The 70,075-nt window shown below is 38.4% G+C and overlaps 3 protein-coding genes across 3 annotated transcripts; all 3 read right to left on the minus strand.

Moving 5' to 3' along the window:
• Positions 1–10,833: 10,833 nt before the first annotated feature.
• LOC108667027 (ADP-ribosylation factor-binding protein GGA1) lies at positions 10,834–22,502 on the minus strand. The gene is made up of 12 exons (XM_018154009.2): positions 22,403–22,502; positions 21,910–22,073; positions 19,586–19,819; positions 18,895–19,107; positions 18,173–18,353; positions 17,267–17,380; positions 16,683–16,778; positions 14,591–14,839; positions 13,512–14,096; positions 12,658–12,862; positions 12,601–12,625; positions 10,834–12,288 (listed from the first exon to the last, which is right to left on the minus strand). The coding sequence occupies exons 1-12, from the start codon at positions 22,452–22,454 to the stop codon at positions 12,199–12,201; spliced, it is 2,208 nt and encodes a 735-aa protein (XP_018009498.1). The 5' UTR covers positions 22,455–22,502; the 3' UTR covers positions 10,834–12,198.
• Positions 22,503–29,573: 7,071 nt separating this feature from the next.
• On the minus strand, positions 29,574–55,984 carry LOC108667029. The gene is made up of 6 exons (XM_018154011.2): positions 55,968–55,984; positions 51,243–52,435; positions 47,143–47,319; positions 35,387–35,533; positions 33,371–33,553; positions 29,574–32,272 (listed from the first exon to the last, which is right to left on the minus strand). Exons 2-6 carry the CDS (start codon positions 52,221–52,223, stop codon positions 31,955–31,957), a joined length of 1,806 nt encoding a protein of 601 aa, XP_018009500.1. The 5' UTR covers positions 52,224–52,435; positions 55,968–55,984; the 3' UTR covers positions 29,574–31,954.
• A 1,951-nt stretch (positions 55,985–57,935) lies between these two features.
• Positions 57,936–60,227, minus strand: LOC108667028 (phenoloxidase-activating enzyme 1). Its single transcript, XM_018154010.2, has 3 exons — positions 59,924–60,227; positions 59,030–59,172; positions 57,936–58,136 (listed from the first exon to the last, which is right to left on the minus strand). Exons 1-3 carry the CDS (start codon positions 60,051–60,053, stop codon positions 57,936–57,938), a joined length of 474 nt encoding a protein of 157 aa, XP_018009499.1. The 5' UTR covers positions 60,054–60,227.
• Between the last annotated feature and the right edge of the window lie 9,848 nt (positions 60,228–70,075).

The raw sequence follows: 70,075 nt of genomic DNA on the forward strand, positions 1-70,075 counted from the left end.
CTAAATCTACATCATCTAAAAAGGAAAAGGACTTCAGGTTACTGTTATTAATAGATGAATACACTCAGCATGCTTCAAACATTTTAAAATTAGGTTTTATTTCAAGTGTCCCTGATTACCTTGTTCCCAGGGGTAATTCGGGACGCTTTTATTTTGCATCTGGCACCTCACGATTAGCATATGGAATTTTTTTAATATGTCATTTGATAGCCCTTGCAAAGAGCTTTGAAAGAAGCCTAAACTTGCTTATGAAATGTTTTATGATAAGAAGTTATTAATGAAAAACTCTCAAAACCGTCCCTTATTACCCTGTTTGACAGTACCAATTTACCAGATTCAATGGCAATTACTGAATTACTCATCCATTGTCAGTTTAAAAATTCTAAAACACAGGCCAGTCAGTAAACTGATATGATATTAGTAATTACTGATTTGATATTAGTAATTACTGATTAGATATTAGTAAAACTGATTTGATTTTAGTAATTACTGATTTGATATCGGTAATTACTGATTTGTCTGTGTTTTTGAGTTTCCAAGATGATGATGGAGCTGGACTTCAAAATGTTTTATATGGAGATAGTATGAATTTTTCTAGAGTTTTCTCTGCTTGTAAATTTTAGGGAATATGAGATTCCGTAAAATGGGGTTACTTTGACCGGCGGGGTAACTTTGACCACTTTTCGTTTTTTAACAAAACCCCCAAAACTCAAAAATGATTTGACATAGAAAAATTTTGTCAATGGCCATGAAAGGCCTAATACTGAGGCTACATAACACAATAGAAAGATTTAAAAAGTTTGCATATCTAATATGTTAAAAAATTAATAATGTGACCCACAAAAAAGAGCTATTATTCAAAGCCTGTCTGAGTACCCCCTCCAATTTTTTTATTTTTTGGTAAAATAACTCCACGTTTTGATGCATTGTAGTAGAACTCTTCTAGTTACATATGCAAAAGACAAATTTTAGGAATGTGTCATAGTTTGCAAATGGGGGCGCTGCCCCCCAATGGGGTAACTTTGACCACCTAATGGCAGCCGTGATGGGGTAACATTGACCGGCTTGGAAATTAAGTTAAAATTACCATAGGTACCTATATAACATATTTTATGTTTGATACACCTCTTAATGTTTTTTTCTTTATGTTTCAGACTCTACAGAGTCTTATATATGGTAATTCTAACTTAATTTCCAAACTGGTCAATGTTACCCCGTCACAGCTGCCATTAGGTGGTCACATTTCGCCCGACGCCCATTGCCCCCCATTTGCAAACTATGACACTTTCCTAAAATTTGTCTTTTGCATATGTAACTAGAAGAGTTCTACTACAATGCACCACAACCTGAAGTTATTTGGAGTTATTTTACCAAAAAATAAAATTGATTTTACCACCCAGTAACTTTTTTTTGAAATTACATCAAAACTATGAGAGGCAGGAGCCAGCAATTTATGGTGAGTGAAGCTAGAGTATAGACCTGTATTTTGCATGTTTCAATTTAAGTTTAACTTATCTAGTAAAAAAATGGCATCATTAAGAAAAAAAAAAGTGGTCAAAGTAACCCCATTTTACGGTTCTAGCAAACAAGTGAAATGTTTATTTTAGTGAATCACATTAGGCTCCAAAATTTCCAAACCTGACAGCCCCCAATTTTGTTAGATGGTTATGCCTAAATACCTGACAGGCTAATGCACCACAGTGATCAAATGATAACATTTGTAGAATTTTATCACTTTGCAGCAAAGTGATGATAAATATTCAACCACATTGATACTATATTGTTGCCTACTTTTGCCAGAACCCAAGTGAGGGTCTTTTCAAGGATGTGTTATTCCTTAATTGGATGCATTTTTTGGTCCCATGCTGAAATATGTCTGAAATATTCAAAGCAATCTTTTTAAATTTACTCTAGATATTAGTTACTTAATATTAACAAGAATATTGATAGTTGATATTATTATTATCTATAAATGTACTTTTTGTTAAAAGAAGGTACCTTACCAATATATTCAAGTAAAATAATGCTGATAAATCTTGCATTTTCTTGGTTCTTGTTTTAAAATATTTTTCTTGCAGATGGTATTCTAGGATCAATAATATTGTAGAAATTTTTAAACTGAGCATGTAATTATCAATTGAATCTGTAACTAAAACATGAATGAAATCATGGACATGCAGTGTTTGGCAGAAGGTAGTGAGAACACTGCTCCTGGAATGCAAAACAATATTGGAAGCCAATCAGAATATCACGTGGAGCAGCAAAAAAACTTATCCCTAGTGCTAAATAGTGGCAGTGTTCCTCAGCATCTTGTGCAGAGTTCCAGCCTGCAACTACACCACAACTCTCAACTGCACTGCATACCACCTACTCCCATGGGTCAAAATGAAAGCAACCGCAATTCTCTAATCTTCTATGGCAATCAAACTCAAATTAATGTTGCTCACGAAAGCCCATCTCATGTCTCATGTGACAGCCCATCTCATATGACTTACAACCCAATAGGACATATGAACCACAATGTGTCAATGCATGTTGCTCACAACAGCCCCAACAACATGTCTCATGGTAGTCCTGTTCACTGGCACCACAGCAGCCCTGTGCCAATGCCTTGTAACAGTCCTGGTCACATCCCGTGCCACAGTAATATTCACATGGCTCATAATAGCCCGAGTCATGGAATTTGTCACAGTCCGGTTCATATGACTTGCAACAGTGGATTGCACATTTCCCACAATAGTCCTGTTCATTTGACTCAAGGTAGTCCATCTCCTCAGTCACTGACCCATGCCAGAACCAATCCTGCTTCTGAGAACAATCAAAACAACTTCATGCCCACAGTGTCGGAGCGTTGTAAGTTTTGCGGCTTAGAACTTCCCATGGATACGGTAGCCGTGGTTGCTCACTTCAACAGCCACTGGCGACAGCCTGACGTTGAGGCGGGTGTTTCTTGCTCATATTCTGCATTTCCTGGCAATGGCCGAATACCGCAAGGCTGTCAGTTTAGCAATATAAATAAATTCACCATGAACAATCGCTTCATTAATTCAGTTCCTGTGAACAGTGAACCTACAATGCATAATAGCGAGTCTCATCATGCCTACTCAACAGCATACACTTACTCTAACCAATCTGAAGCCTCGAATATGGCGGCATCTGACCCGAACCTTAAAATCTTTGACCACATCTCGTTACACCAGAGGGAAAACAATCATTTACTAATGCAGCAGTCTTCCCTTCAATCTCACGAGGGAGGCTCAGATCTAAACTCAGTATCGGCTGGGTCAAAGATTCTGGTCCACGGCAGCCCTGAAAATCATCTTGGCGCTGGCAACAGATGCTCCCCGTTGAACCTTACTGGCCGCTCTAAACTAACATCGTCTCCTGCCCTACCCATCCCTGCACTTGGTGCCGCAGGGAGTTGCTCCCCAATCGAAAATTCGCTTTTCGTTCATGGTACTTCCGACACCATGCCTGCCAATGTTCCTCATGATAACGCTGTGCCATCTCATTTGCTCAGCCCAAGCAATATTGCTAACACGGGAGTTCCTTATCAAAGTATGTATCCCACACCCTCTCATTTCTTTGGCTCCAATTGTCCGTATAACAGCTCTGATCTGCTCCCATCTCAAATATCAAATTTCAAAGCACAACAAACATTCTCACACAACTTGGACAACGTTGGCCTCTCAATACCAGTGCTAAGTCCTAACCTAGCGCCGACTGATGACGAGCAAGGCAGCTGCTCCAGATCAGAAGATCAGTCCAAAATTAACGAAGATATTGGCGACCTCAGGACACAGACGCGAATGCAGGCAGAGACAGGAGGTGGTGCGCAGAGTGCTGATCTAGAAGGAACAGCAAGTGACGATATAGTTAGTGATCCAGCCGAAACTTTGAAGTTTGGAGGGAGAGATTTATCTGCGAGTGATTTCAAATCTTGTGAAGGTGAAACTGTAATAGGAGTTGTCGAGGCTAATCCCAGTTGCGTTCACTCCCACGCGTTAAAGGAAAAACTGAAAAGGGTACCCGATCTCGATGAAGTGTCTAATTTTGCTTCTCTTCCTCATGGAAGTATTGGTCGTGTTGACGCCGAGTCGAACTATGATGCCAGTCCTTGTATTTCGAACAATTGTTTGGTGGTTGACAATCTGGCGAGTGATGAAAGGTCTACGAGCTCTGCGATGCTCGTTAAACCTTTTTTTAATACAGTCGGTGTTAACACAAGCCGTCCTTTCTTGATAGGAACTTCTTATGGGTCTGCCCTGGTCGATCAGTTTGCATCTAACCAATTCTCAGCGTCTCCTGACGTCGTGAGTACACCGCCACCTCCACAAAACTATCCACCCAATGCCTTGGTCTCCACATGTCAACACTCTTACTCGTCTGACGATCTCCATGCGCCAGCCCCTGCTGTATACTCGAGCCATTTCATTTCAGTATCTAGCCATGCTAACAGGCCCTCAAATGAAGCATCTGTTAATGACAACGTATGCAATAGTTCATGTTCAAATATTGCTTCGGTACAGTCGGCTGAAACCTCGATGACGGGAAGTGCCAATGCGCTATTTCCTGTTCCATCAGTTTCTGCAGTTCCCTTGATGTTGCCAACCATAGCGGCCTCCGTGCCATCCAGCGTAACTCTTCCAGCACCTAAACCATACAAATGTTCTACTTGCAATGAAGAGTTCAACCTAAAAGAAGATCTTCGAGAACATTTCATTGCGCACGAAGCAGCTAAACCCTTTCACTGCGACATCTGTGGTCTAGGTGTCTGTAACCAGAAGGCATTGAAACGCCATAAGCTCACCCATACCGGAGTGAAGCCGTTCAAATGCGGTACTTGTGGCCGTACTTTCTTGCAGAAACACGATCTCAACCGACACATGAGCATTCACGACAGACCCAAGTATCTCACTTGTGATCAGTGTAAACGGACTTTCACTGGACTCTCACCTTACAAGAACCACAAATGCAAAGGTGCGAAGGCTGGACTGCCCTTCCTGTGCCACATCTGTGGCGACGGCTGCTCTAACCGACTCTCCTGGAGCTATCATATGTGGAAGCACACCAAGAATCCTATGTTTGTTCCCTTCCAAGAAAATGTTTCTCCTGTGGAATCATAGCGTAGCTTACGCGTCACTTTGTGTGCAACTTTCGTCTAAAGATAAATATTAAATGTTTGCTCAATAAGTGTACAAGAGTATCGTAAGCGAAGTCATTTGTTGTTGCGTACTTCTGGCACGTGTGTTTCACGACTACACTGTCAACGCAACTCAATAATCATTAATTAGTTTGCCAATTACGGTTTCAGGTTCTCAGAAGTTCTTGTCTGATGAGCATCATTTGATCTTTCATAAATAAGTTTTTTAGTAGAAAACACTAATGTGCTTGGGACGTTTGCAACTGAACAACTCTAATGATTTGAAACTTTAGCGCGAAGTGCTGCGTGTGCATACGCTACTTGATGTATATGTACCATATAAACCTTATATGATTTGCTCTTATAAGTAACATCTAAAATTATAATTAAATAAATACAGTCAATTCCATCGCGATGTGTCCGGACTAAAGATGAATATTGTATCCTTATCATATGTAAACTAGAAATTTGAAACATCTCCAGTGTGGACCTAATATTGTTAATTGTTTTTGTATGCTGTCATTGAGAATATCTTCTCTAGGAGATGACACTGAGCATTCTGCGTTACAAGCGAACGCGCTGTTTGCTGCTCTTACTCGGCGTCTGTGTTTCATCTCTGATTATTATATATTGTAGTTTTTCAGTGAATTTTGTCAAGAATGATTTTAAAAAAATCTTGAAATTTTTGAAGATAAAGTTGACTACCTGTTTCACTTTGTTTTGTTGTTTAACTTTTAATAATTTCTATGGTTTTACCGTTGTAGTGTATTGTGTTTTTTTTTTTGTTGCCACGGCTCTTAAGCATTTAGAAATATCTTCAAATTAGGTATATTTGAACCATGTATTGCTGAATCTATTACCTTGAATTTTTGCCATGGTCTTGTGGTCTTAGAAGAGTTAATATGTTCTGCAAGTTTTGTTCAAATGTAAGTATCCGAGTGGCAGCGACAACTCTTAATTTATATTTCCTATGAATTAGCTTTCACACGATCTTGGTCCACATTCTGCTTCGGATTGTATGGGACAAGAAAGATGATGTCATTATTTAGGAAGCATTAATTAACACTGAGGAATTCGGTGAGCTGGCTGGACACGAGCGATCTTTAAATTACGTAGCAAAATCATCAGTCTGTTGTACAAACTAACGCTCTGAAAATAAGCCAACAATCAGACAATTACCCTTTGTGTACTGATGGCACCTCTCGGCTGCATGGCCTTTATGTACGAATAGCATTGACGGCGGTAAATGAATCCGCATACAAAGGGATAAATAAAAACGTCACGAAAATGTCTATGCTGGGTACCCCATCTTGAGTTTTTTTTTCAATGTTCCCTTGATGCTTTCAATTTCGCGTTTTGTATCAATGCTTCAAATAACCTCTGCTTTATTCTCACTACCGCATCGAAAAATTGTGCGCAGGCAAATGTTCATTTTTTACAGTAACTATGAATTATATCAATTTTAGAATTGTTTAGAGAAAATATAATTTTTAACCTTTCTTATCTGACATTCCATACGATGGGTTTACACCCAGTTATAAAATGCATCTCGTGTAAAAGATTTGATCAGATTTGATGTGAGGACTCGTTCCGACTTTCATCCATGTATAATTCATGTCGAACCATCTGGGAAGATTATTCTCGTATGTATAGCAATGCTAACCAATTGTCGAAAGATTTATACCATGCGCATTATTTTATCGATGCGTGGCATTCGGACCAACCAATGCTAGGAACCAAATGTTGTGGCGGTGTGAGCGCGGCTGACACAACAAAGGAAGCTGGGCTTATACTTTCAAAAAAAGTTAAGAGATCGTAAGTTCATCCGCCAATCAGTGACGGTCTTTCTAGCAAAATCCACCAATCATAGACGAGAAATTAGAGCGTAAGCACTTACGTTCACTTAGCGAATTATTTTGAAAGTGTAGGTCCTGAGCTGCTGTGTGGAAAATCTCAGCGCAGTTCTCCTGTCGGCCGTAGCCACCTCTGCTATTGCGTATCTGCTTCTAGTCAATCTTCTGTACATTGTTTTGTTGAAAAATCCATGTACGACCAGTGTAGAATATTGTTGAATGCGTTTTATACCATAAAAATTCAGCCTTTATGTTATGTAAATGTTGATGAAAATCTGTATTTTATTCCCATCGTATGTGAGCTAATTCTCATCGATTATTGTTATTCTGTGCTGATGTTTAGTCCGTTCGCGTCTTTTCCATTGAAAAATCGTGAATTCAACTCATTCAAGCCTTTAACTTGCTTTTAAAACTTGCGTTTGAGTAGGTATATTCAGGCGCCCGTTAAATTTCATTGTGTGAATTCCCACTGCGCCTTAAAATAACTGTTAAATGCGAGTCATTAATGTCTGTAGAGAGGCGATGTTGTGAACATAATTTTGATTCGTCGAACTCGCGTCCATTGATTCCACTTTATTCTTTATCGCTCAAGAAGCAGTTCGTTTAATGTGTTATGGATTTGCTCATCTTGAAGCTTTCAACAGGCGTTCTTTCCCAGTGTCAAGAGCTCAGCCTGCAGCAGATGTGAGGTATGCTTCAAAGACCGTCGCTTAACCAAAGTTTAATGCACAGCAGATCGTTGGCTAAACAACGAAGTCCTCGCCGCTCGCTCACTTCAACTTACATAAGATAATAAATAAATTGGTGAGTTAAATTAGAACGGAATAGCATGAGACTAAAATAGGTGAGAAACCAGCACTTTACTACACCTGCATTGGAGACAGTCAAGTAATCAAATGCACGAGTTGCTACGTCACGCTCCCGTGGTCTAAAATTGCACACTGTGATTGTGTTAACTTCAGATGCGATAATAAGACTTCAACAGTGATATTTCTTCTCTGGAGCAGCATCCATTCCCACTCATTATTTTCGTGCATTTGAGTCCCTGATTTTGTGTCGGATGAAATTCTTGCGCATGAAGACTTGCGGACAGCGCGACTGGTCCGTATGAAGTGTTAGTGGTCAACATAATCCGCCTTGGTGCACAGATTAATTCTTGGCCACGCCGCACTGTTACAATCTTTGTCAGTGTTGAAAGGTAGAAAATGGCAAGAAAATAAGTAATTGAGCAATATAAACAAGTAAAATATTAAATTTTGAGTCTGCACAAGCAGCCAAAAATTACGAGCAACTCCAGAGAGAATTAAGTGAAGCAGAGTTCCTAGCCGCAATGACACTTGAAAATGTGTATCGGAATGCTGGTAGTTCGGCTCACCTCATTCGCTTCCAACGTGTTCCTCACGACAGGCAAGGATTTAAAACGAAGGACTTACATTTAATATATGCTATTCGACGATCAAGTTTCACTTCAAGATATAAGAAAAACAAACCGGGCGACTCTCACGCTAGTTGATCTTGCATTTCAAGAAAAGTGTCGTAAGCCAACCCACAAAATGTGCTTAGAACAGCGCACTTGTCCTCTCTGAACGGCGATAAAATCAAATCCAGATCTTAAGACGACATCGGCGCGTACTGCAAGGTGACAAACCTGTTGCAGGTCACAGATTAAACGGAATCACGCGTGTTCAAAATCTACCAATAAGAGACTACAAAAAGCTGACTTAAAATCTGAGTGCACTACACGTGAATGTTATAATCATACTAATATCAAGCTATAAACATCTTCAAAAAGCATTTTATAAGTACAAAACAAGATCAGTTACGTGACTACGAAAATTACTGAATCACCAAGATTACCAGAACTTTGCACATCTTAAGACCTGTGTCTACGTAACAATACTCGCGCAACATAAACTATGACATAGTATTTAAGATTGCCATATCAACTCTGCGTAAAATTAACATCATTACCCAGATTAAACATATTGACAACCGCCATCTTCGGAGGAACTCTTCATATAGAATTTCAGAACACAGCGACGATGATTAATATAGACTATTTCTGGAGTCTGACGGACTATAAACAGTTTTGTTCATACAATATGGATAGGATTTAACATCTAACAAAGATAACGACTGATGTTTCATGAACAAAGATAATTCTAGAACGTAAGGAAAAAATACACGCAATGGTTGAGATGGTCGTTTGTGATATAAGCCAACGTCTAATAACTTAGTCAATTGTGTTAGACAAAAAAGTTAAAAAAAGTCTTCTCAACCAAAAATTATCGGATTAAATGGAAACAATTCAATGATTAATATACTGATTCGGACTCGTGAAATCGAGAGGGAAATGCTGACATTTTTTAAACAGCAATAAATGCGTTTCTTCGGGTGAAATATCCCGCAAGATTACTTCATACAGGCAGTAATGAGTAGAATATTGCCTCAAATACAAGATAGCGGCGAGCTCACGTCACACAAGATGATTGGTACTATTCAGGCACGAGCGATAGCGAGCAGTGAACATAAAATACATTAGCACAGGCTACAAACGTGTTGAAAAATCCATAAGAACAGATAATTTGCCCAGCGTGACCACGTATTGACAAAGACGGGACGTTCTTTCCCGTCAGCGTCGCACGATGTTCCCGTACAGAGACAGGAGTGACGTGAGTCCCAGCGGCTTGGGTCGTGATGAAATGACGCAATAAGAAACAATAACACTTACAATACAAAACAAACGACAGCGAAGCTAAGCGGGAACGATGTGTCAACTAATAATAAGCGAGAAAGCTCAAGAGTGACATCCTTCGGCGTATACTTGAATAAACAATAAAGGAACAAAAGCTTTTCTTAAATAAAGATCATTCAATGAATGGAAGAAGAAGCACAATGTGACAGAACATGAATATTCAATTATATAATGCGATGAGAATAGGCAGCTAGAACAGAAAAATGATCGCTTTAATCCATAAAATAAAGCATAGATCAATCATACCCGAAGAGAATCAATAGAAATTAAAATTGAAAACAACACTTAATTGTCGCACTTAATTAGGTTAATTTTTAAGCCACTAATTATAATCATTCTATTGCCCGCAGAAAATTGAATCCTAATAATGACATGAGCAGCAAGGTGAGACCATCAGTCCATTGAAAAGTCCTCTGCGATAAGCTGGAACATGTCATCACAACTGCAAAATATGAAAAGTTGATCTTGCGCCTTAGTGAACAAAACTTAGAGCCATATAATTAAAAATTCCGTAAGACGTACATAAAAACATACATAATGAACAGGTAGGAGAGGCATCGAGTTGCCAGCGCTGAACTTGAAGCAGGGAATGCCATTTCCGTGGCATGAAACTCAGACTTGCACAGAGCGATGCGTGTAGATCCCAGTGAAAGATGTCGCCAGCGTAAGAAAGTAGCCACGTGATCGAAACTCAGGAAACATGAAAAGATGATCAGTTTAGTTTAGTTTAGTGTCCAAATGTTTACTAGCGCTTCAGCTATTAAGCTATCTCGCACCGAAAGTCAAGATGAACATCACCATAAAGGTGGAAGGTCTCAATTATTCATCACCCACAAGGGGCGGAAGGTCTCAGATGTCCAGCCCGCTGAAGCTGGCTCGAAGGAAGCAGCGTTAAAGAGAAGGGAAATGTAAGGAATCCTGCCTACATAATAACTTAACCCCACAACTGAGACCTACAGTCAGACACCGCGAGCTCAGCGGTGGGGCGCTCAGGAACAATCCCCCTAGGAGCGCGAAATCCCATAGGACTTCTGACGAGCACAGACACCCGTCAGAAGTCCCCCCTGAGGGGGAAAAGATGATCAGAAATCCTATTTATCTGTGCCAATATACCTGCAACTGAGACCAGTAGCTAGCGGGCAATCACCTATAAAAGGTCACGTTGAACAAGAAAATGACGTATGTTGAAAAGGCTGAATTAATCATGCGGAATTGTGTTGATTTATCATGTTAAAAAGTTCATTCTCTATGATAATCACAAAGATAATTCTTGTTATGCGACCGTGACATATTATGTGTTACAGCCAAATGAATGTCATTGCAAGCTGGCATAAAACATATAAACTACGATAAGAAACGGAATAAATTAACTTATTTATTTTCAACTCATCATACTATAACAGATTTGAAAGACACTACTCTTCCTTACTCACTGGGACTTAAAATCTAAGTCAACATACATTGTCAGCAAGGAAATCAAAAATTAAAATTTTATCAAATATTAAGAAGTAACATAAATATCTCATTCTCCTAATAAACACACTTGCCGAGCAAAACTGGATACTGTGCATATTGTAAATAATATCAACCGCATTCACCGCTCTAGCGTAACTGCGTTTTCTAGTTTTACAATGCGAACTAAGTACATAGTCACGCCACTGATGCTAATAAATAGGCATCATAAATTGTAGCAAGCTTACACATGTTCAGGACACGCCACTCAAGGGCCAGTCCCTCAGGCGCTGTAATGTCTAGTGCGGCGGAAAAAAGTCGTCGGCAAAACGAACGATGCCGCGAGTCTGAGTTGCATTGGGACAAATTGAGTAACAATAAATAATATCATTTAAAGGCCATTTCTGTATTAACAGAAAAAAAGAACAGTTGTAACTTGACTATCACTTGCGCATTTGGCGAGTTGAAACGGTGAGAAATCTTCGCTGGTACGTTACAGATCCTCAAAAAACATTACAAAAGAAAGCCCAGAAACAGAAGCTGAGCACGGGCCTGACTAGGCCAGGGGCTACCGCAGCCGCGGGCACTTTGGATGAGAGACTAGCGCGTCACGCAGCACAGCTGCGGATACGGACTGAAACAGTCCGGACAGGACGGGAGTACACGAAATATTTATAGTCAAACTTCATTGCCATGAAGTATGACTGGATAATTAACTCACCATACATACTTAACTCACCATACCTAACTCATTGAGACGATTCTCTACCGGAACTGTTCTTCATTGGGTGTCGTTGCAAAACTTGAAAAGATTTTCAATCCAGTATATTATGTATTTCTCAGCTGGCATGGTTTGATGCTAACTCCTCAAATAATTATGCAATTTTTCACCTGACATGATGATTGTTGCAAGCCACAGTCTCAAGTTGTAACTAATTTCACTTTGTTTGAATAATTTAAACACACAATTTGTCCAGTCGCACTTGATGGTCTTTTTATTGCTCCAGGTTGTCGACCTCGGCCATTTCAGTGACGGTGTCGCCATTGATGTTGTAGCTCAGCATCAGCTTTAGCGACACGTTCACCTGCACACAGCACGGCAATCTTCAGCACAATTGATTGAAATCAACCATTTTCTGGTGACTACTAGTCGAAAAGTGGGAAATGAAAACAATTTTTTAATTAAAAACACTCTATAGTCTCCTCTGACGTCAGTCCACTCACCTGGTCGGGGTGGCAGCCTCCTCCTCTGACGGCAGTCCACTCACCTGGTCGGGGTGGCAGCATCCTCTGACGTCAGTCCACTTAACTGGTTGGGGTTGCAGCCTCCTCCTCTAACGTCAGTCCACTCGCCTGATTGGGGTGGCAGCCTCCTCCTCTGACGTCAGTCCACTCACCTGGTTGGGGTTGCAGCCTCCTCCTCTGACGTCAGTCCACTCGCCTGATAGGGGGGCATTTTGGGGGCGGAGGGCGGCAGAAGGAGGACGCGACAGGCGCGGGGCACGCACGCCTGCACGAGGTACTGCGTGAGGGGCGCGGCGCTCCTGCTCGTCGTGGTGAGCACGTAGACGCTCACATCGGCGCGGGGGGCGTTGAGCGTGTGGTGCAACGTCATGCTCACGGCACGCGTCTCTATGAGCGTCATCGGAGCGCGCGTGCCTGCGCAATACAATACAGGTTATTTTCAAGCATTACTGTCAGAACACGCGGAACTGTCTAAATGTGTGTTACTGTCAGAACACGCAGAACTGTCTAAATGTGTGTTACTGTCGGAACACGCGGAACTGTCAGAATGTTCGTTACTGTCAGGACACACGGAACTGTCTAAATGTGTGTTACTGTCAGGACACGCGTTACTGTCAGAATGTGCGTTACTGTCAAAATGTGCGTTACTGTCAAAATGTGCATTACTGTCAAAATGTGCATTACTGTCAAAATGTGCGTTACTGTCAGAACATGCGTTACTGTCAGAATGTGCGGTACTGTCAGAACACGCATTACTGTCAAAATGTGCGTTACTGTCAGAACACGCGTTACTGTCAAAATGTGCGTTACTGTCAGAACATGCGTTACTGTCAAAATGTGCGTTACTGTCAGAACACGCGTTACTGTCAAAATGTGCGTTACTGTCAGAACATGCGTTACTGCCAGAACATGCCTTCCAGTCAGAACACCCTTAACTGCTAATACATGTGTTACTCTTAGAACACGCAGTAAGTTCCAGATAAGAAGGAACATATCAGCAAAATCACGCCTGCATAGAAAGCCCATAGTTGGCCAATATTAGCGAAGTTTTGCTCACTCTAACCTGGCTGTATGGACTCTATGTCGACGCAGATGTCGGTTGGAGGCTTGACGTCCAGGAACTGTGCGCGAGAAAGTGAGCCCGTGTCGTAGTCGGCCTTCTTACCGCTTGGGTTGTCGCCATTCAAGAGACATTCTATGTTGCCATTCGCTAGTTTAATGCCAGAGTTACACGCCGCACTGCCATGACTGCTCCCTGAAATATTAGGCACAGCACGGCTGGTCTCGCCAGCGCATGCCGCACGTGGTCCAGTAACACCAGATGTATAATTATCCAGCACGCCAGAAATAATGGAATTCGAAGTTGCTTTTGATTCACTGGGAGCTAAGGAAACATTCTCCGAGGGCAGCTTGTGTTCTAAGACTTCACTGGAGCTCACGGGTGTTGGCTTGAGATCAAGAGGGCTACTTGAAGAAGTGGGCATAGAGGCAGGAGGGGCGCTGGCTTTCATTAGCTTCATTTGGTTCATGGAGAGCTTGGTGGGCGCAGAGAAGGAGTGGCCGAGCGACGTCTGGTTAGGCGGCAGCACAGACTGCAGCAGAGACGAGCTCAAGGCTGTCAGGGGGTCCACGTGCGAGATGCTCGGCTCTAGAATAAAGAGAATATTTTTATGGCGCATGTCACACTTGCAACTTATATTATTACTCAGCATTACTCCTAATTATTACCCCCAAGTGCTGCGAAAATTTATCTAACGGTATGCAAAAGACTATGAATAAATAAAAAAGTGTTATTGATACTTCAATTATAAATTAGAAGAGAACAATAAAACAGTCTCAGCAGAACCAGAGAAAACACAATCAAGGCATTATTTCAATGTTTAAACCGACTCTTTCGGAAAGGGAGGTCGTCCGAGAATACATTTTACGAGAATACGTTAATGAATTGCTCAAACAAGCGCATTGCAAGGCAAAGATTAGAATATAGGCACCAATATCACCTTAACAAATCTTAACCATCGGCACCTTCACAAATCTATTGATAATCAAGGCAATCAACATTCGAGTCTTCAATATGAGAGAATCCCCACGTATAAGCGCTGTTGTTTGTCTGGAGATAATAACAGTCGTTAAGTTTTGTACCTGGCGCGGTCTGGGGCGCAGTGACGGGGGTTGACAGAGGGATGAGAGGAGGGTCGAGCCCCTCAGCCGGGGAGGAGTGGTCTGGGGACCTCCCGTCAGGAGCGAGCTGTGCTACATCAAAACACGGGGGAGGCCCCGCCACTGAAGAGGACGTGGGACAGTCCAGCTCCTGCAGCAGCACTGCTGCACTGCATGGGGCTGAGGGGGTGGTGGGGGCGGGGGGAGCAGCAGGGAGGTCGTCAGCCAGGCCTGCGTATCATAGATACACACAACTTAAATACTAATCAAGTCAGATACAAATGGCGGATTCTAAACTAAATTTGAGCAGATCAATTCAGATTATGTTATATATTGTACAGGGTGGGCCAAAAGTCACAGACCCCTTTTATTTTTAATAACTTTTTATTTTATATTATATTTATTTTCCTAAAACTTTTTTCCCCAGATCCTGCAAATCAATTATGGAGATTTTCAGTACCGTCCAACGAACACAAATTGTAAAATTTTATTATCAAAATCAAGGCTCGATAATTCAAACCCAAAAGGAAAAGGTTTATGCCAGCAAGCCGCAATCATTACTGGCGCTACAGGAAAACATCACTAGAGAAATAACAGAAATATGCCCAGAAACTTTGGAAAAGGTAATGGCAGAGGTAATAGAAAGAGCAGCAATTTATGAAGCAGAAAATGGTAGACATGTGCATTTTTCACATTTAACTATAAAGTTTCTTAAGCTTACTAAAAGTAAATTTGTGATAAGAATACAATTGAATTTGTGATAAAAAATCTATTCCCTCCACCATAACTTTCCGATAATAAAATTTCATGCATATAACTATTAAAAAAAATTATTTAAAATTAAAATGGTTCAGTGTCTTTTGGCCCACCCTGTATATTCATCAGCTTATGGGGACTAATTCTTCATTTGATATCAGTAATATAAAGTTCTAACGTCTGGAATCAAATTTAAACAAGAGTTTAGAAATTGTTGCAGAAAGACAGTCCAGGAAATTGAGATTTCGCGACAACTTTCCATAAAATTGGTTAGCTGTCAAAAATAGACGCTTAGACGGACTTGCAATAAGCCCAGATCACCGCAGTTCTTTTCGTTAATTAGCACAATGAAGACTAGGGCAACCGTTGACATAAGTTTTAGGGCAGCTTTGAGAGGACAGGATTCATTTTATGAAAATTATTCAGGAACCGCGAAGACAACAAGGGTTCCGTAAAATGGGGTAACTTAGACCGGCGGGGTAACTTAGACCACTTTTCGTTTTCTTTACAAAAAACCCCAAAACTCAAAAACTATTTGACTTAGAAAAATTTTGTCAATGGGCATTAAAGGCCTAATACTGAGGCTACATAAAGCAATTTATGGTGAGTGAAGCTAGAGTATAGACCTGTATTTTGCATGTTTCAATTCAAGTTTAATTTAGCTAGTAAGAAAATGGCATCATTTATAAGAAAAAAAGTGGTCTAAGTTACCCCATTTTACGGTTCATTCCTTAATGTTCGATGAGATGTGTTGTCAATCATGTCGGCCAATCTGGAGACAAAATTTTGTCAATTCGTCATTTGCAGCTCGATCTAGGAATTCGTCCCAGCATTTTATTACAAATTATTTACTATATTATTTTTACTAGAGGTATATTATTAATTTTATCATTTTATATTATAATGTAGGTATATTAATATACTTTATTTTATTCGTCCCAGCTTGATTTTTATTTTATTTATTCTCCAATTTAGACGATGATTTGGTAAAACATTCTTCCTTACTTTCTATTAAAGAGACCCAATTGTTATACTGAATTTAATCTGCAATACGCAGGATCATCATAAAATAATGTAGCAACTGCCATCACAATATCCAGATAGATGTAGCGACTGCCATCACAATATACAGATAGATGTAGCAACTGCCATCACAATATACAGATAGATGTAGCGACTGTCATCACAATATCCGGATAAATCAAAAGATGGTGCAGCAACTGTTATCACAATATCAGGATCATCATAAAATAATGTAGCGACTGTCGTCACAATATCATCACAAAATAAATAAAGGCTCACCAGATCTTTGACTTACCGAACCTGCTGAGTTGCTCCTGCACGAGGTCAGCTGACGCGGCGCTGCTGCTCGTCTTGTGGGGGCTGGACAAATCCAGCAGCACCTCCCCGCTGTCTGCGCGACAAGCAGCGTGAATACAGCGTAAAATATTGTAAATACAGCGTAAAACCTTGTAAAAACAGCGTAAAATATTGTAAATATTGCATAAAACATTGTAAATACAGCGTAAACCTTGTAAATACAGCAAAAAACTTTGTAAAAACATACATGATATGATCACATAAACCGGTATGACAGCATGCACCAAAATTTCTAACTGTTGTCAACATTCACTCATTTTAAATGAAACTAATGACTGTTGAGGAAAAAACTACATTTAATATTTAAATACAGAAAGCATTTCATTAAGGAGAGAACCCAAGAAACTTGGGATAGCAAAGCCCGACGAAAATAGATATTCTTGTGCCCTCCTTGCCTCTTTAACGCATTCAGATTAGAGATGAACCGTTTAATGCGTGCTTCATGCTGGGAATAAATTCCAAATTTTATTATGAATATATTGCCAAGGTGAGGTGCGGGAGGTGCACCCGACGAAGGCTCACCTGAGGGGCGGGGCTGCGGGGGCGCCGAGGCAGCGGTGGGGGCGCGGGCCTGCAGCAGGAGGGCGTAGCGGCCCATCACCCGCGTCAGGTCCTCGTTGACGGCGATCATCTCTCCTGCAGAGATGGTGACACGCGTCAGAGACAGCGTCCTACACGCCGGCCAGAGATGGTGACACGTCAGAGACAGCGTCCAACATGCCAACCAGAGATGGTGACACGTCAGAGACAGCGTCCAACATGCCAACNTAATAGTCAGAGACAGCGTCCTACACGCCGGCCAGGGCAGGTAATAGTCAGAGACAGCGTCCTACACGCCGGCCAGGGCAGGTAATAGTCAGAGACAGCGTCCTACACGCCGGCCAGGGCAGGTAATAGTCAGAGACAGCGTCCTACACGCCGGCCAGGGCAGGTAATAGTCAGAGACAGCGTCCTACACGCCGGCCATGGCAGGTAATACGTCAGAGACAGCGTCTTACACGCCGGCCAGGGCAGTTTATGCAACCTTTTACACGTCAAACACAAAGTTCGACACGCACAACTCTGCGTTTAATGCGTCGCACGCAGCGTGTTACAACTCAGATGCTGTCCTATCCCCATGAGGCAATAAACACTAAAAAACTCAGGTAAGACAGTCAAACCGCGCGCCTAATACGTCAAGCAAAGAACTTTTCATCTGAAGGGTCATGTTTAGAAAGACAAACGTTGAGTTATGAACGTCAAACGAAGCCCTTTATTCGTCCAACTTAGCATTTATCACGAGTAATGTGGAGATATTGCTTCAGAAGTTCAGTCTATCATAACTCAGGTGTTCATTCAGCACATTATTAAGTGTTTAAACAAACTGAGCAGCTTATTTTGCCTCTAAATAAAGTAATACAATAAAATATATGTTCAGAGTTGTCTAACCGATATGTTCAGAAGCAGCGTCGGTGCTCTGCGCGATGGTCTGGTAGAGCGCACTGCGCAGGCGCGTGCAGGTCGCGTGCAGCTCAGCCATGAGCGACACGTGCGTCGAGTCACACGTACGTTGCTCGTGCTCACTCAACATCTCGTCCAGCACCTTGACGTTGTTGCGGGCCATCTCAAGCTGCACGCATCACTGAGCATCAACACTTAGGTAATATGACAGTTACTACATAGACATTACTTTTTATATGCTTGAGCTACGTGGCGTAATTTATACCAAAAAATTTTCAGTTTTAATGTTTGTATGTATCAATCTGTTTATGGCACCTTGATCAAGCACAGCAGTTTTTACATTGACAGGTCATATTAAGCAGAAGTTATATGTTGATGAAGAGGTCAGCCTCCATAAGGGTGTTGTTGGCACAATACTGTCACGGTGACCCTAGCACCATGAGCAGCACGGTACCTCCATAAGGATGTTGTGGCACAATACTGTCATGGTGACCCTAGCACCATGAGCTGCACGGTACCTCCATAAGGATGTTGTGGTACAATACTGTCACGGTGACACTAGCACCATGAGCAGCACGGTACCTCCATAAGGATGTTGTGGCACAATACTGTCACGGTGACCCTAGCACCATGAGCTGCACGGTACCTCCATAAGGATGTTGTGGTACAATACTGTCACGGTGACCCTAGCACCATGAGCTGCACGGTACCTCCATAAGGGTGTTGTTGGCGCGTTCCATGCGTCGCTGGTCGTCGCGCACCATGGCCTGGATGAGGGCGTTTGCTTTGTCCAGGTCCTCAGGCCGCTTGCTCTGCAGGAGGCGCTGCAGCTGCTGCGAGCGCTCAGAGTCTTCAATGGTCGAGCTCGCAGGGCGCGGCGTGGGCGTCGTGGCGAATAATGGACCGATGTAAGCTGGGTCCTCCTGCTCATAAATGATGGAGTGTGAGACGTGGTGAGTTGTTCATGTCGTGAGGAATGCATGAAATGCATGATTTATATCTTCATATCATCTGGACATAAAAGGTTCTTCTTCTGGATAAAGAAGAATTTTTCTCCGACAAGTAGATGTAGAATCGCCGAGTTTAAATAAGTTTACCATCAATTAAGGATTTGTAATCATGATTTAGGAGATTACAAACCATGGTGATTTAGGCTAAATGCTTCGACAATAAATCTACAATAAAATCTAGAGATACTCAATATAATGAACATTTTATTCATAATTATCTTAATGACTTGAAGAGAAGAGAGGGCAGCAATGATAAAACCTCTGAACACAGCAGTGCAGCTATGATGGAATTATCAATATACATTTTACTTCAATATTTGAAGGGTCAAAAATATTATCAGTAGCATTAGAGTGACACATGGACCCTAAAGACACCCCGGAGAGGACTCACCTTGACTACGCCTTGTTTCTTCAGCATATTATAAGCTTCAGCAATCTTTGGTTCTTCAGTGAGATCTCTGCTCCAGCAGTGCAGCAATTCAATGACTCTTGATTTAATCTCTGGCGAGGTCACCTGACCTGCAAATTTTGGTGACACCAGCTTGATCATCTCGTTGAGGAAGCGGAACTTGCCAATCTCCGCATGGAAGGCGGGACCGCAGTTCACAATACAGGCTTGGATCACCTGAAACAAATAATCTTAGGGCAATTAGACGATCAAATATTAAAAAGATCATCACAACAATTCTGACAACAAGAAATTTCAAGTCATGCAAGCTCCAGTGCAGATATGATACGAATTTTAAAATAAACTTAAAGGAAGCTCTGTAATGATCACATTCTTTCCAGAATTAACTAGTATAATCATTATTTTAAATTGTAACCTAAGAATTTTTGTAAATAAATGGTACAAAAGCAGCTGCATATCTTCAAGGGTAAAAATTTTCATTAAATCTACCTTTTCCAATTACTGAACGCCATTATCTTCTTGGAGTTTTTAGCATTAACTCATCCAAGTGACACATGCACGGTAGTCTGGGCCAAATGTATCAGTTTAAGCCACTTGGAATTGCACCCCAAACCCAAAGCCTATCATACCACGCTGGGCTGCTGGAACAGCTGGAACACTAGATGGCACAAAAAAAAAGTGGTTCCCTCAAACGAGGCACTAGACTCCGGCGTCTCGGAATAATTTTCTCGAAATGAACCGCGGGACGAGACGAGAAATTACCGGGACAAAAATAACGGGACAGAGGGTAAAATTTATCCCGGAATAAACGTATGAACCGGAACAAGACTCGTGTCCCGTACTTTAAAACTTGTGTCCCGGCAATTATGAAACGATATGAGACAGGTAGAAATGAAACGAGCATTCACGTAACGAGACGAGACATACCTTGAATATTCGAGACAAAACGAGACGTTCTGAGTGAGCGTATTAAGGAATAACATGTTAGCTCCTGATTGTTAACGAGCAGTTGCCGGTCATTTGCAGATGTGGCGACATTTAACTGCCAAACTAATTCGGTAGTTAAATTAGTTGGCAGATTTGGCTATGGATGGTTGAATATTGAGTGAATAATGTTGCTGTCCAGCCTTTAACCGCGCCTTACGCGAGAATTTTACGAGTTCAGTACGCGTTGCATAGGAGTTCAGGCGCGCATCGCTTGTAAATGAAACATTGTCACTAGGTAAGTCAGACAATTAGAAGACCATGGAGTCAGAGGCAATATTAGTCTATCAAGTCAACCGATGTCATCAGCAAGAACGGCCTCCTCCAGAAACTCTGAAACTACAAAATGGCATATAGTACGTGCAGGTGTTACACAACTTATCACAAGATACCTGACTCCAAATGGAAATAAATACAAGGGCTGTCACTTAAGACCCTGTTGCTGGACCATCTAGTGCTGACTGATGAGGGACCTAAACTAGCGGAAACTTAATTAAATTATGGACTTAATAAGACTTTATCACTGAAGATTTTTCTTTACTCTTCATCATGAGAAAATATATTTAATGTGCATTAAAGTACAACATTACAAAATGGAAAAATAAAAAATATGCAAATTTTCATTATAATTTTAATTTCCCTTGTCAAAAATAAGTGTCATGTTAAATAACGATATGCAGCAAAAATAATCCTAATTGCCAAGCCCACGATCGGAATTGTCAATGAATACGTCTCAAGTTTTAGTATATGTCTACAAACCAAGAACAAAGTCTACATCTCATCATTAAGTGGTTCGCCTCGTTATGTACCGTTATAAAATATATAAATTCTGGGAAATTTTAAACCTCTTATTTTAACTGCGACGTCTCATCTTGTCTTGGTATCATCCCGGAATTCCCATTGACTGATGAAAATTGTCCCGGTTTTTATTGTGAACCGGGACAAAGCTTCTTGTATCGTCTCGTCTCGATTGTAAAAAGTTCCAAAGGCAGGAGTCTACGAGGTACTTCCCTCATGCTTCTCATGCTAAGTAGAATCGATATCCACCCTACCCTTGTAACCAGTTATTTATAATTGGTTATAATAACTACTTATGTCAGCTAGCTATGTACATGAAATTAGTTAAGAGAGATGTGAGACATAATTGATGAGACCTCTTCATTTAGTATGAATCATTTTAACTAAATTTTCTCTTGGCTAAATAGAGCTAAAAGAAAAGAAAAATTTCAAGATTATGAAACAATTATTAAATTAGTTCCCTACTTTATCACTAGTTAAACAAAATTTCATGAAATTAAAAAATGTGGTAGGAGCTGACTCACTGAGAGTGCCTTCATAGCCTCACGCTGCTGAGGAGAGTGTATCTTGTGAGCAAGGATGCGTACTGCAACAGCTGAGGCAGGAACAGGATCTTGACACACGGCCTGAACAACTGCTTGCACCGAGTTGGGATCCTCATGCCGAACCAGAGGGTTTGTTGCATTCACTGTACAATGAGAAATAGCTTTTAAAGCAAAGAATCACCATAATTTATTTTAGACTTACATTATCATATACAATATCATAATAAATTATTACAATACCTTATATCAACACAATTTCTTCAGCACATATATCAAGAGATTTTGTGGCATGAATGTATGTATTCCTTATTCATGAAAACTAAGAGTTCAACAGTAAAATAGAATGCTAATCAATAATTAACATAATTGAATAGAAGTCTGAATCTTTGACAACAAGAAGAAACTCTCAATTGATAACATTTGTCAGAAGTTGACAGCAACAAATCAAGATGACACAAGTAAAGCTACTCACATATAAGGGCGTCAAGACCACTCTCCTGTAAGCTAGAACTCGCACCAAGCATCCTGTACAACTTTGCAGCTCATATCACAGGGCAAAGCACTTCAACACTACATGAAATAGAAAATAAGTGCAGTATTATCATCAAGGTTATTTTAGGATTAGGTAATTCATAAGAAAATTGCATGAGGGCAGGAAAACCTAAATGGCTTAAATGGTAACCTGTCATAAAAGGCAACCTATCTCCGTCAGGCCTGGTTTTTATTTGCAGATAAGTAACATTGCTTCTGCCAATTCTCAAATTATCCACTTATTGCTCCATACATTACTTTACTTACTCCATGCAAGAAATAAATGAGTGCACATGAAATTCAATTGTAAACAAGAGTACCAAAATTGATGATCTTTTCATTCATTTTGTATCTATTTGCATGATATTTTTACAAGCAATATCAGTACGTACCGTACCTTAATAAAATATTATAAAATGAAAATACGGTACATGCAGTGGACCCCACCTTACAAACTTAATTAATGCAGGAACTGAGAACTCATTTCATATACGTAGCAAATGTCATGATGCTGCCAATAAAATGCTTATTTTTTCATAAAGAAAACCTATTTTCCCATTAAAATTAATCAAAACGTCCATGTTAGGCATTCAAAAACTGACTTCTTTTTTGTATTCATAAATACCGTCAAACAGGGCAATAAGGGATGGTTTATAGTGTTTTTTGTTAATAACTTCTTACCATGAAACATTTCATAAGCAAGTTTGGGCTCATTTTAAAGCTCTTTGCAAGGGCTACTGTCTGGCATTTCTGAAAAATTCCATATATTTGTAAGGTGCCAGACACTAAATAAAAGCATCCGAATTACCCCTGGAAAGGGGGTAATTAGGGACACTTGAAATAAAAAGTTTTATTTTAAAACGTTTGAAGCATGCGGAGTGTACTCATCCATTACTAACAGTACTCTAAACTCTTCCTCTTCCTTTGTAGATGATGCATGTGTAGAATAAATGACATTGTCAGTGATTTTTATTTGTTTTTCCTTTAATGATAGGTTAATACCATATCCATTCATTACCATATTATTGATGCAATATTACCGTATCCAATAACATGCCATTGAGCATTTACAACAACCATGTCCACTGTAAGCTTCATATCAGCAGCCATATGGCATTTCATCTGTATCTGTAAGCTTACAGGACGGCTTGTAATTTTATACAATTTTAATTGGGTTAAGTGAATTCACTATAACAAAAAAAGATTGTAAAAACATACCTGAAACAGAAAGGAATATATTAGTGACAACCATAATATATTTTGGAGAAATAAATCATAGTTTAGGTTAATTACTTTTCATTCTATGTTGCCCGGTGCACAATCCGGGCAACATCACAATCTATGCACAATTTTGTGATGACCAATGATGCATTAACTTTTCATTGAGTGAATTTTTTCACTGAGCTAGGTAAATGTAATCAAAGTTTTTTGTTGGTAATTGATTTTTAGGTTTACTGGAGCTTTTGCCAACCAAGGTTCTATTGTAAATGCGTTTTTAGGGGTGTCCCTCATTACCCCGGGGGGTGTCCCCTATTACTCCCATTGTGTGGAAATGGCCACCGTTTCTTTTTGGAATGAGATATGCAAATTCCGTCAATCACGTTTGTAAGCCAACCCCTTTGTGCAACTTCCATGTAAGTAACATTTTTTAATAAGGCAAATATTTTTTTTACTACAGACCTCAGCAGAGGTACTTTTCTAAAATCACAGTTTTCGCACATTTTTTGGGGGGATTTTTACAGGTAGTAAACTTATGATTTCTTAATTTGCTTTATGCTACATAGATAGTAAAAATGTTTAACTTCATGAAACTATTTTTAGTTTTGCAATGATTTGATTGGTTTAGCAGCTAAAACATTTCTATGAAATGTGGGATGACTGTTTGGATTTACCCCACCCATCCCTTATTACCTCCTCTGATGGTAAAACTTTTATGATAAATTAGTAGCATAAATGCATACCTGTCTATTTCCTCACATTAGCAATCAATGTAAGGGGACTTTTATATATACACATTTGATACTGATAAGACTGAGGATCCCCATTGGATCTGAAATTGGTCTTGGGTGATGTATACCTACAGCCAGATAATAATTTATATAACAAGATGTATATGAGAAGAGAGATACTTTGAAGTTTCTCAATGTTATCAGCATTGAAATCCATGCAAAAACAGAAATTTTCAATATTATTTAGGCATTTAATGACTGTGAGAAATTGGAATAATTGAACTGTGATTTAAAACGGGACTTCAATGCATACTTTTATTCCAGTCTGTAGAGTATGGCACAATAAAGGTTGAGGACACCATTATTCTGCCCTAATGACACCAAGGCACCTTCTAAACAGATAGCGTAGTGGATGCTGATGTTTGCAGAGAATGGACAGCATGGATGCCACAATTGATTGCCTACAGTTTGGAAGGTGGGGCATGTGCACCAGAGGTTTATTTTGAGATGTATGCAGTATGCCAGGAAAGAAAGTTGCCAGTATGCTTACTAAACAAAAAAGTGCAGCTCTGGCTGATGCCCTATGATCAACACTGATGCACGCTCTTTGTGATTGATGCGGCTGATGCTCATGGATTGACATAGACGCACGTGCTTTACAATTGATGTGGCCATGCCCATTGATCAACAGATACACATGCTTTATGATTGATGTGACCAATGCCCGATGATGAACAATGATGCACGTGCTTTATGATCAATGTGGCACAACACATAACACTGCACAACACATTACAACACAACATAACATGACATCACATTATAACAAAACACATTACAACAAAAATTATCATAACACAATACATCATAACATAACACTACACATAACACAACATATCATAGCCAAGCACATTATAATACATTCTATCATAACCTAACACATTGCAATAACATAGAATAACACCACACATGTAACATAACAATACATCACATTACAAGATAATATAAAACTTTACATACGTTGTAACAGAACATATGATACAACACATTATAACACATTATAGCTCAATCCAACACATTAAAACACATCATAATATAACACTACAGATTATATCACAACATAATATAACAGAACACATTATGACACAACATGGCACAAGATCATATAACAGGACACATTATACCACAACATAACAAAACACAAGATAATATAACACATATAATATAATAGAACCTACCATAACATAACAAATTAAAACACAGCATATCATAGCACAACAGAACATAATATGACACAACAGATTATGCTATGTTATAATTTGCTGGATTATATTAGGATTTCTTGTAAGTGTTGTGATGTGTTATGGTTTTATACTGTGCTATGTTATGATGTGCAATATATTTTTTTTGTTATGTCATGTGTTTTGTAGTGACCTGTTGTATTATAAAGGTTTATGTTTTGTTTATGTGTTGTCATGTGTTGTCTTATGTTATGATGTGTTAAAATGTGTTCTGTTATATTACGTATATTGTGTTATGTTTTGTTACAATGTGTTGTATCATGTTTTGTTGTGTTATAATCTGTTATATGACATTATGATGTGTTATAATGTGTTGAGTTACAATGCCTTATAATGTGTTGTATCATGATATGTTGTGTTAGAATGTGTTCAGTTATGATATGTTGAGGTATAATTTCTTGTATTGTTTTATGTTATGTTACAATGTATAGTGTTATATCATGATGTTTTATTTTATGCTATGTTATAATGTGATGTGTTATGTTAAGTTTTAATGTGTGGTGTAATATTACCATGTGAGGAGTTATGTTATATTATTACAATACATTGTTATGTTGCATTGTATTAAATTATGATGTGTTATGTTATGTTATAATGTGTTGTGTAATATTTTGTGTTACAATGTGTTGTTTTGGCATGTAGTGTTATGCGTTGTGTTATGTTCTGTGTTATGCCACATTGATTATTCCCCGTTGATTATTTTGAGGGGGAAGTGGTCACTGTGGTATGGATCAGGAGCTGGTTCCCATGTTAAGGAGGGAGCCAGAGTTGGTGTAGTTATGGTGAGGTAAATGTGTGTGAGTGTACCTGTTGGGCTAATGTGTGTGGGTGCACTTGTGTCAGCCAGTATGAGGTTATTTTTTGTGAAGCCACTCTGCTATGAGCCGGCCATGCTGATCTGAGTTGGAAGATCCCCAGGATTTGTGGTGGGCATTTGCATCACTGCAGATAATGAAAGGTGTGGTGAGCGATTGGAGTATGTCTGTCAGTTTGGCGAGGAGAGTTTTGTTGTCTGTACAAGGGGGAGGTATAATGAGCAAATGGCAAGTTTGAAGGAAGGGTGGTATAAGCATGTGGCACAGGCTTCAGTGTGTGAGGGCAGGGTTATGGTTTTTGTTGGGATACTGTTAAAGGCATGGATGGATGTTCCACCCCCTCCAAGCAGTCAGTCTGATCTGGTAACTTGGAGGCAGCATGCAAGTGTAAGTGTGTGTGTGTGGGTGGTACATTTGTTTCCTGCATGCATAGTATATCTGGTGTGTGGTTGTCTAGTGCTGTTTGGATATACCGTCAACTGGGGTGACTTTGGCCGCCGGGGTGACTTTGGCCACGTTTTTTTATTTTGTTTTGCAAACAAAAGCGGGGTCATAAACGATGGCCAAAGTCACTCCAGCGTTTATGACCTGGTTTATGGCCCTGGTGTTTATGACCCCGTTTTTGTTTGCAAAACAAAATAAAAAACGCAGCCGAAGTCACCCTGGCGGCCGAAGTCACCCTGGCGGCCGAAGTCACCCCAGTTGAAGGTATGGGATATTTGATCTAAAGCTGTGGATATTCCATTGTAGGAGTGTGAGAGTCATTGTGAATGTGTTAGGGAGGTGAGGCCTAATTCTGTGAGCAGTGAGGAGATAGTTGATTCAATTTGTAATTTTGATCCTAGTTCAATTAAGCATTCTATTTTGGCACTTGAATAGGTTGCAAGTAGAAGTTTCAGTAGTAACAGGAGCAAAGATAGGAACCAAGCTGGGATGATTTGTATTGCTGAAGGAGTTTGCATGGGGGCTTGTGCATGGTCATGAGGAGTTCTGGTATGTGTGTTTTGAGGACCTATTTGTGGTGGTGACGGAGGTGGTAATAGGGGCAGAGAGGATTCTTGTTCTTCCATGTCAACCAGCTCCTGCTGCATCATAGGAGAGCAGTCTGGGCTGCTACTTACTAGAGGGGGAAGCTGTCCAGCTGGAAACCAGTAGTTGGAATTTTGGGTTGTGCAAGTGTTGAACATTTTCTGGTTGATTATGTATAGAGGCAGTGTTTTTACCTATCAGAGGATTGATATTCTTCTTTTGTGGACAGGTTAGGGGAGGGAAGGTGGCTAGAGAGCAGAGTGTTGGTGGTTGTGTCTGAGGTGGGGGGGTCTGTCTGGTTGCATGGGTTTGTAGATTTCTGTTGCTAGAGTTGTCATTGCCATTGGTTTACTGGGCTGGCACAGAGTTTCTTGTTGACTTCTGGGTAGGAGACTTGGTGATTTACAGAGTAATGGCAAATTTCTACTTCCTGAAGGTATATAGGGCAACTTTTATCCAAGGCATCATGGTTCCCTTTACAGTTCACACTTTGTGGGGGCTCTTGGCATGTTAGTCCACTATGTCCGTTTGTCCCACAATGACTGCAGCGTTGTGGACTACGACAGTAGGTTGAAGAGTGTCCCCACCTGCAAGCTGCAACACTTGTAGCATCAGATGGGATTTGGATAATATGGATCCACTTTTAGCTGCTATATCTAATCTGAATGTTTTCAGGTCATTGTTTGTCTAAAAAGGTCAGCACAAATAATGGCATATGGGATTTTGCTGGGTCACAGAGGAGCTTTCTAACAGCCATGAGCCTATGACTCCTGAGGGTCTGAGTAGTTCCAATAAATCTTCAATTTCTTCTTCTTGAAGTTCTGGTACATAGATTTTTTCAAGGGTAGTTTGAGAGTTCAGCGCTATTGCAATTTGGATACGGAGCTGTCTATCTTAGAAATTTAAAAGCGAAGAAAACACCACAAAAATTTAGCATATCTCTTTTGAAAACGTTTCGGAGACCAGCTCCATCGTCAGTTCGATAAATCTAGAACACAGATAAATGCAGAAAATTAGTTTGGAGTTAATAAAAAAAACACAAACAGAAGTTAAAAACCTAAATTTACAAGTTGGCTGTCCGGTGGTTTTGTTCCCAATACAGATTGTTTCTTTGATTTCCACATGAAAACTTCTCAGGCTAATATCACTTAATGTTTTTCAAGTATTTTTATTTGCGAGATGTCTAGATTTACTGTAATGATTTACACAGTAAAACTTGGTAAAGGCTCACGAATTCAAGTCACCAGTCTCACGTCAGAGAGTCAACTCCCCACAAATATGATCTCTGTCGCCTGTTCGTGACTTGGTCTACGAAACCAACACATCTCCCAGTGAAAATTTACAGTCGCGTGATGTTGACCTTGTTTTCCGAGCTAATGTCGAAGGTTTCGGATTAAATAAAAAAATGATTCTGAGTTAACTTGAATTAAGAAATATAATATATAACTAGTGTGGCCTAGCCAATGTTTACGCTCGTGACGCTCTTCCGACATATTTGACCTTCTTCCACGGCCACAGGCTAGTTTCCACATGCTAGGCATATCAAATCTGAACATATATTTTTCCATAGTTTTATCTAGCCAGTTCTTGAACGCGTTCATAATTATTCCACGTTCACATTAATTCCACGGCCACAAGGTCAACATTCGATGATGTTGACCTTGTTTTCCGAGCTCATGTCAAAGGTTGCGGATTAAATCAGAAAATGATTCTGAGTTAACTCATAAACAGCCCTAACAGAATTCAGAGTCGCCCCAGCTTCTGGTAATCGAAATCTGAAGCTGCCGAGACTGTAAATTTTCACTGGGAGATGTGTTGGTTTCGTAGACCAAGTCACGAACAGGCGACAGAGATCATATTTTGTCGGGACTGCTGCAAGAACTGCCGGATTTGTATTTATTTCTTAATTCAAGTTTCGATTATGCTTATTAATTTTCTCAAAAAACGTGATTTTCTGTCATATTTTCTTAGCATATATATATATGTATAATTGTTGCAGGACATGAACCATCACCGGAAATTATGTAAATAATATATTCTGCAAAACATTTAATTTTTAAGCACGACTACAGAAATTTCAGTGCATTATCGTACAAAGTAGTTATTCGTAGACATATTCTTGAGTTAAAGACCGCTCCAGGCTTGGGTGAAACCAAAAACATTCAAATTCACAAAAAATATCCACCAAAACTATGCTGTATAAGAGCAGGGAGACCAGGGTGAATGACACTGCGCAATACAAAAGACATGCAGGAACAGATGCCTTATCCTTCAAAACTTTATTGAATGTTATTTTAAATAATCCTACCATTCTTGATTCCCAATACTAAAGGTTTTAAATCAATTTGATTTGTCAGGAAAAAACCGCTGTCTCTCACGCAACCTCATTAACAGCTGGAGTACGTTGCATATGCCATAGGCGTTGCAATGCAAATGCTATGAAATTGCGCACATAGAATTTTTCTTTGAAAATTCACAATCCTGATAGTAATTTGCGAGCTAATATTTTCTTGCGAAATAGGACGGCATCAGCTAGTACTATAATTTTGAACCTCTCTAGAAATGGCAGGATATTAATACTAATCTAATACTGATAACCGCGCTAGTCAAAGCATTGGACCGGGCTTGGACGTATTCTGCTATTGGTATGAAATTGGTGATTTATGGCGCCTGAAACGTAAATGAAATTTACATGAGGTTAAACCGATAAAATTTTTATATTGGTCGAAAATGAACTGGAATGTTTATTTCACAGAAGTACACCCAATCAAGTATAAAATGCACTCATAATTAACCTAACATGTTATTGTCTGGTGACGCGACTGCTTAACAATCGTCCAATAATTATTATGTAGATTTATTCGATGAAATGCCATTAAGAACGAGCGCCAATCTGTCCAAAAATGGACATTTGCAATAAATATTTCAATTAATAATGCAAAAACATGTAAAAAATTAGCGGTTAGTTAATAATGCAGCAATCATTGACATACTGTATATAGTCAATGCAATTATTCAAAGTGTGGTTCATTATAATGTTTTTGTGACAATAATCACGTAACTGCATAACCAAATAATTAAATAAAAATAACGTATGAGTTCGAATTAAATAAAGTACGCAAATTTGTAAACTTCTTGGAGACCAAATAATATATAATACGTTTTATGAATTTCGGAAGCAATTTTGTCAAAATGTAAATTTCCTTGATTCCTTAACATTGTTTCATGGCTTCATTAATTAACTAATTAAACAATTAATTATTGGTAGAACACAACGTTGAACTACTTGATATTAATATATCATGTGTATACAGACTGGCCGTACTGGTGTCTGCAAGGTGAGCACATATATTCAACATATACTATAACTTCTTATTTACTGGCAGTTCTAACATGTTCTATGTACCGACTGAAATTTTCAACAGTTCATAAAATACGCATCAAATTCAACAGTTATTTATAAATTACTTTACTACTCATCCATGTTTTTCGCAAATTAGCCATCTGTTCAACGGTTTAAACGATTTCAATAAATTCCCAACAATCACTCTGACTTAACCATAATAATAAGCATAACCGTATTATTTCTAACAGGGTCATTAACGCCTATACAATTTACGATCACAGTTTTACCCTTGCTATAAGTTAAAATTTACACGTTACCCAATAACATCAAATTCCATGCGATTTCCCAATACCTTCAAATTGTAGGCAAATCCTAATTTCATGTAATTGCCCGTAAAGTTCAAATTTCATACGACTACCTAAATAGTCTAATTTTATGAAAATCACTCCATGCCTTGAAATTTAACACGATTCCCATGTAAACTCAAATTTTATGAAATAATCAAATATAGTCAACAGCAAAACTAGAGGAAACATTATTCGAAGAGGAACCCACCTCCAGAGACAAGGAAACTTCCTATGATCGGTGATTGGGAATGTCAATTAGAAGGGATTCTTCAGGAGCGATAGACCCAAACAACATCACAGTAAAAAGACGATAATATAAACTTAGACTAATAAGTAATCAGTAAAATGCTAGCATACAATGATGAAGCGAGGTGACTTGCATTCATTTGAAATATTACTTTAGAACAGAAAATCCTTCAAATGAATTCTGACTTTTAGCTTGTTCAGCAAAACCGACCAGGCTGACGTGACTTGTTGAATCACATAATAACATTTTACATTAACCATCATAAAACATGATCGTACATATTACAAACTTATGCATCAACAATTTATAACCATCGTGTGGCGTGGTCGACTCGATAACGTTTTTCCTAATCTGGTATATCCAATTTCATTTGGTAAAGTGCGCTGCAACTAAGAAGGCGTCATTTATTAAAAAAACACATCTCCGTCGAGCGAACATTGAAGGGAAAAATCTGTACTATTACTTCAAGCTCTCCTTGAGAGATAAAATTCTAACTTTAGGCTTAAATTTCCTTATCGCTTCCACCGTTGAAATCGGTACGCTGGTTCCTCGGAGATCCAAGTAGGTAAGATTAGCCAAAACAATCTTCGATGTATTTTCAATCACAAATTTCGCGTCATCACAATCAGAGCTGCATGAGTACAGATCAAACGCCGGCGCTTCCCCGTACGAGAAATGCGGATACGGAGATCTTCCTCTGCCAACCGATGCCTCGCAGGGTACCGAGCTTTGGATTGTTCTGGTGCAGTAAGTGTCGTAAATGACGTCCTGCTGAATCTGAAATAATGTTAAATGGTCATATGCACGTTCAATTACTGATCAAAGATACTAATAACAGCAGAACATCCATCGCTTTGTCTGTTGACATTAACATTATAAAGTTTTGAAACTCACATTGCGGAGAGGCAAGACGGCATTAATTGACAGTATATTTTACATCGTATGATAAATAAAGACCATCATAAAAGAATTTATAGACTGCATATTAAATTATTTCAAACTGAATTTAAACGTCCAAGGTGAAGATAAATAAGATGTGGCTGTTAATATCAAAAGGCTTGAGGTCTCTGGATGGGAACCGTAAATTTTGAAATTACCAATCTAAAAGCAATCTTAATTGGTTATAGTATTATATTTTACAAAATAAGAGCAATATGAGAGGAATTGGAAGTCCTTTTTTAAAATTCATTAATAAAGAAAAGCAAGTCATCACTTCCCTAGTATTTCGCCTTTTTTCAAGGTAGAAACTGTCAGCAAAATTTCTCCAATCGTAGTGATAAATGTGATTTTATTAAAGCTTTTCCGTTCAATTTACTTGTTGAGATAACAAGAATAAAGAAACTTAGTTTACTCGATTTCCGGAGCAATAGAACTCCTACCACTTTTAAACTCAAAAAAGATGATGGTAAAACCGAGCATTTTCTTTCTAAAAATCTGTGTTCAGATGTATACGTTCACCCAATCCAAATGCATAAAAATAAAATATAAAATAAGACCTCGATGGCCGTGCTTTTCGTAGGCAATGCCAATGCCATAATAACCCTCTCAGTAAGCTATGTATAACAGTGCCCTCAGGACGCTATAGGTAAAGGCTCTCTCAGTGAGCTATGGAATCTCATTAAACTCATAGAAAATTACATTCTCAACTGCTACCCTGATTTTTCTACTTGCAAATAATATTGGATGATGTAGCTCTTTGGTTATCTTCCACGAGCAATACTGTGCCAATACACCAGTATCACTGAAGTAGTACGGATATTCATGGTAAAAAAACAGGTGCAAAGCTTAGTCATGCCAAGTTAGATCCTATAATCAATCATGAGTCGTCACGAATAATGCATTAAAGTTTACTTATCCTTTACGCCGAATACTCACCGAGACTTTTTTCCTCTTTCTACGGAGCGGCGTGGAGATACAGCGCAGGGCGGCAGCGTACCACTTCTTCTTCCGCAGTCTGGGCTGCAGTTGCGGTCCATGGCGGAACGCGGGATCAGGACGACCTAGCAACCATTGCGCCCCGCGGTCGGTCACGCCACTACAGAAGAATAAATCCAGCACCTGCGCAAGACGAGTATTTTAGATTGGGAATCAAAAATAAAGGGCTTAATTAAAATTAATGCAAGGTCAGATACCGATACAGTACTAATTGGTCACGACATTGCTTTGTAAGTCCAAAACTTTAGCAATAGGAAAATTTTAGCATCAAACACGAAACGTATTTTATGATGTAAAACTTAGAGGTAGAAAAGCAGTGATTCTCACATAAACATCAAGTGACACTGGAAAATTCATCGGTGTTACGAAATATTATTCAAATGAAACGCTCATTGAAAGTATCGAGCATCGAGTGACGTGGAAATTTTGTGCGTGTGTGGAAATTTCATCAATAAAGCAACCAACGTGAAAGCATTTGGTACGGTCCAACGTTCCATAAATGTTTCTATCTGATGCTCATGCCCACTCTATTATTCACTATGATTGTCAACAAGCGGTTGTACGTGGGGTGCCGTAAATGACAAATGACTCGATATATATGACTGGTATCCGTAAAGCTACGCCGAGTAGAAATCATTTACAAACTAACGCAAAATTATTCAATTTATAGCTTTATATTAGAAGCAATTGATGGAACCTGCAAATGCGACAAAATATTGTCATTCTTTTCAATATATTTATGCATAAAGAGTTCAGAAAAATTCAATATTCGAATAAAATGCGATAAAACATGTATTCAAGCTAGTCCTTAATCCGTGCATGAAATATGTACAATAACCATAAGTCATGGTGAATGTAACAAAACTGTCAGCTTATATACATATTAACTAATAATAAAATGAAATTAAAATTGGGGTACTAATTGCGGTAAAATTGGGGCACTTGTGCAGGAGAGTCGCTCATTCCCAGTGCAAGCAGTATTGGAATGGTGAGTGTGGGAGCAGTATTTTGAAGACCAAAAATTTCTTGCGTAAAAAAATTTAAACATAAATTTTCCAGTGGAGCGGGGGGTAAGAGCAGGGAATGAGATCACCGAAAATATTTCGAAATAGAACTTACATTACACATCCCTTAAAAAGTCGACTGAATCGAAAACAACACATTTAGGAAATCGTAAAAATTTTCCGGAGTTTCTATCCTATGAGTCATATCTAAATTTCAAATTAAGCATAAAAACCAAAGAAAATGAGTCTGTGCAATTTTTTATGAAGTTTGCGCAATTTTCTAAAAAGTCTGTGCAATTTTATATAACGTCTGTGCAATTTTCTATGAAGTCTGTGCAATTTTATATAAAGTCTGTGCAATTTTCTATAAAGTCTGTGCAATTTTCTATAAAGTCTGTGCAATTTTATATAAAGTCTGTGCAATTTTCTATGAAGTCTGTGCAATTTTCTATAAAGTCTGTGCAATTTTATATAAAGTGTGTGCAATTTTCTATGAAGTCCGTACAATTGTTTATGAAGTCTGTGCAATATTTCATGAAGGCTGAACAATTTTCTACGAGGTCTGAATTTCTATGAAGACTGTGCAATTTTCTATGAAGTTTGTACAATTTTCTATAAAATCTGTGAAATTTTCTTTGAAGTTTGTACAATTTTCTATAAAGTCTGTGAAATTTTCTATGAAGTCTGTGCAATTTCTATTAGCAACAATATTATCTTTTTAGCGCATTTTATCATTCATGGAAAAAATGCACTATTGTGTTCGCCATGTCCGTCCGTCTGTCTGTCTGTCTGTCTGTCTGTCTGTCTGTCTGTCTGTCTGTCTATCTGTCTGTCCGTCCGTCTGTCCGTCCGTCTGTCCGTGACCTCAAGTTTTCGTCGACGAGAAAATTAGCTCTCTGTCACTCACTGCAGTGAGTACTGAGTTATATTATTTTTTATATTAATTAATCACCCGAAGTGCATGGCAGTTCTCGACGGTGGTGGCGAGCACGACGTCAGTAGCGAGGTAGTGCAGCGACAGCACCTGCAGCTGCTGCAGGCGGGACAGCGCCTGACACAGCTCCGACTCCTGGACGTTCTGCAGCCGCCACGATGAATCCTGTAGAAAAATCGTAAAGTAAGTTTAATTTATGACGTAATTCCTATTATAATTCCATGTTATTTGCCCAAGCATAATAGTAATTCTGTAGGTTCTTAGTTATTTGTTCAAACATTGTAGTTCAGGCCGATTTATATACTTTTTACAGTTTATAAAAAAATTAAAATCTCACTCTGGTATCAGAAAAATGCGCAAAAAGGTGAGTTTCCCGTCATTTAAAAAGTTTACTGCATACATGAATGCCGGCAGAGATAATCGTAAGTAATATCATTAAATAATCAAACACTATCCATCGACGTTAAATGTGTTCATTGAAGAAAATCCTGTATTTCAAGCGATTTATTTCTGTACCAGAAGCTGCTTTATCAACTAAAATTAAAATTATCTTCTGGCAGATTCAAGTCGCATTGAGAGCACAGGAGCGTCGTTGGCATCGGTCGGCCACAAGGCAATTAAGGCCAAGTTCAGCTGCCGCCCGCCACGGCGTAAAATCAATGTTGACGACAAGCAGCCTTAACCCTTGCCAGACTGAATAATCCTACAACGTTATCCTTAAACTATTATAATCCTACAACGTTATACTTAATAAATTAAAATCCTACAACGCTATCCTTAATTAATTATAATCCTACAACGTTATCCTTAGTTAAATATAATCCTACAACTTATAATTTTACCTGCGCAGGTGTGATTTTTGAGTTTGGGTATAATTTTACTTATGCAATCCGCTTGTATTATTATACAACGTTATGATCGTAGGTATAATTTCATCAGCGCACGTTTGATTTTTGAGTTTGGGTGTAATTTTGCTTATGCAACGAGACAAGCATTAACCTACCCGGGACTGTACCACAAAAAATAAATACGAGTTCGTAACTCCGTCAGCCAATCACTGACGACTCCTCATGATAAACCCACCAATCATAGACGAGAGATCGGCCGCTACGTGTACTTAAACTGTTTCTTGACGCAGTTTGGAGCGGCAAATGAATGTATTGTTGAGAAATCCGCTATCTGCTATAATGATAATCGAATAACATTCCATTATCATTATATTTTATTTGCTTTAATTTATCGGTTAATTTGCGAACATGATATACCACACTGAGACATACATGATAAAATTAACATAGATATTAATTCTATTCTTATTATATACAGCTACGTGCAATGTTTTATTTTTGAATAAACAAAGAGCGCGCATTCTAGGGACGAGGAAAGGCTTCGCACAAGTCGATGTCTATAAACACGGTCGAATTCTTGGCAAGTTGCGGTATTTTGCAGGCAACTTCGATGATATTAAAACCTACACTCGTTGCTCTCGCCTGATTAACAGATACGAAGGAAAGAAAAACAGTGAATAAGATAGGCGTTTTTATAAAATGGATAAATGAGGGGAATATAGAATAGTTTAGAAAATCGTCATTAATTGTCCTTCTACGATCATGATATTTGAGAGCCGAAGATTTAGGAGTACATTGCCCTTAATTTTGTTTCACAGAATATGCAACCTGAGACAATTCAGGAGTACATCAAAGAGAAATCTTTCAAAGAAATCTTGAATGGAGCAATCAGCGTTCATTCTGCGTGGTGAGTGAACAGTCGAGAGTTGAGTAACAGCTGAACTCCCTACCGTGTGACGCATGAACGCAGTGCGTGTAACGCATGAACAAACTGCCGTGTGATGCGTAAACGCAGTGCGTGTAACGCATGAACAAACTCACGCTTGACGCATGAACAAACTGTCGTGCGATGCATGAACGCAGTGTGGTGTGCCAGCCTAAAGAACAGCAATTGTTCATGGATAGAATTTAGAGAACAAGAACGCAATTTAGCTTTCGTATATGTTTCGTATATTACAACAATAACGAAATTAGTTAGGGAATTTGATACTTACGGCAGCCATACAATTAACACAAGCTCTTAAGAAGCAGCCTCAGTAAGAACAGCCATGTGCTATAGCGACAAAACAAACAAAATTCAAGGCGAAATCTTTGGGCTATAATTAGAAGAGCTTTAATTTGGACGATTAAGCTTCCTCCGTTCATTTAAGTTGCTGATTCCGTCAGTTCTGCGAGTCAACACAAGAAAGTTTGTTGCTCTCATAAAAGTTGCACGAACATTAGGCGTACGTGCCACAATTACCAAAAACCATCACCAAAATAACAGCATGAATCACATCTAAAATTGTACGCAAGATATTTTCGTGCTGCCCAAGACTGCTTTAAAAGTGCATAATGATTCTGGTTTCAGCCAGTGCTATAGGATGGAATATCATATCAGATTGAATAGATTTCTCCACATCACGCGCAGTTTTAGTCGATTAACATTTCCAAGTCAGTCAGCTGTCAGCATAAGTAAGATCTTGAAATGAGTAATTTGATTAATTAAGATCAATATATTACGGCAGCAATACTTATACGTAACTATGAAAGGCAGGAACACGAAAAGAAAATTAGTTCTTTTGTACTTGTAAGCTATAGGAGTGACCGGCATAACCAAGGACTGCATGCCTGGCATCGACCATAGTTGAACGATTCAGTCAAGACGTAAAATATGTATCGGAAATGTTGGCTTGGTTCTGCCTTAGTGCGATGAACTGAGAATGTTTGCCAATGAATGTTGCAGTGCAAGGCAGGAACTTGCGAGGCACTGTTCACAGGAATTTGAATAAATGAGCAGAATTGGCCTTCTAATATTCAGTGGTGGGGAATAGTACATGATTTTTTTATGATAATCCTTCGAAACGAGTAGAATCATACGTGTTGCTAGTAGAAAGATTCAGTTAATATAATAAATTAAAAGTGCAATCAAAGAAAAAGTGAAGAGCGTGAGAAACAGAGATTGCAGCATTAGCAAAAATTGAACAATGAATGAGAATGGGCAAAATTGTTTAGTTCAGAAAACTTGAAATATGTCGCACAAAGAGTTAATAAAATTTGCACTTTATTTTTTGTCAATAAAATTCGCATTGGTTTTTAGTCAATATAATTTGTATTGGTTTTTAGTCAATAAAATTATCATGGGTTTTTATTCAATAAAATTTGCATTGTTTTTTCGCCAGTCAAATTCGCATTGGTTTTTAGTCAATAATATTTGCATTGGTTTTTAGTCAATAAAATTCGTATTGGTTATTAGTCAATAAAATTCGCATTGGTTATTAGTGAATAAAATTTGCATTGGTTTGAGATTGCAGGCATAACAAATAACCCATATGGCGGCCAAATCCCATGAAGCGACCTGCAAAACCAGTTATGACCGGAATTTCCATAACCGAATGTTACCAGTCTCATGTTTAATGACAATAAAATGAAATGAAAAATTGGTTAGCGCCTCTAAAAGAATACAATTTTCGTTTCCATCATCACAGATCACTCCAAAATTGGACCTTGGACGATAACGTATCAAGCAATTTATCACAAGAACAATGTGCAAATGCATGTGTCATGCAGATACTCCATTACAGTGACGATAACATTTCAAATGGCATATACGATCAAGCCCATTACTATCAGTACTGATAAGGTTAGCTGAGGAAACGGCGATAATTCATGTAACTTCCTCTGGCTGCACCGTCAACTAAAAAAATTATTGATTCGTTTAATAATTGAACTGAATGACTCGACGCTATAACATTTATACATGAAATACGGCGCTCCTCTTCATAAAAGAAGATGTGCAGCGTTGGTTGCAGCAGCTGCAAGAGGAGCGTTGGTTGCAGCAGCTGCAAGAGGGGCGTTGGTTGCAGCAGCTGCAAGAGGGGCGTTGGTTGCAGCACGTGAGGGCTGGCGACGTTCAGCTTTTCATAAAGATAAGCCTATATTTTTAGGTCTTCGAGAAAAATTCAACTCAATATGATGCTGTTTGTTAATATTTCAGCTAAATCCGTGCCGAAGTAAACTTAACGAAGGCTAAAAAAAAGTGATACTAAAATTTCGTGTTTTTGAGCCAAGCACGTAGTGACGCCATACAAAACAATTGCAGCGCAATGAATTTAAATTTACCACAAAGGACAGAAGCTTTAATTATATTCCTGCGCAGCTCGTTGATAAGCACCGCGCATGGCAGGCTGACACAAGCGGCTGCCTGTGAACGCGGCGGTGGACTTGGAGGATCACCCACGCAGACGCGTATTGGCCGTCCTCAATGTTATTCGTACCTAAAGTATTGGTAATTAATCAACATTTGGAGTCGGAGGGATGAGATAGAGAGTGGATGAATAATTGTGCGTGGCGAAATGCTAATATAATGATATAAAATAATTATGATAGAATTATACCATTGGTCTGCTTAGATCGCTAGTTCACCCAATAATCTCTTGACTGTATTTGAAAAAGATGTCAACATATTAAATTCAGTGTTTAAATGCAGTTCTTATCCTCTTGAAATTGGCAATCAATAGGTTTCAATGTTCCGTTGTTGTTTTCTTTTTACTTAGGTTTTTAATCATTCATGTCCATTTCCATTTTCATTGCTGATTACGTTGAAATTATATAATTTTTTGAACTGATGATAGAGCTGAGCTATGAAACTTTTGCAATGAAGATATGTAGAATTTACTTGGCGTTTTGTTTTCTTTGAAATTCTTGGTGTTATGGAGAGAATTATCGTCATTTACTGTTATGTTTGAAATCTTACATTACCTTCAGGATTGTGCGAAATCCATAATACACTAATAATTATGTTCTAAATGCTCGAAATTTGAACGATTATGGTAACATATGAATTTATAATAAACTCAATTTTAAATTTGTGATTACGTGTATAATTATACCCGGTTATTTCAGGGTCTGATTGGTTAACAACATCGTAACCATATAAGGCTATCCGTATACCCTTAGCCATGCAGATGGTCGGCGGTGCGTTCAAGGACAGGCATCCTTGTCGGTGAACTGAGCTCAGACTTATGCAAATACGAGGGCTTGTACGGGTAATGGAACACTGCACTTTTTATTATATAAACACGTACAATGAGGAATTGTTCAAGTTATTTATTGCGTACAGAAAAATAATTGTTTTTTTTTTTGGTGATGACAAAAATTGCAAAAAATGTGACGCGATTTAAAATAAAGTTTAAATAAAGTTTAAACAGAGCCGATGCAAATCATGCTAAGAGAAAACCATGGCTCTAACTTGTAACAAAACAAGAACATCGCGACTAACACGCAAGTAAAAACATTTCCCACGTAGAAAACTCATCGCCATCCTTAAATCAGGTCTCCCGAAATACTTTTAAAATGAAATGAGGCATAAAGGAGAATTGATGCGTACATATGGAACCCTCTTTATGTAACTAATTATACGATGACACAGAATTTGGAAGCAATTAAATTTTTTTTATTTCGACACATGTCTCTGGAATAATACTGAAGTGGAATAACAGGATTTACATGTCTCAAGATAAATGGCCAGAAAATTACTTGACCGCAATGTGACCGCTTGCATATATTGGTGGTACGCATATGCATCATGCATTTACAAGAAATTTGAGTGATGAGATTATTACAAAAATTTGAAGCTTTAAGAGGTGTTTGATCCACGACTAGATCGCTACCGAGGCTTGACATGCAATGCGAAAATATCCAAACCCGCCACATTTGATCATTTAATTTTCACGATACAGAGTTGAAATACTTGCGTCAAACATATTTATCTCCGCCAAATAATTCGTGTATTAAAGCTTTTTGAAGAGTGACCAGATAATGTTACTAGTACCATTTTGTGTGTGTGAAGGGTGTTTCTGAGTTGGGAGTGTTATAAATAAGATGCAGATATCGAGGATCGAGGTGTGGGACGGGTTAAAATACTTTCTGTATTAAAGTCCGCGGCAGCTTACCCCAATGTAATTATAGGCATGTCTGTATGCCACGTTTCACAATTTAGTGCACTTGCTAATGAAGGCATTATGATTAGAATATAATGCAGCTGCTGAACATACCTACAGTAAGTTCAGCGGTGCTGTTTTTTATATTATCTACATACACATAATTCGTATTTTACTGATGCAGATTTTTTCTGTGCTCTATGAACCTGCCTAAGATTTTGAAAATTCTACGGTTATTGTCTCACTGACACGAAATTATCAACATATTTAAACAGATGAAACTTATGACCACTGATTCAATTATCGAATTGGTCTGCCCGCACTGGCGTGCTTTCATTCACTGAACTTCACTGAAGCATGACGAAAAGACAGGATTTGTTATTGGCAATAATAAACAGATAATAATAATTGCTTCCTTATAAACTAATAACAGTAGTTAATTGTGAACGGCAGCACATCTTGCTGCCGTTCTTATCTTGCAGATTGGGCAGGGTTCTAACTAGCTATGTCATGAGGGAGTTCTGAATTTTAATGTTAGCATGGGGGTACTTATTTTCAATGTCATGATGCGGGACACTATAATGCCAATGTCAGCATGGTTCTTATTAGCAAATTTTTATTGGGTTCTTATACTGTAAATAATACCGAGCATTGACTCATCGAACGATCTGTGGCTCATAACTAGTTTGCGTGCCAGTGTTCACAGAGAACAATTCCACTTTGTTTATTTTATTTCGAAAAACATTCATCGAAAGTCCGCTATAATTTGTACTCTCATCTCAATATCGTTATGAAAAAGGTTTTCCCTGAAAATTTCAAACTCATATTGAAAAAGTAAATTTAAGGAAGATCAACGATGGAACATTGATTCTAACATCAAAAAAAACATCAAACCTCCTTGAAAATAACAAAATCACTGTATAAATCATGCATTCACCTAGCACCAAAGCTAGGCCTATACTAGGTCTATACACCTGGCTATACTACATCCAAAAATGTAATTAGCTTTAAAAAATGCGTGATTGAGCGTCATTGCGTGATTAATTGTGTTTAGATTGAGTTTAAATGTCAATACGACGGCTGCTGATCGCACCAAATTCGTTTATTATAATGTAAGGCTTGACATGCAACATTGAACGCATTGAAAATTTCCAAAAATAAAAAATATCGGCAACCAGCAGCGTCCATTAGGCTCAAAATTCTTACATTTGGCACCTCAATGAAAAAATGAGACGTAACGCTAAGGACACTCATGCAAACAAACGCGTACATTTCGCAGCAGCGGCCATCAACATCCATTACGTTCAAAGACCTAAAATTTGCCACCTTTATGAAGGCATTAGAAATAATAAATCGCAGAACACTTACACAAACAAATCTGCATAGTAGCAGCCAGCACAACACACAAGCCCCTGAATATCATCCACATTTATGAGAGAATATGGCATTTGTCAAGGTGCATCACCTCCTTGCAGACAAAAATAAACAGCAGCAACAAGCTGCGTTAATTGTGCTCGAAAGCAACAAATTTGTGAATTTTATGAGACCTCAAATAGACGAGCAGGACACTCCTGTGAACAAACATGCACATTGTACAGCAGCAACAGACATCCTGCAACGACACCACTCATGCCAGAGGAGCAGCGATGAGACGCCACCACTCATGCCATGCCAGAGGTGCGGCGACAAGACGCTGCATGAGTGCAGCCATTGAGCTGTACGAGGACTGTTCATTGATCGCACTAAGTCCTCACAAAGAGCAGGCGACGAGTGAAGCGCAGATAAGAAGGCAGGGACTCAGTGCCTAGATTGCCTCGGCTGTTATGTCATCCCTAAGAATAATGTACCACTCAATGCACCAGTCGACCTCTACAACACAGACCAGTCACGGCCAGGTCCTGTTGGCTGCCTATATAGTTCAGTACAAGCGACCGAGCAAGAGTAAAGTGTAAAGGAGCATCTTTATGATTAATTGTAAATTATTTTATTCTTAATATATAATGCAGAATTGTTCAAGCATTTCGCCGCACGTGGGATTCAACAGAATTTAATTCCTGAATTTTTGAACAAGAAATCTCGATTGGAAATAATTATAAGAAAGAAAACATAATGAGAGAAGCCAAAACAAACTTTGAGCCAACGCTCAAGGCAAAAAAATTGTATAGACAACAAACGTAGCAGCTTAGTTAACCTAGCAATACAGGCGTGAGTTTAACTGCTAACCCACATTATATGTCAACACCTGTTACCAAATGAATGTTCTATCACTAGCGTTAAGGCATTTGTTTAGCTGCTAATCCATACTATAATATTTCAACACCTGTTACCAAAAGACATATTCTATCGCGAGCGTTAAGGCGTGTCTTTAGCTGCAAATCCATATCATATTTCAACACCTGTTACCAAAAAGCTGTCACAAAGTCATTTTTCGACGTACAGGGACGATACTTATACCGTTCGATGCGCAAGAAAACAACCTTTAAGATGAGATAAGAAACAGAAAAACTCAAAATTTTCAAATTTTAGCTAGGGCGGTCCCCTTAAGGCTTTATTTATTTTTGGCTAACTCGAAAGAAAGTGATGGACACAGCAGCAGCAGGTAGACGCAGGATCATGTCACTGTCAAGATGCAGCTTGCGACACTTCCTGTACTGTGCTTAAACTTCAATAAAATTATTAGCACAGCAGATGCTCGGTATAGTCATATAGCATAGAAAAAATATCGAGAAACTAATTTGGGGATGATTATGAAAACTGAATGAAATCGTTGATATGAAAATTGGTATATATGGATGATTTTTCAAATTCCCGATTTTTACCTCACGTGATTACTAAATTTTACCTGCTTAATCAAAAAATATGAATGGTTAAGCAATCAAAAGCTAGGCTAATGCTGTTTCATAAATTGCACCCACTTGTCTAGCTGTCTGCGTCTTATCTATCAGTCTCTATAGTGAATGTCTGATGAGCAAACAGACCGCATAATATACTATAATAGCCGAGACCGATGAAAACATTCACTAGTCAACAGGTTACCAATGGATCATATTATTCACCCTCTTCTCATCGAACAGTCTGGGTTTCATCCGTCACTTAGTCGAGATTATCCGAAGAGCAAACGTAACACATAATATCCCATAGAACTTGTAACGTTGAAAACGCATTGATAAAGTGTTGATGATGAAAATTTTATCAGAACGATCATGTCGCATTAAATAAAGTTTGCTATATCAAGTCTTGACGGTCCGGTGCGCGATCCGCTACTCAAGTGCATATTCTACCGTGCCATCCCAGGCACTTTAGTGCCGGATTTACCTTATCTCGATATTCATCATTATATGATCTGTCTATTAAGTATATAACATATATATACGTACCAGCCAGGGCTCGAGACGAGCCATAAACGCGGATACGAAGAAATGGTAATATATATCATATGTTGCCTAATATATATTAAGCAATTTATAACCAAATATCAATAAGCTATAACTAAATAGTAAATTCATCAGCTAACAAGAATACATTTTATAATGAAGTCTTTAACGTCGATGTAGATCGGTAGAACCTTTATTTAGAAAAAAAAAATCGAACAGTCTATTTTAAGGAATCCATACACCAATCTTCTAATTTTGTGAGATTAAATATAGTACATCCCTTCAAAAACGGGTTATTGAAACGTTTTGATTCAAAGCTGAAATTATCTCCAATTCCCATAAAGATGGTATATTTCTTGAAGTCTTAAAGCAACAGCTGATAAGTAATGCCTGCAATGCGGGTTTTGAAGGCTAAATCTTGTACTCAAACTTGACTGGTGATGTTTCTCGAGTAATTATGGTTTTTCGACCTGAAGTGTCTATAGATGAGAATGCAGTCAGACATGCCACGCATATGTGTGACGGAACACAAGTTTTGTGAATTTTTTATTAAAATTGTTTCGCTTCATATCTAACTCGAAGAATGTAACTTTTGTCTGACAATATTTCCTTGGCGGAAATAAGAATCCTCCTTTTAATGTGATATTGTTTAATTATCGATAGCGTTGAGTTACATGCAATCGTTTGCTATGAGTCACTCGTCGTCTGCTGGCCCCGGACATGTTAATATTTATTTCTATGATATTTTATTAGTAAACTGGCTTTTCGCGATTCGGCACGGCTCATACCCGTGTCACTCGCTGTCTGACTTTTCTACGTTTCGAATTCTCGTCACTTGCCAATTCACCGCATTTCGACGCTTGTACCTCTAAGGTTTTAATTCGGTCTCCTGGAGCTGTTGAGTTGTCAGTGGAAAATAATATGTACCTACCTCGACTGAATAAATTGTGCGCCCTTGTATGAAGAATCCAGTACACCACTTAGAAATCACCAGTATACAACGGGAAATTTTTCCTCGTGTTTATTCCTCTTCTCTCCAACGCAAGGGAATTTAGAGCCGGACCAAAACGCGACTCCTTAACGTTAAACTACTAACGAAAATCTTCTGTTTAGTCGGCATACTACTCATAACTATTTCAAATTCGCGGCGGTGCTTCCGGTTACATATGTTACACTAAATATAAACGTTAAAGCTTCTTCTAGACGTATGTAACCTTTGCTGTCTAGAGTGGCCTAGTTCTTTTGATTAATTAATGAATTGTTTGGTTACTCCGTACCTCTGTGAAGCATGTTTCGTTTATCAGGTGCAGTTGTCACAATTTGATCTTTATCTTATCGGCGGTGCCCATTAATACAAAGGCCTTAAGATGACAAAATTTTCTTCGATTACGGGGACAACAAAATTCTGAACCGTCAGGCGGTGATATTAATTAAGCGCCACCTGACTAATAATATAATTAGTTTTACCTGAACCCGAGGAAAATGATTCGTTGTTCAAGTGCGTGTAGGATAAGTAAGACACCATCCGAGTACGTATATTTTGAGGGGTTGGTACATGAGAGTTATATTAGCGATACACACAGTCATGGGCAAAACGTTGACCGTCATGTCGGAGTAGCTCCAACGAAAGTTACATGGCGGCATGCCAGTTATATAGTTGTTGGGGACCTTACTTAGGTTCTCAGCCCTTTTATAGATATACACGAGGTCTTGAGAGGTCGCGTGAGATGTCACGTTATGTTTTCCATGCTAACTCAGGTCTATTCCATCAATCTCGGGTCTATTCCATTTCCCAGCAATCTCTTCCACGTCTAGTGAATATAACACCTCAATTTCAGGTGATCTAATTTTAGAATATAATTATAATGAATAATTTGAGACGTCTGATTGACACCAGACAAAACTCACATGCAGTTTCTTAAATTCCTAATTGAGGGTTATATTTCATCACGTAAGTTCAAAATATACAGAACACAGAAATTCCTTCAGAGCTCATGAATTAACATTGCCCTGATTCAGATGGCACTCAGTGCTCATCTCAACATGATCGATAGTTCCACTTCTTTTAACATACGACTCCATGCATTTTTACTAGAGCGAATAGGTATAAGGCTTATCCATGCCGTAATTACAATATTTTTCCTAGGTGAAACTAACTGCAATTTCCAAAATTTTGAATGAAATAATAAACAAAGCTGAAGCTAAGCTCAGTCTCAATGAAATTTAACATATTTTTAATTTATGCTCGTAAACATCAGACTCACCTCTATCCTGAGTAAGGTTCAGGAAACATCCCATAATTTAAATGTATGCCCGGAAAAATCAGACTCACCTCTATCCTAAGTACGGTGAGGCGTGTGAGGGGAGTGAGGCAGGATATGAACTGGTCCCTGAAGAAACATCAGACTCACCTCTATCCTGAGTACGGTGAGGCGTGTGAGGGGAGTGAGGCAGGATATGAACTGGTCCCTGAAGAACACCCTCACTTGCTGCACCCTCACCCCCGAGCAGCAGTCGTCGCTGAGCAGCAGCTGCAGCAGCCGCAGTGACACCGTGTGCCACACGCGGTACTCGCGCAGCACTCGCTCCTGTTACATGAACATGTAACTCATCTTATTAATATACCACTCATGAACATGTCACTCATTAACATGTTACTCATTTACATATCACTCATTAACATGTCACACATTAACATGTAACGCATTAACATGTTACNTCAACATGTCACACCTCAACTTTTCACACATTAACGAAACATCTGATCGAGAAACATTTATAAAATACTTCACTACGCAAAATAGGTTAATTACATTGCATCGCTTGCTACTGTAAACCTTGACAAAAATGTAAACCATACAAAATTGCAGAAGCCATCTTGACACCACCCGACTCACTGGCATGAGCCTGCTAGGTCACTTCACATGGAAGATGGCACCAGTTGACTGGACCAGGGCGAAATTTCCATCGATGTTTCTGTTTGTTTAAAACTTAAAATGAATAAATTTCAGGCTTCTCTGATACCATGAATTTCCTTTCTACTCGATCTTTGTACCACTCGGTATTTATGATCTTGCCTCTGCATGAAACCTAATAAACGTGAATAAGTAATCGCACAACCTAATCAGCCTTACCTCATTTTGAAAATATTAATTTGTTTTCGTTGTTACTTAGCATTCTGCATGTGGATGGACATACCTAATTTTTGTATATACCTATCTGTGTTTTATCCTAATTGGAGCTGTATTGATTAAAAATGTAAAATTACCGTGCAATCTCTCAAACAATTGAGAGATTTTAGTATTCAGTGACCGCCGCACTTATTATATAGAGTCAATACTACAGAAAAAAGTGAGAATATATCTAGAGTAAGAAAATATATATATATACAAAATAAATATATGTAAAACTCTCGTGCGTTTCAATAGAACAATGTGTCAATTCCTGAACTGGGCTTGACGGATTGGACGAGTTTTGCATGAATTTATTAGTGAAACACGACAAAGTTAATAATAAATTTTTCGGATATTTTTATTCCTTAAAATTACGAGGAATGATGTTAAATTCGTTACCGGCCATTCTGTGGTGAATAAATTCAGTTCCTGGGTCTTTGCTGAAGATCATATACGGAATAAATATCTAGTAAGGAGCCTAACCATCAGCATTGCAGTTTTGAAAGTATAACTTAGATGAACAGATTTACATTTATATCAAAATTTAGACCGATGTAATAATTATTAAAAATTCAGGCAAACAGAAATGGAGTCGGTCTTATATTATGGGTGTGATGAAACCTCACCGTTGAAGTGTGGCAAGCATTTAAAGCTAACGACATCAGCAGTCGCCTCGTGCGACTCAACTCAATGGATCCGGTCACGAGCGACAACGCAACCTTAGTTGTGACTTCCTCTGTCTGTACCTAATTCCTCTGTCTGCACTATATTCCTGTGTTTGTACTTAATTCCTCTCCATGTACTGTATTCCTCTGTCTGTACACAATTCCTCGGTTGCATTTAATTTCTCAGTCGGTCCTTAGTTCTTCTGTTTGGATTTAATTCCTCGATCTGTCTGTACTTAATTCATCTGTTTGTATTTAATTCCTCTGTCTGTACTTAATTTTTCTGTTTGTACTTGATTACACCGTACTTAATTACTCCGTACTTAAAAACTCGGTACTTAATTTCTCTGTCTGTAATTAATTCCTCTCCCTGTACTTTGTTCCTCTGTTGGTTCAAAATCTCTGCGAATGAGTTCAAAAGACCTCAGGGGCAACTTGCCTAAACTGTATTTGTAAAAACGACGTTTCGGGTCTGGTAAAAAAAATCATTGAATCCCCGTGACAAAGTAGAAGGCCGGCGACGATAAACATCTTGGCGCCACAGGGCATGAACAAACGAGGTATCGGCTAGATAAACAATCGTGAGTAAAGAATCTCCCTGATTGAAATGAATACGGCCTTACAAACTTGTATCTGAGATTTTACCTTGGCCTTCAGTAGAATTATCGCAAAGTCTGAGCATAATCGAACTCTGATTGATTTCACGTGGAACTTGTACGTATCATGTGTCTTAATGGGACGTTTAAAATGATACGACGGAGGAAAGTTTTAATCAAATTTGTGCAGTATAGTGAGACAGAACTAATTTGGTCTGTGCAATGAGACAGCGTACAACAAATGTGTGCTGTGCAATGTTACAAATCCAACTTTGCTATGTAATTGGACACAGTTAATTTTTTGATACTAATGACGGTAATGAACATTGGTCAAATTTGCGTCGGTAATTTTACTTACAAACCAAAAGAGGGAAACTGGAATAATTATAAAAATTCTTACCTGCTACAGGTACTGGACATTTACAGTGAGCAACTACAAGTACAAATGGAAGAGAGAAATCTTCCCGCCATATCAAGGCCTATTCAAATGGGTCATAATTTCAAATTCGGCACCAATTCGGCATCTCAACACAAATAACAGGGGACGACAACAACGAAAGAAGATTGTGTCGTCTATAGAAGTAAATTAATTATCTTATAGAGGCAGATAATTCTAAGAATAGAAGTAGATTGTTTTGTCTACAAAAGTAGATTACATCATTTACAAAAATAGATTGTTTAGTCTATAGAATTAGATTATCTTGCGAACAGATTTAGACTATTTTACTCTATATTCATGATAACTCGCATGGCTAGGAGCGTACGAGTCAAATAAGTACAGCGCGCGGCTGGTCCCGCAGTACGGCAGATCGAGGCCGCTTAAAGGTGCCATGCCATGCCGACGACACACGCCATGCAGCTCTAGACGGAGCAATGTGCAGTGCTCAAATATATTTTCAAATATATTTATAAATAATATTTGCATTCGATTATAATGTCATCTAAAAGATGTGATGATTAGTGGCTATGATGGAAATATGTAAAGGGAATACTGGACTGCAGTACTGAAGTCCTTATTGATGAATTGAATTTCGGCCTTGCGTCGCCTTGGTTGATGGTAACGTCGAATTTATCACATGGTAGATGTAATATTATACAGGAATTTATTACAAAAATTAAAAGTTCCACATTAACACTACCAAATAACTGCATGGAAGTACATATGAATAAATAGATTTGAAACCTTCTAGTTATCCTTAATTCAGTAGCCATTTAAATTCATGATCATATTCAAATGATAATTGCAAAAGCATTAGATAATATATATATGTTTAATTATTGCCTCCCCCCACCCCACCGCCCAATCTATCAAAAGACTGGCTTTCAACGGCATTTACTCATGAATTTTATATTCAATCGTGCAAAGTGATCATAGAAAAGACCGGTGTTTGTTTAATTAGGCCCAGAAGCCATTGCGACTGGTCAAACAAGTATATTATTTTAAATAAAATCGAGCGATTAAAACTAATTAAGGATATTTTACATTTAATAACTTAGCTTTCCCACATTTTCGAGGTTCGCTGACTGCCTGCTCCAGCTGATCAATGTTTAGGAAATAATTCGAGAAAAATCATATAACATTTAACACTGAATACTCGGGCCTGTTATTGAATGATGCTAGTTTCTCAAAATTTATTGTTCCGCTTAACATCGCAATTGAGTGTGATAAAAATTGATAAAATTCGATTGAGCAAAAAATTAAAATTCGATTGAGCAAACTCCATGAGGTCAATAATACTACAAATCTTACATAGGTGTAAAATAATTAAATTATGGGAGGTTAGATATATTTAGGTTTACCGAGGCTCGAAGGTATATTGCATCAATCGCGTATTTAATGATGCGTGTCCGTAAATTGCGATTTCAGTCTTCTGTATTATTAATTAAAATTAATTCAAATTGACATTTCAATGAGTGGTAGTTTAAGAAATTAGCGATTAAGGCGATGTCGTTTAATTATTTAACAATCAGATTATCAGAGATGAAGAGTTACTAACTGAATAACCATGTATCAGAGACCAATTAAGAGTATCAGTACCCACGAATCACAGACATCCGAGTATGTTGCCCTACTCACCAGCATCATTCGCCTGATGTGGGCAGGCACGGCGCTCCTATACCGCGTGATGAATGTCCGGGTCGCCTTAGGGTTGTCATCGCGCCACTTCCACACAGCCCGTCCCAGGTTGTGCACCAGCTGGACCAGTAGGGTCTCCTGTAGGCTGGGCACTACCCGAGAAAAACCCTTGGAGCCTCGTGACGCTGGAGCGTCTGACCGCAGTGTGGGGCTGGTGGAGGAAGGCGGTCCCGAGCAAATATTTGGCGGGGAAACTGGGTTGACTGAGCCACGGCCTGTGGTCAAGTTAGGCGAAGAGGTGGACACTCGGGAACGAGAAAACAGAGCTCGAGAATTGGGAAGGTCGTTGTGATTAAGAGATAAATTGCTAGAAGATGAAAAAATAGCGGGAATATTCCTCGTTGAAGCTGATAAAGGACTGACGTTATGGACAATATTTTCTGCAGAGAACGCAGAATTCGTCGATTGGATTCTATTTTTATGTAAACTGATAGCACCCCGGGCATGTGTGTGATGTTCTTCACGAGCTGAGCTACGGTGAGTAACTATGATTTCTTTATAGGAATCTTCAGTGTTCGAGTGCAAATCTGAATCACCATTTCTAAATGACTGAACATTTTTATCACTAGGCTCCATATCATCTGCCGATTCGAAACTTTGGCCTTTCATTTCCGCAGGCTCATTCGTCATTTTCATCGAAATAACGGTTCTACTTTCCGTCGTTTCATCACTGGAGCAGCTCTGTCCAAGCCTTCTTGTAATTTTCAAGCCATTTTGAGACGATTCATCAGACAAAACATTTTGTTTTATCTTGTCTCTGGATGTGTTATAAGATCCCGCATCATGAGGAGCAGTTCTCATGTTCAAACATGCGGGCCCAACAGACGCCAACAAAGAAGGTGACAGCGAATCGTGCAGCTGAATATGATTGCGCTCATCAAGGTCATTCTGTGAGGTAGTAGGAAGATTGCTGGTACCCATCTTTGACGTAAAATTGACTTCCCCAAACCGGCAGATGCAGATTATGGCACCATAGGTGTTGATAATGGCACACTTTTCTCACGTGATATTGTCACAGACAACAACGTTATCAATTGATAGTGTTAAATTCACACCGGCGTAATCATGCAAAATAATTCATTTCTTTTGGTCTAAAGTTGAAAGTAATTGTCATAACTGCAAGAGATCAAGCCCTGTAAGGAATGAAGCGAATAATCACTACAGAAAAACGAAAAAAGTAATGCTTCATCTTCTGCTGAACATTTGTCCACTGATGTAAAATTACAACGCTACATAATCGCACCGAACGTAGGCACACGTATAATTGTACCTATAAAGTTCGACATGGGTTAAGGGACTCTTAACCCTTTAAATGCACGAACAATTATACAGTTTTCATGTTACTAGTTCATTAATTGTTATAATAATTCTGCAATACAAAAACTCGAAAAATAAACAAATCGTCATTCGTCATGTAATTCAAACAGTGGATTGGAATTTTTTATTAAAAGAGAGAAAAATATTACAGGAAATAGTCCGATTTACATATTTCATATCTAATCATTTTTCCACCTTCGTCTTAATACGTCATGTCCGTCTTGAAATTGCGATTGAAAAATTGGATCATATCTGTCCTCAAACAATGGTTGATGTAGGTCTTGATACCGTTATTTAGGTTCGTCTTTGATGTAGTGGTTTATGTCTGTCTTGAAATTATGGCTCATGTTCCTCCTTGAGGGTCGGTAATTAGTTTCTGAATATGATGGGGTGAGGAGTGGTATAGGCTCTTTTGAATTTAAGAAAGCGGCATGTTTAAGCCCAAAATGATATAGCTATGAAAACTGCATGAAATAAACTCTGATCAATATTTGGATCTGATACGAAATATTGGAACAATAATTAACCGTTGATTCAAGCAAGAGTTATGTAAAAAGTTCAAGGTCACTCCACGGTTAATTTTCTATTGAGTGTTAAACTACGGTTTGATTACAAGTAAGGAAAAATTGTGACTGCCTCCAGATTTAGATTCCGATTTCTAATTCACATCACTCCCAACATGCCGACATGCGTCTTATGCCCATTTATAATCGGTTTAATTGCCTCCGGTGCGCGGGTAAAACGTACGTGTAGATGTATTAATCATGAAAGATAAACTTGTGAGGAATCTCACCCTGAAATATTTTAGTATTCTTAATTGAAGTAATAAATTTCCATTAACGCAGTTCTGACGTCATATTTATGAAGTAATAAAGCACTTGAGACCAACTTATCGTTTTTAACGCCTTCTCATGTACAGAGAAGGTCAACGATAAGGCAATCTTAACACGTTCTGAATGTTTTTACGTTCATAGAAGGTCAACGATATGATAATATTTACTGGTTCTATACATGATTTTATGTTCGTACAAGGTTAAAGATTAGATGGTCTAAGAAAAATAATCGCACCAACCCCAAGCAAATTTCTACCACAGTTATAGATTCAAATTAGCAAACCCAAGCGATAAATCAACGTGGACGGACGATAGAAAAAGCAATGCGCACAATAACATAGAACCTGCGTAAATACACTGCAACAAAAATCTATATAATTTATACACTACAATAATGATCTATTTAAGTTATTTAACTTATCTTACGGGCGAACGTTTATTTTTAGTTAAACCGTCATGATTTAATAGATAAAAATTGTCTACTATTTTCATCCATGTTCAGTCATGTTTTATGTAAACTGTTTCAAGTCTTTATAGTCTCATAAAAACTCGTTGTATCGATTAACAGTCGACTAGATTGAAGAATATGAGATGAAACATTACTTTGACAATCAACCATAATTGCGTTTGTCCATTATGATAATAAATGTTATTATGGTTATAATATTACAATTATACGAAGGTCGCTCGCTGTGTTCGGCCAGTCATAACTCATCATATTATTTTGGTCATATTATATCAATCAGAATAAGTGCAGACAAATTGATCTGCCTACGCAGAGAAGAGGATAGATAAAACAAGAAGAGGATAGATAAAATAAGAAGAGGATAGATAAAATAAGAAGAGGATAGATAAAATAAGAAGAGGATAGATAAAATAAAAAGAGGATAGATAAAATAAGAAGAGGATAGATAAAATAAAAAGAGGATAGATAAAATAAGAAGAGGATAGATAAAATAAAAAGAGGATAGGTAAAATATAGCAGGGAAGCTGAACGATCACAGCGCTGCCACGGTCCCCTGGTTGATATGTGAAGGGTGGTATATGGATAAGTATTTAGATGTGCATTTTTCATTCAATTGACAACATTTATTTAACCTTTCTGTTTTTTTATACATACAATGAATCACATTGATGGATGTTAGGAAAATTTTGAATTTTAAAAGCAGGAGCCCTAATGATATGTTCGCAGCATCCGTTATCAAGATATTTTACGTGAGATTTGGGCGTTAAAATATGAAAAATGCAATGGAGATGAAAGGTAAATCCTTATAACCTAAAGAAATCAAATAACAAATTTTTGCTAGTTACAAAAAAATACCTCTTAATTTAGAGGTGTAGGAGATTATACCATTCACAAATATACTCATGTTAATGTTCGCATCCAAAGCGAGATTTTAAATCGTTACGAAGGCTGAAAAATGATGATGTCTCATGGAAAATTCTTCATTATTTTTAAAATTGTAAATCCCGACAAATTAGCTCTCACTGAGGAAGGCAACTTTGCTGTGGGCGAAGAGCAAGCAGAAATAAGAACTCTATTCTGTAGCACTCGTTGCCAGTTGTGATATTTCAGGGAATGAGAAGGTCAAGGCATATAAAACATGAATCAAGTCGTACGTTGAAACATTTTCATTCATAGCGTATTGAATGCCAAATACTCTGTTGCAGTGAACGCAATATCTTTTTTCACTTAAATCTAGTTTTGGGATGTCGTACTGAGCTTTTAGTTTATTCTTCATTTGTCGGCAGCCACAGTCAAGAGTATATAAGCCTTGAGAAGAAACAATACCAGACGCGCTAAAAGTGCAAAAATGTTCAATTTGCATACTAGTAAAAATACCTTATAACCGCGCATATATTATGGTATGTACTTGTTTAAAAAATTTTAAAGTTCTGCATATTTCATGCTTGCCGCGAAAGGGTTTAGCATACCGTATTGGCTCATGTAAGATCAGAAAATCCAATTATCGACAGTCAACATTACCGCTAAACAGCAACACTTATTAAGCTTCGACTCTGACAACAAAAATTAAATCCAAAAAAGTACCTCGATGACAATACCGGAATAAGAGAGTTGAACCATTCTGTTCTGTCAGGAATTACTCCTCCGATACTTCTCATAGAACAATCTTAATTGTTCATTTATCAGATCAATATTGTTGTACAGCTGATCATCATAAACCTTAGGCAAAATTATTTAAACTCATGACACTTACAAATTTCTTTTGAAAATTTGGCTCGGGTAAGTTAAGAAACGACACCGTTTCTTTCAATGGTCGCTCGTCAACTTCTCAATGCTCTGTGTCATAGGATTTCAATGGCTCATCTAAGCTCTAGAGTCGAAATCGAAGTACCTAACTTAGTTAAACGTCCGCACTTAAAACCATCATTCAGCAACTAAATCAGTATTCTATTTTGCTACGAACGTTTAAAAGCTGCCGTTCCTTATGCCGGCAACAACATCACATAAGTAGAAACAGTGCTGCCCAGTCAAGTTTTGAGAGCAACCGACAATGACATCCACACACCCCAGCTCGCCGCAGCACACTGACTGAATTATCAAGGAGGGGACGCGTTGCGCGCTTGGCACTTGATGCCTGACACCATGGTTGAATTAATACAAGGTTGACCCACGGCGACGACGATTTTTTCGCCGTTCTGCGCATGTCTCGTGTGACGTCAACGTGGGCCAAAAATGTAAACAGTGGAGATCAACAGAGATTTTTTTATACACACATTAATATTATTAGATCATGAGAAGCTTCACACCACAGATCGTACTTTTGATTATGATTTATTCTCGAATGTGCCTTGCAAGCGTTGTCGCTGTTCTGTATTTTTTAGTACTCTCTAGTAGTTCGTAGAAAAAAAACATTTTCAGAATTATAACACGAGTAGAGTAAACTAAGTATATTTATATTTGCGTTGAAGAATATGCCATGTTTGGCCAGTCGCTGATTCTCGTAATGTTGTTGAAAGTAGCCTGATAGGTGGTATAGCATAGCGGTGTCAGCATTAACCCATTACCGCCCGATTTTCTGGGTCAAAAATCACAAATTTAACTATTCCGGTTTTTAGACTCACCTTAAAGCTGACATTCTTACCAGTCTAACGGTACCAAAATCATCTCTGTACGTTGATTTATGCCTTGACGACAGATCGCTAAAGGATTAGGGGTGTTGGAGTTCTTTCAAATTTAAATGTAAAGCTGACATTCTGACCTATACAACGGTACCAAAATCATCTCTGTACGTTGATTTATGTCTTGCCGACGGATCGCGAAAGGGTTAGGGCTGGGGGAGTTCGTTCACATTTAAGATAGGCGAAAATTACCGGCCGGGCAGATAAATAGACGGTCTGAAGGCGCTGATCTTTAGTTACCCGGCTGCTGTCGTGTGTGATGGTGCTCATGCAGTCGTTCCCACCATCCTTGACTGAATTTCAGCTCCAGTAACGTCTAGTCTTGTATCCACGCCACCTTGAATGCCTATTTTGAGGCGCTCGGGACTTTGTCGCGCTCTACTGATCATTCACACTTAATGTCACTGCAGACCTATCTCCTAGAGTTTTTAAGCTACAGCAATGAGAGATATACCGTTCGATTTGAAAATAAATTATCTAGAGATTGGTCGTAGCGTTTTTTTCAATTTCGTTATAGTTTTGAAAATATTTTGAAAAAGGGGGGGGGAATAAATTTTTTTTCGAAAAATGCCCACCCCACGAAAAATGAAAGAAAACGTGAAATTCTTAGAAAACCGGTGTTTATTTAAAGGCGACTTGCAAGTCCGATTTGGCGGTTAAGGGTTTACTCTTAAGTAAGCCGTGGAGCCAACACCCAGCCTCAGCATGCGATAAGTTTATTCAGCCACAGACCAAGAAGCCGCAGAATACGATGGAATCCCGTAATCCAGAACAGTAACACACTGATGAAAGATAATAACGCTGTAGGTCTTCAGCCAATACTCAAGCATGCTCTTTCATAAGCAGGCAGTTCCACATCCGGTTGCACATACTCCGGCCTAACCTCTTCTGGCCTAACATATTCACGCTATCCCGAGTGGGTCCTCATGTGCCGAATAAGTCACGAAAAATTTGCCAGGAGGTCAACGATTTTTTTTTGTTCGCTAATTCTACAACGGTGGAAGATAGATTAGAATTGAAAATTTTGATCTCACTCCACGATGAAGTGCTAAGGACTAATCCTCTAGATGTGGCTCGTGAGTCCGGTGGTTTGAGACCACAGCGAGCTGTGGTTGTTCTGCGATGTTAAGAAACGGCGACAGGCCTACGGCCTAATAAACGCTGAAACCGCTATTATTAGTATTAGTATTAGTATTAGTATTAGTATTAGTATTAGTATTAGTATTAGTATTAGTATTAGTATTAGTATTAGTATAAGTATTAGTATTAGTATTAGTATTAGTATTAGTATTAGTATTAGTATTAGTATTTGTATTAGTATTAGTAACATTAGTATACCCTACTTACTCGTGGTGAAGCCCAACACGGCCATCCATGGGTACGCGCCCAAGGGTACGGGGGTGCCTCCATGTATCTTGTCCCTGGAGACCGCGTGACCGCAGTAGGAGGGCAGCAGTGCCTCGCTGGCTGCCGAGGGTGGAGGACTGTCGGAGGGGCCTGCGCGGGATGTAAGAGTCTCTGGTGTCGAAGGGCAGCACACCTGAACAGATAATAATACGACTACAATAATTTATTATTTTGTATAAAAAATATGTTATAACTTGGACCGATACACCCACGATAGCATGCTACGTCTGGAGTCTAACCAGCGGCTGAGAGATGTTGAACGTTTAGTAAGGGATAGTATCATCTAATAAGCTCGTGTTCAGGATTAATTTATAAATGATACGATAAATCAATACGAAAAATTATATTGAATTTCTGCAAGTAATATAGGGAGTAAAGCTTTTATACACGTAATGTAGCTGTGCCTTATAATACACATGAAGTGAATAGTAAAATGCATTAGTCCGATTTCTATTTATAAAAAAATGGCAACGGGCATTCGTTCCGAAAATCGAATCGGAAAAAATTGGACCTATGCGACAAAAATAAACAGACCTTCATGAAATTTCACAACAAAAATCTTCCAAAAATGATTTCTTTACAAAAATTATATATAAAATATAAGAGTTCCGCTCAAACGCTCATATCTATGAGTACCATCGTTATACTTAGTAAAAGAGCTGCAACGGTCTCCCGAAAATGCTATACATAGCGCATGCTTGGAAGCATTAATTGTCTATCGCCACTGAACATTTGCGATTCATATATGAAGCTAATTTGTACTACAATGTTGCTTTAACAACATGAAGTTGGACAAATAACTTCATGTCTTTTTTCCGTACAAGCGCTGCGGTCGACTACGTACAACAAAGATTGAATTATCTCAGGCCACGAGCAGTGTCCGTATGACACAGGACAAAACATTGAAATAAACGACACATAACGTGACAATAATTAATGACGTTATTAATTTACGTTAATCAATTATAAATGTGCACAACAAACGGCACATCACACGACATAAATTAATTATCCTTAGTACATTACCTTTGCTCGCCTTTTTTCGAACCCACAACCCAGAGACCGTAGTCGGTTCAGTCCGTCCCGGGTTGGACGTCGCAGCAAAGCATTCAGTGCAGGACACTGCCCCAGTAGGACGCAGGAGGAGCCACTCTCGCAACCTCGGTTCACTGGACCATAAATATTTTATTTTTTTTTAATTTTAAGATCAGATTTATAAAAAAGCAGAAATAAATTTGCTAAGATTCCAATTATTTTTTTTTAATTTAGGCTCAGATATATGATATATGTATACAGACAGATACGGCTAGAAGTTTGCGGCAATTCTATCTTGATTTCGTTTCTGAATTTTAAGTTTAGATTACATAGTTGACGCTCCGAGTACAAACGCGTCCAAGGAAAAACTAGATAAAGCTACGGATATATTTATGTTCAGACTTGAAATATCGAACCTGGTGGAAGTCTATAGTAGCTATTTCAAACTAACGTCAGTTTTGGAGAGATCCTGTCAAAAGACCTGTTTTTAAATCTCCTGTTTTGCGTCCAAAGATCGTTGTTTTTAAATCTACAAAAGACCTGTTTTGCGTCATGCAACCCAGTCAAATTTTTTCATTAAAAACATAATTGACATAGATTTATCATAAAGAGGGATTCTCTTGAATCAGCAAAATTTGTTAGTAAAATTGGAAGCTTATTTGAAACTAATGTGACTAAATTAGACTAAGAGTGAATATCTCATCTCCATGAAATTGCCGATTTTCAATGCGAAATGTCATCTATATGTTCATTCGATTTATTGATGCATCGCATCGATAAATAACTCAGTAATTCACTCTTTATTATCTTTCTAAAAATATCTTTAATGCTTAGAAAAATAAGTACTGGATGTACATGGATGCAATAGACCTCTGCTATACATACCTTGTCGTGTAAGTCTCGTGGCGCGAGAGGAGCCGTGCGCACCATACGAAGTCACTATCAGCAGCAGCACGGCAGTGCAGTGCAATATGACATTCATTGCACGGCGTTTTGAGATAATTACTGTCATCATTCAGATACTATCTAATTAATTATTACATCTGCGGTGAAAATATAAATGGCTGAGAGACCTATACTTTTTTACCAGCATTTTTTTTAGCAGGTTTGCCCACCAAAAAGTCCACTAAAGTTTAGTGTTGAACGAATCCTAATCTAAAACTTGCTTTATGTATCATCAAAGTGTTAAGAGTCCTGTTCGGAGGGTCAGATCAGAAGTATACTTCTACATCAGAAGCAACTTTTAGATCAGAAGGATCATTTTAGATCAGAAGGATCATTTTAGACCAGAAGGATCTTATTAGATCAGAAGGATCATTTTAGACCAGAATGATCTTTTTAGATCAGAACAATCATTTTAGATCAGAAGTATCTTTTTAGATCAGAAGTATCTTTTTAGATCATAAGGATCTTTTTAGATCCTAAGTATCTTTTTAGATCAGAAGCATCTTTCAATCAGAAGTAGCCTACTGTAGATCAGAGGTATCCTTCTAGATCAAAAGTATCCTTTTGGATCAGAATTATCCGCTTAGATCAAAATTATGCATCTACAACAGAAATATATCCTGGATAAAAGTTCAAGGGTATTACTGGAAGCGTCAGGATTTCGGAAGCAATCGTTACGAGATTTGTAACAATTTTGTTTCTAAATAAGAAAAAATGAAATGCTTGAGCACAAAAATCTATTTGACACGACCAAAAAAAATAACTTGAGCTGATCGACAGGTTGAAAGTCGAGATTATGGTATTGCCGACAGACGCTACGCCGTATCATTGTGAGAGCAAACAGGGAATTGCGTTATTCCAACGAATGTTCATCAGAGTTGACGTTAAGAGTTGTTTGTAAACTTCAGACTATGGCTGCAAAATCCTTCATCATGACATAGATGTCAGTAAAAAAAATGCAAGTTACGTACTTAGTTCCGATAAATTATATGGAACGAAGCACCGTGGTAGGAGATATTGTTCAAGTCTGAATTTTTATTGCTTCCAATAAATTAATATTCTCGATCGATGTCCTTGTTATTCAATAGTGACTTTATTCATAATTTTTCAGTGTATTTTCCTAGTCACCGTCAACTCGATCGCATCTAGGATAATCCGTTCATTTAGGATAGCGAGAATTGCAATCCTAAGTCTAGTCCAGTCAATACTCAAGTCCAGTGCATCCTTATAAGTCCAGTCTAGACAGATATAAACGTATTTATATACAATTAATTACTTATGAAACCACCAGATTATTTTCCTGTATCAGAATGTCGACCTTCTGTCAGGGTAAAGTAACGTTGCTGCCAACGACTGTAGTGCGATCAGATATGGGCTACAGACACATTGCAAAAGTACCAATTAGAGTTTAAAGAAAGGCGTTATTAAAAATTTCATCAAATATGGCAGGGGTTTTCCTAGCGTGATTGTGAAATTCATTCGACTGAAAAGTGGAAACGGTAATTTTTTCAAATTCGAACCCTAAAAATGTCGTAAAAACCGTTAAACCATTAAAAAAGACCGTTTACGACATAATAATTATATTCCACGAGTTTAACTTCGTAATAACTCATGCGTCGAAAAGAGTTCATGATACTGAGACTCTGATGTGACACAAATTAGCTGTCACGTACGAGGCAGGCTTCCTCGTGGCCCAGAGACCTGACAGGTCGCGGCCCACTGAAGTAAGGCTCCACAGTCCCATGAGGTCAACCGCCAACGGTATCAGGGTCATGTCAATCATGCGCGTCCTGCCGTGACATCAGCCGTCCTGACGTGTCTTTAACCGTCCGCATTGACTTTCCAGTCCTGTTGTGACTACAGCCATTATACGTTAATTTCTACCGGGCCCTCATGATTTAAAGCGACCTGAACTGACTTTAGCTAAACTGTCAAGCCTCCAAACGACCTACCCTGACTTATGTCGATTTTCTACTGATGACATCAGAATCTATTTCAGTGCTCTGCAACAGTCAAGACTTCCTGTATAATTGTCTGGTGATTAGTATGCAATATTTTACACTTCAAAACTAACATGCTACCCATAAATTTTGTAAGAAGTATGCTCTATGTTTGGCAAACCTAACTGTCTCGTTGAATTAATGTCATGCTGTCATTGAAGTAACTCTACTAATAAAGAGAGCAAGGCAAGTGTTGCTTCTACACGTCAAAGAAAATATCAACAAGGTCCCCTGGCTCGATGAAAAGTCGTCTGAGATTTTAGGAATTTTTTATTTCCCTTGAATATACTGTTTTTACCGCTTCAACTCTACTAGTTGTTAGCTGCATGGAATTGTGTACGGATGATACTACAACATACACATTAGTAAAATGTTTGATGGCTTTAAAATACTAATAATTGAATTAATTGGGGGAGGGGGTGAATAATTAAACGATTTTTTGCTGTACGAATCACAAGCAGTAATCAAGTTGAATGCCTGCACTCATGGCCGCCGGTCGGTAGACCAGCCTTATTGGTAATGTGCTTATGACGTACGGGCTTAATTGACGCTTAACGACAATAAAATCACGCGATGCAAAATGAATAATCAAGAATTTAGGTGGAAAAATTACGATTGAAAATTAATGCACCGAGCGAGAATCTCGTGTAAGTCTCGAAAGTACAGTTGCAAGGTGATCTTGACAGGTACTGACAAATGTAAAGTAATCCACCTTGGCATGAATAATGAACAGCAAGATTAGAAAATGAGAAGACACGGTTGCCATGACAGAGTGATGATGTCGAAGTCGACAATGGAAAAAGGTTTAGTAGTTAATGTCGACAACGAGTTTAAATTTTCTAAGCATATTGAAGCACAAGTTGATGAAGCCAATAAACGACTTGGATTGGTCAGACGCTCCTACGAGTACATAGATGCTGAAGCGATGAAACTGTTGTTTGTTGCTGTCATGCGTCCGAACCTAGAGTTTGAAAACGCCGTGTGGTCACAAAATCAAGACAAGGACAAAAATTTAGTCGAGAGTGTTCAAAAACGGGCAACAAAGATTATTCCGGGATTAAAAGGCAAGCCTTATGAAGAAAGGTTAAAGATAATGAAGCTTCCAAGCTTCTGTTGTCGAAGTCTGCGTGGTAACCTCATTGAAGTATACAAGTTTACCCACGGTTTATTCAAAGTCCCACAAGGATTACTAGAATTTGAAACAAGAACCAACACCAGGGGTCACGGCAATATACTAAAAAAATGGGTTGTAACACATCCACGCGCCAACATTTCTTCTCGTTTCGAGTCACCGACATGTGGAACAGTCTCCCTGATAGTATCATTGACGCTCCGAGTATGAACGCATTCAAGAACAGATTAGACGAAGCTATATGCAGGAGCATATGTTCAGTCTTGAAATGCCTAGCAAATTACGGACCAGGCAATAAGTCCAGCAGCTATCTCAATCAATCGTCAGTTGTAGAAAGATCGGGTTCCAAAGGTCGGATCCCTTGTTGAATCAAGTTACGAAAACTACATGAATCGGCAACAGGCCATGAGCCTATTTCTTCAGAGCCGTGACTTCATTCTATTCTAGGTTAATTCACCAGAATCGGCGACGAGGTAGGGCAGGAATAGAGCAATGAATTGCTTGTTCGACACCACTACAAGCTGTGAATGTTCTGCGAAGTGACCACTACAAGCTGTGAATGTTCTGCGATGTGACCACTACAAGCTGTGAATGTTCTGCGATGTGACCACTACAAGCTGTGAATGTTCTGTCTCTTATACACATCTAGATGTGTATAAGAGACAGGTCTTATGTATTCTTAAATGATGCAGATATTTTAAATGTGATTCATGAATAAGTTTCATCAGTGTTCAGACCAAAGAATGATATTCATCATAATTGGAAATTGGAATTACACAATATAGATAGCCACCAAATAATTAGGGTAGAATTCTGGGAATGTGCGTTCATATATTCAAGATTGATGATCATTGATCCAGCCTAGTAGTACTAGGTAGTGGTAGCATCATCACTAGACACTAGCATGATCAGGCAATGCCAATCAGGTACAAAATAGCTATTAGGTAAATATGAAATAAAAAATGAAATATATGCTTGAAAAATGCGCAATTAAATTTTATTTTATATTTACCTAATATTTTATACCTGATTGGCATTGACTGATCATGCTACTACTACTAGGCTCAGTAGTAGGCTGGATCAATGATCATCAATCTTGAATATATGAACGCACATTCCCAGAATTCTACCCGAATTATTTGGTGGCTATTCACATTCACATATGAATGATTCATATGTGCTAATAATGTGCACATAGCACATGTTTGTACGGTACCTATATTACCCCTTGCCCCTGGGTTCCCCTGCCAAATTTCACCTAGCAGCACGGCCAGCAGCCCAGCACCAATCACCAGGATGCACAAATAGCTGAAATAGGCTATTCTAATAGTAATATCCAACTATGAGGATTCTTTTTCTTTGATATCAATTAGTATATCATCATCATTCATCAATAACTTTATTACCTAGGTAATTTTACATATCTGGTAATTTTCCTCACTTTCTTAGCCCCTAACATGAACACAAAACAGTATTTTGATTTAATCTCTAGGCATGCCATTAGCCTTACCAGCTGCCTTCGTAGCCTAGGTGCCAGTGTCACATCAAATACAAGGATCTGATTCTACTCACGTCACAGTCTCGCTGAAACATGTACAACATCGTAAATAAATTGAGAAGTATCAGATTAAAACTGACATAATTAATCAGAGATAATTAGACATTACCTCACTTGATATAAGCGGGATTCGTTGAGGAGAGCTTCATTTTTTATGGTCATCTTCTGAATGATCGGACAGGAACTCCTTGCCGATTACGGCCTCTCACTCTCAGCAAGTCGGCCCTGTTTGTTTGTTTCGAATTTATTCGTTTTACACGAAGGAATTTCTCAATAAGCCCTATATACTTAGAGACAGACTAGCTGAAGCTACTGGTATTTTTATAATGATTTTGAGGAGGGCAATATTTTTTAAATTGATCTCAAAATCGGCACAAAAACAACGTCTTTCGCGACAGTATTTACATTTTGGGCCCACGGTGACGTCACAGTCGGAACAACAAACGACATCCGCAAAGAGCAGCTGCGCGTGGGTCAACCTTGTATTAATTCAACCATGCCTGACACCACGTAATGCAGTTGGATCCTCTAGCTAGGATGCAACAGCGTTGCTTCATCCGCATTAATTACTTTCTGAGACGTCAAAGGCGGACGCTACTCAATTAAATGCGACGGCAGGGTGCACGTGAGCAAGAACCATCAACTTCATAGATGCCCAGAAGCCTCATAGCAACATTAGGAATCCTTAACGAACTCTCATGTATCACGCAACGAGTGGATCTGTCAACCCGAATTTGTTTTGATTCCTTATTTCAAGGCACTCTGCTGTTCCTGCGATGTAAATGGGTCTGATAATAGACCATGTATAATTGCTTCAGTCGTTTTAACAGAAGAAGTACGGCAAAAAGTGGCGGGAGTATTTTATTGTGTAAAGACTACAGCATGAGGCAAAACTGAATTAATGTGCTCAAAATACTGAGCGAAAGTACAATTCCTGTGCATTTCTGGTTTTATTTACATTGTGGAATAATTAGATCCTCTGCATCTGTCATGATTGGAATGGGATCATTTGTGAATATTTTCTCGATCACGGCCAATAAGTTCACAGTGAGCCAATACAAAAAGTCAATAAATAATTGGGAGTTGGAATGCCTTACAAAAAATTCAATAAAAAAGTGTACATAATACATTATATAACATTACAGAAACGGCTAAACAGAGACTCATGAAATTTGAACAGCATTTTCTCCGTAGTGAAGTGAACAATTTTCTTGTTTACGGGCAAGTTACACGAGGAAATATGAATGCTTTATTTTTTATTTTTTACATGTTAGAAACAACTGAATTGATACTCTTGCAACTCAAGTAGCGTTTTTGACGTTGTAAAATGAATTAATTGATTGGTTGGGGGAAATTTTCAGTTTGAATTAATGTGTTACCCATATTAATTCTATTTCAGAAGCGACTGAGCGGACACTTTTTTGCCGTTTTATGAGTGTTTTCAACAAGTGTCAAGTTGAATTTAAAAGTTGTCTATACTAGTTTTCGACTTGAATTTGAAAACTTATGTATACTGTTTTTATTTTAATTACAGCTGAACGAACACTGTTTAAATTTCAACAGCATTTTTGCCACTTTAAAGTGAATAAATTTTGGGTGATTGGGAATTTTCAAGTTGAATTAATTAAGTTATTAAGATTGATTCATTTTAGAAGTGGCTGAACTGACACTAGTGATATTTGAACTGATAGGAGGACGGACCTCGATCCAAAACTGCTGTCACGGAGAAAGTTATTCATATCAATTCTATTTTAGAACAAGTTGTACGGATACTCATGAAATTCAAGCAGCCTTATTGCCGTTGTAAAATAAAAAATTTTCTTTGTATGAGCAAAAAACTGTATTTCTATGTTGTATGTTGAATAATTTTCTTTTGTTTTCATCAAATTTAGAGTGGAATATGAAAAGTTACCAAATTATTAACATATCAAAAACGACTGAACGGATACTTGTGCAACTCAAGCAGCATTTTTGCCGTTGTAAAGTGAATTGATTTCATTGTTGGGGAAAATTTTAGTGTTGAATTAAAAAATGTTACGATATTAGTTATATATCAGAAACGAATGAACAAATACTCGGGTAATTCGAGCAGCATTTTTGCCGTTGTAAAGTGAATCGATTTCTCATATGGGTGAAACTTTCAAGTTAAAAATAAAAATATATCCATATCAATCGAATTTTATTTCAAGCAGACACGACCAAACAAATACTTGGCAATTAAAACATTTTTGACGTTATAGAATTAAAAAATTTCTTGGTTGGGAAAAATTTTCATGTAGAATTAGATTATTTTTTTATGTTATATTTCTTTGCCAAAAGATATTAATATTTATTTCCTGCATGACAGGACCGGTAGAAGCTATCTATCTTATCAACATGATAGATTCGGGCCATCATTGTTTGCTTTCAAGATGTTGAACGATATTATGCGAATCAAGCAAAAGCAATATTATATTCCTGACCGATATTGTGCATTTATATTTTGGCGAGTTATGTACAGTAGTGAGTTTCTGGCGAAGTGTGTGTCATGGGATTCGTAACATCATAATTTTGTGGACAATACATGGCTTTTAGAAATAAAGGAATTTAATCAATAAAGGTTTACAAAACTTTTACGTCTTTATAATATCAAACTTGTTCCCTGTTTGTCATTCACCGATGGGAAGTTTCAGTGTTATATAGCACCGTGTGCGTTGACGATTATATATCTTGATCGAATCTATATATAAATATACACAAAACTACAAGTATTTGCATGAAAATTAGCAATATAGCTTGTGTCGAAGCTCCCTGAGCTCGCAGCTATTCTGTCATGCCTGCAGGATACAGATAATCTCTCAACGTTTCCCCTCGAGCCTCTTATCAGGTTACATCATGCGGGATTCCCTTCCATGTTAACATTAATATTTTGAGTTACTCTCGTACTTTTTGATAATAAGTCACTTTAATACTTTCGTACTGGTAGCAATGGTAGACAAATGCATTTTCAGCTTAAGTATTTGAACATAAAATATCACGATCAAATTAACACTCAATATTTGTCCAATTGAATTTCACGTCCTTTCATAAACTGACAGTAGCAAAGAAATGTCTTGTTAAACTACCTATACTTCTGAACGAATAGCGTTCCTTTGATTGAACATGAGTTGGATATTTGTGTGCGATAACTTTCTCACAAGTGATAACGAATGGAGCAATCAAAGCAATTAAAAAATATATATAACTCAGTACTCACTGCGGTGAGTGACAGAGAGCGTATTTTCTCAAAATCGACGAAAACGTGAAGTCACAGACAGACGGACATGACGAGCACAATAGTGCATTTTTTCATAAATGAGAAAATGCGCTAAAAACAATCAAAATATTCAAAATGGAACAGTAGGCTATGTTTGTTGCCATGTTTATAGTATAGTCAATAGTATGAATATTTGACTTTTGCTTAGTGAAATACTTTATTTTTAATGAAGAATTTTCGGAGAAATTTCATTTCGACTGATTGTGACGTATTCGTAGAAGAATATAAGGTGAATTCATCTATTTCGTAACCATTGAGATTATTGATCTACATCTAAAAATGGATAATATGCGTCCCGAATATATAAATTTAGTTCAAAATTTATGTGATATCTTAAAGATATCTAGGATCTAGACACAAATAGAATAAGTAACATAATCCAAGACACATCTACAGTACACTCAGAAAAAGAGTGCGTTATACTTTCCAAACACTGACACACTTTCTTACCCACAGCACGAGCAGTGAGCGCATGTAGCACTCAACCGCCCGCCTATTTGTCAAGCCGAACTGTGTCAGAATGACTCACATGAGGACAAAATGTGTCTTGCTATTTGGACATTGCATCGCTCATTTCTCTGATTGTAGATTAGTATACCTAGAATATTTACCTGACTCTAAATTAGTATATATTAATATTAGTATTAGTTTTAGTTTTAGTAATAGTATTAGTATTAGTATTAGTATTAGTATTAGTATATTAGTATTAGTATATTAGTATTAGTATATTAACATTAGTATATTAGTATTAGTATTAGTATCTGCAGTCAAGTTATCTGCAGAACATCAGTGAGAGAATCGGTGTGGTGCGAACTTACTCTAAAAGGCAAAGATAGCCTCCTCATAGACGTCGTGTATAGATCACCAAACAGTTCTTCTGATAACGATAAAGTACTAAACAGTCTTTTACCGAGCATGACTTTCCGTAGGTAGGTCATACACGTTGATCGTTGGTGCTTTTAATCATCCAGAGCTAGACTGGATAGCGTCCTCCAAGGGATCCTCTCCAAGGGAAGAGAATCACCCAGCATCCTTGTTCATGGAGTCAGTAAGAGATTCCTTCCTAGTGCAGCATGTTACCAAACCAACTCATTATAGAAGCAAACAGACTCCCAATATTCTAGACCTGGTGTTTACCAGTGATGAATCAATGTTGGATGAGCTTCGTCACGAGGCTCCGTTGGGCAAATGCCTTCACCAATCTTTGTTTTTCAGACTTAAGTGCTGTACATAAAAGACGCCTCGGAAGCGTGAGCGTTTGAATTTTGCGAAAGGCGACTATGATAAACTCCGTGAAGCAGTGAATGCAGTGAATATTTCGAACTGTATTAAGGACATGAATATTGTCCGTGAAGCAGTGAATGCAGTGAATATTTCGAACTGTATTAAGGACATGAATGTGGCTGAGTCATGGTCACTTCTCAAGGACACGGTTATGTCTGCAGTTGATGCGTGTGTACCTAAAATTAACCTTGGTGGAGCTAAAAAAAAAACTAGGTGGATGAATAGTACAGTTTTAGCTAAGCTGAAAACAAAGATAGAAGTATACCAGCGTTATTTACAGACTCGCAGCGATGCTGACGATAACCTATACGCAAAAGCTCGAAATCAAGCTAAAGAAAGCTGTCGCACCGCAGTGAAAACCCTCGAAAAAAGTATTGCTAAAAATGCAAAAAAGAACCCGAAAGCCTTCTTTTTGTATGCTAGCTCGAAGTGCAAGATGAAGGACGGTATTTCTGATTTGAAAATAGATCAGCGAAAGATATCCTCTGATGAGCCAGTATAAACGACTTGGACTGATCAGACGCTCTTTCGAGTTCCTTGATGCAGAAATGATGAAGCAGTTGTTTGTTGCTGTCGTGCGCCCGAACCTAGAGTCTGGAAACGTCGTATGGTCACCGAAATTTGAAAAGGATAGAAATTTAGTAGAGAGTGTTCAAAGACGCGCAACAAGAATAGTTCCGGGCTTGAAAGGCAAGTCCTATGAGGAAAGATTAAAGATTATGAAACTTCCAAGCCTCAGTTATCGACGTCTGCGTGGGGACCTCATTGAAGTATACAAGTATACTCATGACTTATACAAGGTCCCAGAAGGATTACTAGAATT

The sequence above is a fragment of the Hyalella azteca genome, unplaced genomic scaffold (genome assembly GCF_000764305.2).
Source record: "Hyalella azteca isolate HAZT.00-mixed unplaced genomic scaffold, Hazt_2.0.2 contig12049, whole genome shotgun sequence".
Taxonomy (NCBI): domain Eukaryota; kingdom Metazoa; phylum Arthropoda; class Malacostraca; order Amphipoda; family Hyalellidae; genus Hyalella; species Hyalella azteca.

What these genes read in the sequence shown, in the direction of transcription:
- LOC108667029 (XM_018154011.2), bottom strand. Translation starts at nt 52,223, where the DNA reads ATGGGTACCAGCAATCTTCCTACTACCTCACAGAATGACCTTGATGAG. An exon ending in TCACCGTACTCAGGATAGAG is followed by an intron (nt 35,534 to 47,142) that starts GTGAGTCTGATG and finishes ATTTTTCTACAG; the next exon opens with GATTCATCGTGGCGGCTGCA. An exon ending in AGAACTGCCATGCACTTCGG is followed by an intron (nt 33,554 to 35,386) that starts GTGATTAATTAA and finishes CGTCTTGCGCAG; the next exon opens with GTGCTGGATTTATTCTTCTG.
- LOC108667028 (XM_018154010.2), bottom strand. Translation starts at nt 60,053, where the DNA reads ATGATGACAGTAATTATCTCAAAACGCCGTGCAATGAATGTCATATTG. An exon ending in CACGAGACTTACACGACAAG is followed by an intron (nt 59,173 to 59,923) that starts GTATGTATAGCA and finishes TTTATGGTCCAG; the next exon opens with TGAACCGAGGTTGCGAGAGT. An exon ending in TCGAAAAAAGGCGAGCAAAG is followed by an intron (nt 58,137 to 59,029) that starts GTAATGTACTAA and finishes TTATCTGTTCAG; the next exon opens with GTGTGCTGCCCTTCGACACC.
- LOC108667027 (XM_018154009.2), bottom strand. Translation starts at nt 22,454, where the DNA reads ATGCTTGGTGCGAGTTCTAGCTTACAGGAGAGTGGTCTTGACGCCCTT. An exon ending in CCGCCCTCCGCCCCCAAAAT is followed by an intron (nt 12,626 to 12,657) that starts GCCCCCCTATCA and finishes GACTGACGTCAG; the next exon opens with AGGAGGAGGCTGCAACCCCA. An exon ending in GAGGCTGCAACCCCAACCAG is followed by an intron (nt 12,289 to 12,600) that starts GTGAGTGGACTG and finishes TGCTGTGTGCAG; the next exon opens with GTGAACGTGTCGCTAAAGCT.